We start from the raw sequence: 72,089 nt of genomic DNA, 5'->3' as shown, positions 1-72,089 counted from the left end.
TTTTATTAATATGTAATAAGAGTTTTGTCACTAAATTTCACAAAGGGGGAGATTGTTAGAGCAAAGTGAAAAAGCAGGGGTCTATCAACACCCAATATTTCGCTTAGCAACCTGTATGGACAAACTCCAATATAGTTTCTAGAGAATCAACTAGACATTCAGACTCAATCTAGATAAAAGTACATCAAAGAGTTTATATCTCAATCTTTCGATTTGATATATACTCAAGCAAATAGAAATCTGTGAGTCTTTATCAAAGAGAGATAACTTAGATGGTACCAAAGACCAATATCCAAGTGTCAATCAATTTAGATCAACAACCAAAAGGTCGGATATTCTAATTGATTGAACAACGCACAACCTGTATTATTTCAATTATATAAACAAATATAATGCGGAAAAGAAATAACACAGACACCAGAATTTTGTTTACGAGGAAACCGCAAATGCAAAAAAAACCCGGGACCTAATCCAGATTGAACACACAATGTATTAAGCCCCTAAAACACTAGCCCACACCAAACTAACTTCGGTCTGGACTGTAGTTGAACCCCAACCAATCTCACGCTGATCCAAGGTACAATTATGCTCTTACGTCTCTGATCCCAGCAGGATGCTACGTACTTGATTCCCTTAGCTGATCTCACCCACAACTAAGAGTTGCTACGACCCAAAGTCGAAGAATTTAATAAACAAATCTGTATCACACAGAAAAGTCTATGATAATAAATAAATCCGTCTTCCACGAATATACCTACGAGTTTTGTTCCGTCTTTTGATAAATCAAGGTGAACAGGAACCAATTAATAATCCGGACTTATATTCCCGAAGAACAACCTAGTATTATCAATCACCTCACAATGGTCTTAACCGACGCAGCGAAAAAAGATATTGTGGAATCACAAACGATGAGACGAAGATGTTTGTGATTACTTTTTATCTTTCCTATCAGAGATAGAAATCTCAAGCCAATTATTACAATTTTACTTGTATAATATAAATAGCAAGATCAGATCAGACAACTACAAGAAAAGTAATATCGGACTGGCTTCACAATTCCAATGAAGTCTTTAAGTAGTTAACCTGGTCTAGAAGAAGAAACCAAATGTTAAAGCAGAATCGACTCTAGCTTAGCACAACTAGTATCACACAGAATGTGTGGGGATTAGGTTTCCCAGTTGCTAGAGTTCTCCCTTATATAGTCTTTCAAATCATGGTTTTCAATCAATGTTAGCTTAGTAACAAAGCATTCAATATTCACCGTTAGATGAAAACCTGATTAGATTCAAGCTAATATTTATCAACCGTTAGATCGAAAACATAGCTTATTATACACACATGAAATGCACGTTCCTGGGCTTGTGTAACCGTACTCAAACTTGTACATTAGTTGGTTCAATAATAGTTAACCAAATGGTTAGCCATATGATCACTTTCATATCAACCATATTCTTCTTCACCATAACTAGTTCAAATGACTCAAATGAACTAGTTAGAGAGTTGTTCAATTGCAAGGAAATCTTATGTACTACACAAGACACAATTGAATAAAAAATGATTTGATTCACATGAATCGGTTCATGAACTCTATAGCCACGGTTTGCAATTGCATTCCTTAGTTTATAAAGATAAGTTCACTAAACATCATTTTTAGACATAACCTACTCAACTTCGCGGACTGGGTTCGCGGACTTAAGTTCCCGGATGGAGTTCACAAACTCCAGCAGAAATTCTCGGGTTTGAGAACTTCGCTAGTTCGTGGACTGGGTTCGGGACTTAGATCACGCACTTCCCCGGTTCACTTGATCAACAAAGTTCACAAACTTCGGTTCAAGCAATAAGGACTTATACATATATGTGTTTCCACAATAATGCTTATATCCTCCAAATGGTTATATAATTTAAACTCTCATTTCAAACATTGAAACATTCTCAGAGAACGTTATATAGTTGTTATTCACAAACCATTTTTCGTTAGAGAAATTTTCAAAGTGATTGAAACATAACATGACTTTCGTCACTAGGTAAAGATGAACTTGGCTAAAGCGAAAGCTTTACCAACACATATTTCGAGAAATAGATAGGCGAGATAAACTCGGCTCGAAATACCAAATGTGCATAATCTAAGTCTATATAGCACAACGACTTTTGTCTCAAGATAGGAGATAAATAGACTTTTGAGTGATAGATAAGTTCAAGTCTCCACATACCTTTTAGTCGATGAAGATCCACCAGTTCCTTGAGTAGTCCTTCGTCTTGTATGATGATTGCCATGGAGTTCTTGAGCTCAACTACACTTTCTATCCTAGTCTGAGACCTTAGCTATAGTAGACTAGAAATAAAGACTTATAGTTTTGATCACTAACATTGACAAACATGCTTGAGATAGCAACACATGCGAGTTCGACCGAGCAATGCTCTAACACATAGCTCGGTTGAACTCACCAAGCGTTGATATGTCAAGTTTGGTTGTCATATTTTAGTGTGTCAAACCCATCTAGAGTCGCTTGATTAAATGCTAGAGTCAACTTCATTAAGGTTAGACTAGAAAGTCTAGGAATATTGAGAAATACAAGTATTACTCAGAAGACCTGAAGAATGTGAAGAAGTAGCGAACGACAACGACGATATCATCCTTCCACTTTAGGTTAGTAATATTGACTTGAAATGTTTCATTCATAATGTATCTTTCAAGTCGTGCTATATTGAAAACATAACTACGAAGCTGTATATACTGTACATATTTTATAGTACTCTAGATGATCACAATATTAGGGAATTAGACTACGAAGTATAGCTCTTATCTTTTGAACTTCATAGATATGACATCGTCATAATCTTGTATATATATGATTATGTGAATGGGTTATGGTGAAGATTTCATCCGAGGAAACAATGCTTTACATTTTTTTAAATGAAGTATATTTATGAACTTGTTTCGTGAATCGAAAGGGAAATCATTAGGCTTATTGGTCCAGATATTCTTTGCAAATCTTTGGATGACCAATATGTGTGAGATGGTAGAACCGATCTTAACTTATGTTATGTATCTTGGTATAACTAATCACAATGCCTGACTTATTTGGTATGACTAGTTTTTATTAATTCGTGTAACCGATCCTAAGTAATCATCATGTGATGGTATGATCGATCTTTATAATTGGTGTGACCGATCCTAGTAATGGGTGTAACCGATCTTAGTAATTGGTGTGACCGATCACAAGTGTTGTGTGACTGATCCTTATAATGGTAACCGGTCCTGGTAACTGGTGTGACCGATCACAAGTAATATCATGTATAGATGGAACCAATCCTTGTAACTTGTGTTACCGATCCTAGTGACTGGTGTGACCGATCACAAGTGTTTCCATATTTAGGTATAACCGATCATAGTGATTGGTATAACCGATTGAACCCATGTATGTGATTTGGTATTTGATCAATCACATAGTAGTCTTGGAATACTGGAGAACCAATTCTAAACTTGTTTGGAAGTGTGGTATAACAAATTCCAAGAATGTAAATCCATGTAAATATGAAATATGGATTTACAGTGAAAATATGTCAACATACTTTGAAAATGAGCATTAACTCTTATCATTTATTGTTCAAGGATATTCCTTAGTACTCAAAATGATCCTGTGCGGAAATAAATTAAGAATCTTTTAATTAAGGTTTTTGATTTTATATACATTAATTACCAGCAATTAATGTGTAGCTCTAGAGAATAAAAATTAGTAATGTGAATTTACTAATTGTAGATTTTCTATTGAGATATTTTGGAAATATTGGACAAGCATTTATTGGAAAAACCGAAATTGCTATTCATTGCATATCTTGAGAATATTTTCGGTTTTGGAAATTATTTGGTGCCCAAACATCCTTGGTCTATAAATACCTAAGTTTGTATTTCTATCAAACTATCCTAAGAGCCAGGAAAAATTCATCTTCTTGTTGTTTCTGGTAGAGCCGTCTATTCGGAGAGGAAACTATCCTAATTAGGTGAAATCTCTTACGACCGCTCGTTTAAAGACTTATGTGGGATCAAGAAGCTTTACGAGAACCGTTGGTGGGAAACTAGATAATTGCAGTGTTATTAGTTTTTGATTGATTTGATTGACTAAAGGTTGTTGAAACTTTGATTGCACCTAGTTTGTTTATTCTTGAGAATCTTCTCTTCTGATATAAGATTCACTCAAACTAGATCGAAGTATTGACGGGATCTTTAGAACTGTTTGTAGATCTAAAGATATCTTGTGGTAATCCATTTTTAACATACTCCATTCTGTGTGTGATTGGTCACAAGAGATTCAAGTGGTGTTGTGCAGGTTATTGAAGATTAAAGAAGATTTGAAGACGAAGAAGATTTCTTATTAGTTTTCGTATCTTGTGAATTTTATGCACAAACCTTGATCGGCTGGGATCCAACTAGAATCAGATTTATTATATTGATTAGTTGCGTGAGATCGGCAATTATCATTTGGTGGTATTCTTCAATATCCGAATCAGACAATTGTAAATTCGAATCCAAGTTATTGATTTGGATTGATCTAAACCCGACAAAGGAGTTTATTAGATTAAATGGAAGAGCCTTTGTCAAACTCATATCACATACATTGAAAAGAGTTGTTACCAAATAGTTTTCCATCCTTTACTATTTGAAATACGATCCAAAGGAGTTTGTGATTCACGTGCGTGACTCTAGAAGTTGAAGGCGCAGGGATACTGATTTTGTATACGAAGTTGGTCTCAACTAGGGGTAGTCTTCTTGGTCTCAACTATACGAAGTTGGTATTTGATTTTTTATAGGGGATTAATCCTGAGAGTATTCAAAACTGGACTAGGTCCCGGGGTTTTTATGCATTTACGGTTTCCTCGTTAACAAGTCTTGCTGTGTCTTTTACTTTGGTTTTCCGCATTATAATTGTTATTATAATAAAGTAAAATACACATACGTTAACCCTGTTATACTTGATAATGATCATATAGAGTTTGGTTATTACCGAACCTATTATCAAGTAGCACACTTTGATTATTGTATTGTCTCGATCTCGTATCCATGGACGATCACACAAAGTGTGCGTACCGAAGTTTTTGTATTGTCTCGAATTTGTCCATAGACGATCACACTTGGTAAAAGGACTTATAGGTTGAAACAAAAAGATTGTGGTGTATTTGGGTACCCTTGTCTTTTCAAAATCTATTATGTTTTTATAAACTAAAAATAGAAGAAACTTTACGAGAATTTTTCGCAGTATCGATCTACTCGTGATCACACTTCTTTGTTATTACTTCACTACACACTCCGTAAGATTTTCTTATGTTGAGTCACACCGATTAAAATTATTTCTTTGTTCGTAACTGGCGTTGAGATTAATTTAAGTCGGTGTTCAGGATATAAATCCATGTGATTTGTTAATGTCCGATAAAATCCTTCTTTTTCATCAAAGCAAGGTCACTCATATTATTCTCTTGAGAATGACATCAATTGTGTGTAGGGGTGGGTGTGTGGTGGGGGTGCGGGGTGGGGTGGGGGGTGGGGGTGTTTCTTGAATGAACCTGTGCTTAATTTTTATATCTTTGTGGAGTGTGTGGATGTGGAATTTACAGGGGATGCTTGTATCTTAAATCTCCTAGATGAGCGCCAAGTATTTTATACTCTGTGATATCATCTAAATTAAGTTGATATTTATTTCCTTTAAATTATGAAGTATGTTTTGGTTGCATTCATTACGATCCCATGATTTCCGTACCTTTGCCAATTTTTGTTGACAAAAAGGGGGAGAATTAATTAGTAGTTTCGCACTACATGATATGGTTTACAGATAATTATATAGGGGGTAGGGGTGGGGTGGTGAATCAATATCTATAGGTTTCACCTATTATACAAAATATGTAAATATTGATTAAGGGGGAGAAACATATCACCGTAGTATTATTTCAAAGTTGTGAAACAATTGAACTTTGGAAAAAATAATAATACTATATTTCTGTATAACGACGATTGAGAATATTTGTTTTCAAAGTTGTTATCACTACAGATCTTTAACAACTACAATACTGAAGAAAACACGTTCAGAATCATTGCAACTTGAAGCAACTAAGATTCAAGGAGTTGAAGAAACCAAGGAAATCAAGCATCATGGATTCAAGGAGTTTTGAAAGTTTATTTTTTTAAATCAATATGTATTGATAGTTTTGTCACTAAAATTGACAAAGCGGGAGATTGTTAGAGCATTGCTCTGTCAAACTCACAAGTGTTACCATATCAAGCTTGTTGTCAAATTTAGCAGATCAAAATTATATCTTGATTTGTAGTCTAAAATTTGTCAAGTATCGGATTAGGATAGAAGTGTAGTTGAGAATCGTACGTCACTACTATGTACCGTTTGAAGTTGAAGATCAACCGAATCTTTTGGAGAATTTCATTAACAAAAGGTAAGTGAAGACTGAACCACCTATTTCTCAATTTATATTCATCCTTCTATCTATGAGACGACGTCGCATGACAAGTTAGACTATTGCAAGCATATCAAGAATTTTGAGTCAAGTTTATCTTGGTAAATAGTTCTCGAAATATATATGACTAAGCTTAATAAACATTTGTTCATACTTGATGAATTTCAGTTAAGGATAATTTATTGTTCATAATCTAAATCGTGATTCAATATTATCAATCGAACATAGCCTGGAACAATGATATGTGTCATTGGTGTTATTTCAGAATGTTTCGAATTGATTTTTAGAGAAACATAGAACTACTGTAAATCTGGATACATGACAGTATACATACCAGTTTCACAAACTAGGAAAACAATTATAGGTCCGGAGTCGTAGTACATGTATCCAGTACACATACTGGTGTATCTATAGTTCAGGAGCGACTAGTGGTACGCATTACCCGATATCCATACCACAAAAAACCTGTGAACCTAGAACGGTACGCATACCTAGTATGCATACCAAAAAAAGAACTGTTGGTTTTGAAACCGGTGTGGTATCCATACCCGGTATGCAAAACGGAAAAGTTCTATATGTTCTGGAACTTATTTTTGTCTTAAGGGTATACATACCCGGTACATGTACCATGACAAAAAGAGTAACGAACAAGGAATAGTACACATACCTGGTACACGTACTTACCCTGTCGAATATTTTTAGATGCACATAAAATTATTTCTGTGAGATAATTGGCATCTGAATAAATCTCTAAAAGCACTATTTAGACATGATTGATCATACTATAACCTATGGTTGTGACTCAAACTTAAAGTCTTAAGTGTTATGTGAAAATGATTAAGCTTATGGTTCAATCGGCTAGTTTTGGCTAACCGTCCATAAACAATGTCATTGTACACGGTTCGGTTACGGTTCATCCTAAACAGAGTGTATATCTTGATATGTTAATCACATTTCAAAGATTCATCTAATTGTGAAGATTTTTTGCGTGGTTCCAAAGCTATCTTAGATTAAACTTAAAGCAACCTATAACTTTGAAAGTCTATATAAGGGAGATCCTCAAGCAACTCGGATTTTTGAATACCTGACACTATTCTTTGTGTGTCCTAGTTGTAAACTAGAGTCACCCTCTCCCTAAAACCATTCTAGGGTTTAGCGAATAAAAAAATACTTCACCTAGGGATTCGTGAAGCCAGGTCCAACTATCTTTATCTTGATAGTTCGTGTATCCTGATCTTGTTTGATTGTTAAGCTGCTCACTCGAACAAGATAGATAGGAATCGCAAAGTTCTCTTCGGCCCAGACTTTGTGATTGCACAAGTTTAATACTTGTGAGGTGAATGATAATCTAGGATGCTTTTCGGGAAGCATAAGTTCGGATTTTGAGGTTTGCTAGACTTTGTCTATTGCTATTGATTTCCAGTCTCACCTTGATCTACGATCAAAAAGGAAATCATACGTATATGCGCTTATCTGTGGGTTGGTTTAAAGTCTTCAATTGAGTTGAAGCAACTCTTAGGGTGTAAAGGACGTCGGCTAAGAGAATAAATTGCGCGGAGTCCTGCTGGGATTCAAGAGGCGTAAGGAACGCGACTGTAACTAAGTTGTTGTGAGGGTTTAATTCGGTGTCAACTACATTCCAGTCCGAAGTTAATTGGTAGTAGGATAGTGTATGTAGTGGCTTAATACAGTTTGATGTTCAATCTGGACTAGGTCTCGGGGTTGCGGTTTCCTCGTAAACAAAATTTCTGGTGTCTGTGTTATTTATTTTCCGAATTATATTTTTTATATTTATAATTGAAGGTTGTACGTAAATCAATAAAAGTAGATGCATCCATCCTTGTTTGTTGGATACGACTTGATTGATTCTTGGATATTGATCTTTGGAATCGTCCAAGAACTCTCACACGTAAATCTGGTTCACGGACTAGTCTCTGTAAACTTTCTAATTGTGAAAGAAAGATATATAACTAAATATTATTTCTTAATTGAGATTTATTAAGTTGAGCTCTCGGAATTGTATTTAAGGTTGTCCATACAGGTTTCCTAAGAAAAAGTTGATGGTGTATTTTGGTACCCCCACATTTTCACTTTATACCAGTTACAGAGTATGCTGGCAGAAGTCATAAACCCTCTGCCTCTAGGTACAGTCGCTCAAACAGTTTTTGAAACGCAATGACAAGCAAGTTGGGTAAGATGTTGGGACGATGCGAGGTTATGTAGTATTGAAATCAGTATATATCAAATGGTACAACAAAATTATAAAATCGGTGATTGGTGTTTACAATATCCACATCTATGGTTTTAATCTGCCAGCATTAGCGTGATTCGGGCATGATAAGTTTATCATTCCTAGCATGCCTCCTCTAAAAGAACCATTAACCACAAATGAAGGTTCTTCATCATCTTCATCAAGATTTTCAGAAATATAATGAGGGTTGCCAAGTATACTTTCACAAGGAGAGCCTATGACGAGCATTATAATTTGGACGACTTTGGACCAAACTGTTGATGGTGAATTTTGGACGAAGGCTAAAATTGTAAGATCATAGTCTTGTATATCTCTGACCTGGATTTATACCAATATATCAAATTCATATTTTATAATTTAGATATAAAATCTCTTGTTACGTTGATCTCTGATTGATCATTTAACCTACTCAGAGCATAAATATGTAACAACAATATTAGAGTCTCTCTGATGAGCTTTTAGTATTCTGCATATTTCATCATTTATACTGTGCAAATCAGTATCCATTTCTGTATAAAATCGAGAATGATTGGACAACTCCTTGATGGATTGACCAATAGTATATAACAATAACGTCTTCAAGATATCACTGGTCTTGGTCGTATTATTCCGCTGCAGGTTTTCCCTGACTATACAAAATATATAATCAGAACTTGTACGGTACTACTGCCATCATGTACCTTGTTCTCGAATGAATATATCGCTCTCAAATAGATTTTCTACCAGTACAGAACGACCTATAAATATATTCTAGCGCTACACTCATCTACTGAATTTCTAGAAAATGTTATTTTCCCCAAAATATTCCATTACTTCAATTCATAGCTTTTTTCAGCCGAATATTATGAATTAATAATGAATATTCGCCTTTCGGATATACGGGCGACTAACAGATAAACCCTGAGAAAATTATGCGGGTGTATTTAGCAATAATGCTCCAAAGAGCAGTAAAAACATGGACAAATGAAGATATGAAATACTCATCAAAGGAGGAAATATGGAGAGAGAGAAAAAAAAGAATAGTTGCAGGACCTGACCTACCTACCGGCCGGCTACCGTGGCCGGTCCCCTCCCTTTTTTTTCCGACTTCCTTTATTTTCCATACCTTATCAAATATTGCTCCATGGACCCTATGGTTCACAAAAGCAAGTGGTCCCGCAATCATTAGGTTTTTACACCATATAATATATTTTAAATATCGGTTTTTAGAGCGGAAAATACATGGGTACCGAAATACACCATAAACTTTTAAATATCAACCTATAAGTCTTATACCAAGTGTGATCGTCTATCCCCAAATTCGAGACAATACGAAAACTATGGTATTCACTTTGTGCGATCGTCTATGGATATGAAATCGAGACAAAACAAAGTGTTCACTTGATAATAGGTACAATATTAAACCGAAACACTATAGAATCAATATCAAGTGATTAGGATTAACACACAGGTGTATTTACTTTATTATAATATAAAACAATTATAATGTGAAAGTAAAGTAAATAATACAACACAAGATTTTTTTAACGAGGAAACGCAAAAGCAGAAAAACCTCGGGACCTTGTCCAGTTTTGAATACTCTCAGAATTAAGCTGCTATACAAAATATAATACCAACTTCGTATAGTTGATACTCTCAAGTCATCAAGTTCTCCTTTTAACTTTTGATTTTCTTTAGTCACCAACTCAAGTTTTTCTAAACAGTCCTTTAGGAGTTGATTGGACTCACTAAAAGGATCATTGTTAGTTTTGGCAAAAAGTGCATCATAATTTGATATTCCTTCATAGGCTTTCTCCTCAGGAATATCATCCAAGGTAAAGCTTTATTACACTTATGAGCTCTTTTGCTGGAACAAATTTTGGCCATATGTCTAAAACCACGACACTTGAAGCATTGGATTTTTCATCATCCTTTTTATGACTGAATGTTGTTTTTTCAAGAACTTGTTTATTTTTTCAATAAAAGATACTTAACCCCTTGTGTTAGGAGTACAATTTTGAGTCAAGCTCTTTTTCAACATGTGTTTTATCCTCTTTATAATATTCCTCAGCCCAATTTATACTCACTTCTTTCGAAGATTGTTTAGTACTATTTGTGGCATTAAATCCAATATTTCTGTTTTTCAGCAAAACTTCTGTATCAAAGATCTTTAACTTTCCTACAAAAGAGATTCGAGAAAGTATAGAAAGATCATTGGCTTCCATTATGACATGTTCCTTAGACTCGTATCTAGATGGTAATGATCTAAGAATCTTGCATCTATTTCCTTTTCAAGTATAGTCTTTCCAAGTGAGAAAGAAGAATTGACAATCTCAGAAAATTTAGCATTAAAGTCCTCAAAGGTATCGTTATCATCCATTCTTAGGTATTCCCATTCATAAGAGAGAGATTGAAGTCTAGATTCTCTTTCTGAATTATTACATTCGAAAACGGTCTCAAGAGTATCCCAAGGTTCCTTGGAAGTTTCACACGAGGAGACATGATGTTGAAGATCTTGACTCACTGCATGTATTATAACATTCAAACCATCAGAATTCTGCTTAACAAGAAAATTTTCTTTAATAGTATAGAACAATAAGTGTTTAAACTCAGTTTCAGAATATTCCACTTTCGGTCGTTCATACCCTTCTTCGATTAATAGCCAAGTATTAAAATCACGTGATTGAGTAAAAGATCTTGAAAATGCGGGGGTATAACAACCACACCCAACAATTCGTTTGGAAATATGAGAGGACTTACTCCAATATACTTTCTAGAGAATCAAATAGACAGTCAGACTCAATCTAGAGAAAAGTATATACTAGAGCTTAATATCTCTGTTTAACAATGTAATCAGCAAATCAAACAGATAGAAATCCGCGAGCCTGATTATTATGTGAAACAACTTGAATGGTACCAAAGACCAATGTTCAAGTGTCAATCAATTTAAATCAACAACCAAAGTTTGGATTATCTAATTGATTGATCTTAACGCACAACTTGTGATATTTCAATTATATAACAAAATATAATGCGGAAAAGAAATAACATAGATACCAGAAGTTTTGTTAACGAGAAATCCGCAAATGCAGAAAAACCCCGTGACCTAGTCCAGATTTGAACACCACACTGTATTAAGCCGTTACAGACACTAGCCTACTACCAATGAACTTCAGACTGGACTATAGTTGAACGCTAATCAATCTCACACTGATTCAAGGTACAGTTGCGTTCCTTACATCTCTGATCCCAGCAGGATACTACGCACTTGATTCCCTTAGCTGATCTCACCCACAACCAAGAGTTGCTATGACCCAAAGCCGAAGACTTCGTAAAAAAATCTGTCTCACACAGAAAAGTCTACTGGTATAGATAAATCTGTCTCCCACAGAAATACCTATGAGTTTTTTTCCATCTTTTGATAAATCGAGGTGAACAGGAACCAATTGATAAACCGGTTTTATATTCCCGAAGAACAACCTAGTATTATCAATCACCTCACAATAATCTTAATCGACCAGCGAAACAAGATATTGTGGAATCACAAACGATGAGATGAAGATGTTTGTGATTACTTTTATCATGCAAATCAGAGATATTAATCTCGAGTCAATTATTTCAATTGTACTCAACACGATAGAAGATGCAAGCTCAGATCACGCATCTACAGAGAAAGAAGATGGGTCTGGCTTCACAATCTCAATAAAGTCTTCAAGTCGTTAACCTACGGGGTCTCGAGAGAGACCTAAGGTTAAAGGAGAATCGACTCTAGTTATGCAACTAGTAAGACACAAAAGTGTGGGGATTAGGTTTCCCAGTTGCTAGAGTTCTCCTTTATATATTTTTCAAATCAGGGTATGCAATCAAAGTTACCTTGGTAACAAAGCATTCAATATTCACCGTTAGATGAAAAACCTGATTCAACCAAGATAATATCTTTCAACCGTTAGATCGAACTTAGCTTGTTACACACAAATGAAATATACCCTCATTTAGGTTTATGTAACCGTACCTAAACATGTACACCATGTTGGATCAATAATAGTTAACCGAGGGTAGCCATATGAATACTCTCATATCATCCTTGTTCATCTTAAACATAACTAGTTCATATGACTCAAATGAAACTAGTTAAAGAGTTGTTCAATTGCTATATTCTCATAGAATTATACAAGAATACAATTGAAGCAAAATCGGTTTGATTCACTCGAATCAATTCATGAACATTATAGCCACGGTTTTGAAAGATTGCATTCCTTGATTTATAGATGTTTAAGTTCATGAACATAACCGATTTTAGAACTTTAACCTTCAAGTATGCAAACGGGTATGCATACTTGAAATACCCGGACCAAAATTGGTTTTCGCCCATACACAAACGGGTAAGCAAACTTCCAATTCCAGCAGAAATATTCGGACATGAAATTTACGCCAGTACGTGAACGAGTGCGCATACTTTGGTTCTCGGATTTCTCAAGCCAACAGGTACGCATACAGGTATGCATACTATGGTTCCCGGATATGGATTACATATGTGAAAGAGTACACAACATGACATATCCAATAATGGTTAAGTGTTCTAAACTCTTATTTCAATCATTGAAACTTTCTTAGAGGATGACAATAGCCGTTTTCACACACTATCAATAGCCGTTTTCACACACTATTAACATCAAAGCAATTTTCAAGTTATTGAAATAATCATAACGAAACATTCCAAGTTTACATCAAATGATTGTATCACACAAACCATGTAAGATGTTGTTCGGCAATTTTCACATGATCATCTTTTTACTTGCGTCAAGAATATAAGATGAACTTGGTCGAAGTGAAAGCTTGCCAACACATATTCCGAGAAGCGAGTAAAACTCATCTCGAAATCTCAAATGTGTATAATAGAAAACTATCGTAACACGACTTACGTCTCGATATAGGAGATAAGGTAGAAATAGACTTTCCAAGTGATAGATGAGTTCCAGTCTCCACATACCTTTTGTCGATGAAGTTCCACAAGCTCTCCTTAGTAGTTCTTCGTCTTCAAATGGTAAACGCCGTGAAGTCTAAGGCTCAACTACATAATCTATGTCCTAGTCCGAGACATCTATAAGTAGACTAGATTTCAAGACTTATAGTTTTGATCACTAACATTGACAAACATGCTTGAGATAGCAACGCATGTGAGTTCGACCGAGCAGTGTTCTAACGGATCTCATAACATATTTTCACCACAAATAATTTGTGTAAGAGCATTTCTCGGTCGAACTCGCAAGCGTTGCTATCTCAAGCTTGTTTGTCAAGTTTAGTTGATCAAAACTATATACTTGATTTCTAGTCTACTTATAGCTATGTCTCGGATTAAGATAGAATGTATAGTTGAGATTTAGAATTCACGACGTTTACCAATTGAAGAAGAAGATCTACTAAGGGGATTGGAGGAAGTTCATCCACAAAAGGTATGTGGATACTAAAACTTATCTATCACTCAAAATTCTATTTTATTCAATCTTCTAATGAGACTAAGTCGTATAGCTATATAAACTTTTACATTATGCATATTTGATATTTCAAACCGAGTTTATCTCGCTTATCTATTTCTCGAAATATGTGTTTGAAGCTTTTGATTTAGCTATGTTCATCGCATTCTTGACGAGTTTAGCTGGAAACAATTTATTTGTTGGAAACTAAATATTAAGTCAAACGATGATCATGTGAAAATTACTTTGAACATCTTACATGATTTGTGTGATGCAGTCATTTGGTGTTAGCTTGGGAAGCTTCATACTGATCATTCGATCACTTGAAAATTACTTGAAGCTAATGGTATGTGTGAGACAACCATTGTCGTCTTCTAAGGATGTTTCAATGATTGAAATGAGAGTTTAGAACAATGAACCATGTCTGGATACAACACGGTATACATACCCAATATAAAAACTTTATTATGGTGATTCAGGTCCGGAACTCTTGTTTGCATACCTAGTATGCGAACGGATTTACTTGAGAAGGTCTGGAACTCTTGTTTGTGTACCTAGTATGCGAACGGGTTTATCTGAGTTGGGTCCGGAATAGTTGTTCGCGTACCTAGTTTGCGAACGACTTGTTTAGGCCAAGGTCCGGAGCTGTTGTTCACATACCTAGTTTGCGAACACAGTGGTTAATTTCAAAAATCGGTATTGTATGATTCTCATACTCATGAACTAAAACATTTATGATTCCCAAAAATTGATGTAATTTTATAGTGGTAAATAAAGTTCGTTCAACTCAGACTTGTGTAGAATCGATTTTAGACTTAATAATAAAGAAAATATATACACAAAAAAAAAGTTGTCACAATAACAAGAGGTACCGAGACTCAGGATTTCACCAATTTTCATACTCATGTGGTTCAAAAATCAATTCTACACAATTATAGCTCATATGATAAAGATTATTGACTCTTATTCTTTGCCAAAGTAGATTCCAAAAGTAATGACTGTAAATCTAAAGCATGGGACATCAAAACACTTAAGCTAAGCATGACCCATCAATTGAAATCACAACCATTCAAGAGAAATCATAAATCAATTCAATTTTAGTGCAAAAAGTCATATAAAGAATTAATAGAATTACCACAATGATGAAAAAGGGCTTCCTCCGTCGTCCCAGTGTTGGGTTTAGCTCCTCATATCAAAAACATGCTCAAAATATTTATTGATGGCTCCAAAGTGTTTGAAGAGAGTGAAAATACAAGAAAAAGATAAAACAGATCAATTGCAACGTGTATAAGCGTTCCAGACTGACTGTTACAAAGTACTACAGAGAATATAAGACTGCCTCCTAAACGATACTTCTTCGCTGCAGTAACTAAACTACACCTATCTGCGACTGACTTGGGACGTCAGTTCTTCTTCTTCTTCCTTCTCTTCCCGGAAAGTGCAGAAACGACTCTGCAACTTTCTTTCTCCGAGCAGAGACCTTTATTGTCTCTCCCTAAGCCTCCGTATCAACCCCAAACTCTCTACCCCCTGTATGTGGTTGTCAGCACTCTATATATATACCACAGGGTCCATATATCTAGATTAAATCTGAGTTTATCTCTCCTTTCCCCTCGCTGCAAGTCACGTAAATATTTCCCTCTTTTTCTCTCTTTATGCGTCCTTATTTTTCCAGAATCATTCCAAAGATAGAGTAGAATCAAATAGGGAAGATATTATTCTACGTAACTTCCCCTTTCTAAATCCAGAAAACCAAAGAAAATATATCAACTCCTTGTTTTATCGAAACCTCCTTTTTCTTCCAATCCGAAATCGTTACCACTCCTTTCTTGTCGCAAAGTGTTGGTCTGAATTTATTCCCATGAAAAACTCTGGCTATACCTCTCTCAAATCCTTCCCTGAAAACCCGAGAAACCCATCCTCCACTGTTTCAATCAAACTCGGTGATCCGGCCCTACTTAATCAAATCTGATGGACCTATCCACCCTGTTTAACCATTAAGAAGTCTGTCCCAACCAATATTAACGACTGAGTCTCTTTAAATCTTGCCGAAAAATCCAACCCTAAGTCTGAACTTTGCTGGACAAACTTTCCCGCCAAATTTGAGATTTGAATCGTTGAAGATGACCTCCCCTTATCCGTGACTGGTCTCCCTTAAGAAATTTGGGTGTAGATAGCCATAGGGTTCCCCTTAGTAACTGGGTGCCCCTTATCCAAACTCGAGGGTCCATATAGCAGGTTCCTCCGGGTGCTTTTATCAACTTTTCGAGCCTAATTTCTCTGCACAAGTGTATTTCTCCAAAAACACCTACAAAGACATAAAATAACCAAATAAGCACAAAATCGAGCACTAACAATATATACAATTGGGATCAAAATAGACACACAAATGCGTCTATCAAATACCCCCAAACTTATTATTTGCTAGTCCTCGAGCAAATCAAATGAAATAAAATCCTAACTCACTGTCGCAGGCATCGTCGATTGCATTTAGCGTATGCAATGAGCCTTTAAACCCCTAGGTGTCTCTAGTGGCGGAGTGTTGTCTCCGGAGGGCTTACCAGAGGTATACCCACAAAACCTTATACTCCAGACCCTAGCTATCTACACAGAACCTTGGAAGGCACTAAAGAATATCCTTGGTTGTCATACTTATTGACTACAGGAGGAAGTACCCTGATGCGAAATTCCAATTATTGTACACAAGTTCGCACTCAAGCATACTAAAATTCATATAAAGTGACAGAGCTCTACTCAGATAGTCGCATCCAAACTCAGAATCAAACAAATCACATGGATAGATTAAGAAGATGTATATAGAAAAACATAGATGGTTTTGATGTTTACTAAGGTGAACGGTGTTTCTGATATCTGTCTGAAGGCCACTGCCATAATGAACCTATCCTAATGGACTGAGATATCGTTCTGACTAATATCAACACATTGGCATATACGAGGGTACCAGTGGTCGATAATCCTAACTCTAGGTCAACACAACGGGCATATTCAAGGGTACCAGTGGTCGATAATCCTAACTCTAGGTCAACACAACTGGCACATACAAGGGTTCCAGTGGTCGACTTTATTGAATTTATTCCAGTTGGTCTAATGGTCTGGTCTCAATTTCTCTCTTTTTTTTTTCTTTTTTTTATATGGCTATCTCAATCACTCTATTTCACCCTAACAATGGTAAAAACTTGAATCGTGAGCCCCACCTAATCACTTAGAGAAACATATTTTAAAAAGAAAAATAAAATAAAAATAGAAGTAAAAAGGACTCAATGATATATGGCGAAACTACCATGTTATTTCTAACACCTGAGCTCTATGCTTTTATGAATAGACTCTTTAGATGTTTCCATCTAATCAGATTGGTCCCTCAACTCCTACAACCAAAATGCTTCCATCCACTTAGACTGGTTAGTGCCATCCTTAATAAGCATAAATTTCTAGGCTCCGGAGTTTAATAATGCAACTAAAAAGTTTCTCCCATACCCCCAAACTTAAATCTAACATTGTCCTCAATGTTCCAAAAGTGAAATTAAAAGCATGACCAAGGAGAAACTGTTACCATTTGAAGCAAAAGAGATAAGGAAAGATATTACCGTGTCGCATGAATATTGGGTTACCTCCCAAGAAGTGCTAAGTTTAATGTCTTCAGCCAGACTAAGAAAGGATTAGTCACCTTATCATAAAGTAATAGACGAAATATCTATGGATCATCAAAACCAAATAAAGCTATCACAAGTAAAAGGAATCTGCAACATGCCAAGAAAATGAACAAATAAAGCGTACCCTTGTTTAGTTTCCTGTTTAAGACAACTACATCTAGTTGTGGTTCAGGTTCAGGATCTATAACTGGGTCCAAATAAAATATTTTCATGGGTTGCATTTCCTCATAGGTTAGATCCAAATGTGCAGGTTCTAGAGTCTGGAAAAACTCAAATAAAAACTTAGAAGCACATAATAATAACCTGAATAATTGAGGATCCTCTAAGTCAATCATATTTGACTTACACAGCTGACCACAATGAGAGTGGTGATCTTCCTTAAACAAGTATGTCGACCCTAATCTCCTAAAGTAATTAGGTTTAGTCTCAAAACTTAATATTCGACACATTTGAAAATCAAACATTCCCACATTTGGAAGAAAAATATTTGGTGGGAAAACAAAGTCAATCTGGGTATCATAGCCTGGGTAAACCATATCAACCAGAGGATGGGTTTCTAATAACTGAAATTTCTTGTGGACATCACTAGGTTCAGGAAAACGTGTATCAAGATAATCTTGTAAAATGGTTGAGGCACATATGTCAAGTCCCAAGTGAGGGACCTTTTTAAGAGTTAAATCACATGGAGAATGATAATCACCCCAAACTTAGAGTTTTCAGTGTCTCTAGAAAGACTAGTCACAACTTCCCTAATTTCAAGGTCATCTAATTCATGCAAATGGTCAATTGATTCTTCTAAGTCAGGTACATCCTCACTCATCCGACGAGTTCATTTTCTTTTTCTAAGTCTATTGTTTCTAAATCGCTAGACAAAAAATATATTCATTCCTCTAAACCATTATTAGCTTCGTAATCAAAAGGAAATACTACATCGTCTAAAACGGGGGTATCTCTAGTCAAATCCTCGTCCTTTTGAATATGTGAATAATTATTAAAATTATTTGGATTTGAACTAGAAATAATATTATTATTAAGCTCAGTTGGAGTAGCAAATTCCTGATCACTATGCCTATTTATTTCAAATTCTTCATCAACACTATCCTCATCATAATCATTATAATAACATGAAAATGGTTGAACCTCATCTAAACAACAAGTAGTGTTACCAATTATATCCTCGTCATTTTGATTATGCAAATAACTATCCTCATTTTCAAGGGTACTATTGGAAACACTATATTGGAAATTAAGACTATCTTGAGCAGTTCTTTCCTGGGCCTCTAACAACATTTTCTGAGTCGACTCACATGACTTCCTGATTTTATCTAGGAAAGAAGGTTCACACGTTGCATTGGTTTTATTCATAACTAAGTTATTCATCTCATCTGAACTATGTGTTGACTCAAGTAACTTTTGTGTCGACTCAGCTAACTGACATGCGGACTCTAGTAGAGAAGAATCGTATGACCGGTGGGCGTATGGATAGTAATTGGGCTCACCATGGTATGGACCATAACCTTCAAAAGGCTGATGTTCCCAAACACTATTCACACTATGGTCAAAGTAGTAACGTCCATTTTGAAACTCAGTCGGATATTCGTTGTATTGGCTATTGTAATACCAATTCGGCATTCTATTGCAGGGGTGTGAGTTGTCACACAAAATAAAACCCACTGACAGGGGATTCGTGGGTGGATAGAGTCTTACCTCCCGTACCAGACGGGCGATGAACCGTTGAAGTCGACTCAGGCCACCGACTCCGATGTCAGTGTACGAACCCGAGGGGCCGAGACAGTATCGTAACTGTCGTCCTTCCCTGCAAACAATTTTTATTTAATTTTAAACCCTTTCTTAGGGTTTTAAAAATAATGAAGTCCAAGTCCAAAAATAAAGTCCAATAAATGTCCAAAAATAAAAAGAAAAATTACAAAAATGAAACCCTATTTACAGTTTCTAAAAATAAAGAGAAATAAAGTCCAAATAAAATAAATATATACAAAATATTCTCCACTCCTTGGACTCCTCTTTTCTTTCTTTCTTTGGCTATGCTTTCCTTTTATAGCACTTTATCTTTCCTTGTAGCTTCGCTCCAAATCTGAAAAGAATCAAAAAAATACCAAAGGCGTAAAAGAGAACAAAAAATAATAAAAATAAAAAGAAACCTAAAACAAATCTAAATACAATTCCGCGTCGGAGGCGCCAAAAATTGATGTAATTTTATAGTGGTAAATAAAGTTCGTTCAACTCGGACTTGTGTAGACTCGATTTCAGACTTAATAATAAAGAAAATATATACACAAAAAAAAAGTTGTCACAATAACAAGAGGTACCGAGACTCAGGATTTCACCAATTTTCATACTCATGTGGTTCAAAAATCAATTCTACACAATTATAGCTCATATGATAAAGATTATTGACTCTTATTCTTTGCCAAAGTAGATTCCAAAAGTAATGGCTGTAAATCTAAAGCATGGGACATCAAAACACTTAAGCTAAGCATGACCCATCAATTGAAATCACGACCATTCAAGAGAAATCATAAATCAATTCAATTTTAGTGCAAAAAGTCATATAAAGAATTAATAGAATTACCACAATGATGAAAAAGGGCTTCCTCCGTCGTCCCAGTGTTGGGTTTAACTCCTCATATCAAAAACATGCTCAAAATATTTATTGATGGCTCCAAAGTGTTTGAAGAGAGTGAAAATACAAGAAAAAGATAAAACAGATCAATTGCAACGTGTATAAGCGTTCCAGACTGACTGTTATAAAGGACTACAGAGAATATAAGACTGCCTCCTAAACGATACTTCTCTGCTGTAGTAACTAAACTACACCTATCTGCGACTGACTTGGGACGTCAGTTCTTCTTCTTCTTCCTTCTCTTCCCGGAAAGTGCAGAAACGACTCTGCAACTTTCTTTCTCCGAGCAGAGACCTTTGTTGTCTCTCCCTAAGCCTCCGTATCAACCCCAAACTCTCTACCCCTCGTATGTGGTTATCAACACTCTATATATATACCACAGGGTCCATATAGCTAGATTAAATCCGAGTTTATCTCTCCTTTCCCCTCGCTGCAAGTCATGTAAATATTTCCCTCTTTTTCTCTCTTTATGCGTCCTTATTTTTCCAGAATCATTCCAAAGATAGAGTAGAATCAAACAGGGAAGATATTATTCTACGTAACTTCCCCTTTCTAAATCCAGAAAACCCGAGAAAATATATAAACTCCTTGTTTTATCGAAACCTCCTTTTTCTTCCAATCCGAAATCGTTACCACTCCTTTCTTGTCGCAAAGTGTTGGTCTGAATTTATTCCCATGAAAAACTCCGGCTATACCTCTCTCGAATCCTTCCCTGAAAACCCGAGAAACCCATCCTCCACTGTTTCAATCAAACTCGGTGATCCGACCCTACTTAATCAAATCTGATGGACCTATCCACCCTGTTTAACCATTAAGAAGTTTGTCCCAACCAATATTAACAATTGAGTCTCTTTAAATCTTGCCGAAAAATCCAACCCTAAGTCTGAACTTTGCTGGACAAACTTTCCCCCCAAATTTGAGATTTGAATCGTTGAAGATGACCTCCCCTCATCCGTGACTGGTCTCCCTTAAGAAATTGGGGTGTAGATAGCCATAGGGTGCCCCTTAGTAACTGGGTGCCCCTTATCCAAACTCGAGGGTCCGTACAGCAGGTTCCTCTGGGTGCTTTTATCAACTTTTCAAGCCAAATTTCTCTGCACAAGTGTATTTCTCCAAAAACACCTACAAAGACATAAAATAACCAAATAAGCACAAAATCGAGCAATAACAATATATACAATTGGGATCAAAATAGACACATAAATGCGTCTATCAACGGATTTACTTGAGAAGGTCTGGAACTCTTGTTTGTGTACCTAGTATGCGAACGGGTTTATCTGAGTTGGGTCCGGAATAGTTGTTCGCGTACCTAGTTTGCGAACGACTTTTTTAGGCCAAGGTCCGGAGATTTTGTTCGCATACCTAGTTTGCGAATACAGTGGTTAATTTCTAAAATCGGTATTGTATGATTCTCATACTCATGAACTAAAACATTTATGAATTAATGAATTCAAAGTTTGCAAACTGTGGCTTAATGTTCATGAATTGATTCTTGTATAAGTACTTTGCACGATTACGAATCAAACGATTTCGATTCAATTTGTTCATCGATATTTCTATGAGATAGTAAACGATTGAACAACTCTATTTGAAACACAATTAGATTCATTTGATTATCTTTCATGATTGATTGATCATCATATTTGATCTAGAAGTGTTAGATGAATATGGTTAATAATAAAGTGTTCATGTGGCTAACTATTATTGAGCCAACCCAATATACATGTGTAGGTACGGTTACTCATGTCTAATTGAAAGTATATTTCATTTGTGTGTAACAAGCTAAGACCATATAACGGTGGAGAATGGTTGCTTAATTTCTCAGCAAACTTAACTTGTATCTTAAATCAGGAGTTCATCTAACAGTGAATATTTAATGCTTTGTTACTAAGCTATATTAGCTTTGATTATAAGCAACCCTGATTTGAAAGACTACATAAGGGAGAACTCTAGCAACTGGAAAACCTAATCCCAACACTTTCTTGTGTCCTAGTTGCAAACTAGAGTCGATTCTCCTTTAACCTAGATTTTTTTCCGAAACCCTTATAGGTTAACGACTTGAAGACTTCATTTGGGATTCGTGAAGCCAGATCCAACTATTTTCTCTGTAGTTGCGTATTCTGATCTTACTTGTTCTATTATATTGAGTACTATCTTCTCTAAGATTTACTCGATATTTATCTCCGATAGGTAAGATATAAAAATTAATCACAACAGTTCTTCGTCTCAGACTCTTGTGATTCCGCAATAACTTCTTCTACCACCATATGGTTAAGTTATTCTGGGGTGACTTATTTTCTAGGCTGCTCTTCGGGATTATAAGACCGGATTATCAGTTGGTTCATGTTCACCTTGAACTTGTATCAAAAGACGGAACAAAAACTATAAAATAATAGACTTATCTGTGGGAGATATATTTGTTTATAAGTATTCGACTTTGGGTCGTAGAAACTCTTAGTTGTGGGTGAGATCAGCTAAGGGAATCAAGTGCGCAGAATCCAGTGTGGTTCAAGAGGCGTGAGGGAACGCGACTGTACCTTAATCGGTGGGAGACTTGGTTAGGTATCAACTACATTCCAGTATGAAGTTAATTTGTAGTAGGCTAGAGTCTGTAACGGCTTAGTACAATGTGATGTTCAATCTAGACTAGGTCTCGGGGTTTTTCTGCATTTGCGGTTTCCTCGTTAACAAAATTTATGGTGTCTGTGTTATTTCTTTTCCGCATTATTTTTTTATATAATTGAAATATCACAGGTTGTGTGTAGTTCAATAAATTGATAAATCCGACCTTGTTTTTTGGATATAAATTGATTGGCACTTGGACATTGATCTTTGGAACCGCCAAGTCAATTCTCATATCAATCAGGCTCACAGATTCCTATCCGTTCGATTGCAGATTGTATTGATAAAGAGATATAATACTCTTAGATATTATTCCAGGTTGAGCTCGATTTTAAGCTGGTGCTCTCGAAATTATGTTGGAGTTTAGTCCATAAAGATTGCCAAACGAATTATTGGGTGTGGTTGTTATACCCCTGCTTTTTCAATTTGTGCCATCAAATCTTGGTGGTACGTTAACTAAATCTCCCATAGAGTCGAATCTTATAGGTTGGATCGAACCAAATACATATTGTTATGTCTTTTCGTGTTTGACTGCTCCGGTACCAATTGAAAAGACGAGGGTACTCAAAGACACCACAATATTTTAAATATCAGCCTATAAGTCTTATACCAAGTGTGATCGTCTATGGACAAAGTCGAGACAATACGAAAACTATGGTATTCACTTTGTGTGATCGTCTATGGATATGAAATCGAGATAACACAACAACAAAATATTCACTTGATAATAGGTATGGTATTATACTGAAACACTATATGATCAATATCAAGTGATTAGGATTAACGTACAGGTGTATTTACTTTATTATAATATAAAACAATTATAATGCATAAGTAAAGTAGATAACATAACACAAGATTCTTTTAACGAGGAAACCACAAATGCTGAAAAACCCTGGGACCTTGTACAGTTTTAAATACTCTAAGAATTAAGCAGTTACACAAAATCTAATACAAACTTCGTATAGTTGAGACCAAGTAGACTACCCCTAGCTACTTAGTTTCCTCAGTATATCTGCGCCTTCGAATTCTACACACGTGAATAACTACTCCTTTGGATCGTATTCCAAACAACAAAGAAATAAATCTGTTTGGTAACCACTCTAACCAATCTTTGGTAAAAGATATGTTTGAGTTGTTGACAAAGACTCTTCCGTTTAAACTAATAAACTCCTTTGTCGGGTTAGATCATTCCGAATCAGTAACTTAAATTCAAATGTAAAATTATCAAATTCGGATACTGAAGAGTACCACCAAATGATAGTTTCCGGTCAAAGCAATATTCTGACTAGAAAAATCTAATCTAAGTCGGGTCTCAGCCGATCAAGGTTTGTGCACAAATTCACAAGAGACAAAAACTAATAAGAAAATCTTTTTCGTCTTTAAATATTCAATTGCCTTCAATAACCTGCACAATACAACTTGAATCCTCTTGTGATGAATTATACACAAAATTGAGTCTGTTAACAATTGTCACAAGATGTCTTTAGATCCGCAAATAGTTCTAAAGGCTCTCATGAATAATCAAATTAGGTGCAATCAAAGTTTCAACAACCGTTAGTCAATAACATCAATAATCAAAAATTAAAATAACAATGCAATTGTCTAATTTCCCACCAACGGTACTCGTAGAGCTTCTTGATCCCACAAAAGTCTTTAAACGAACGGTCGTAAGAAATTTCGCCTAATTAGGGTAGTTTCCTCTCCCAAAAGAAGGCTCCACCAGAAACAACAAGAATGAAGTTTTCCTGGATCTTAGGATAATTTGCGAGAAATGAAAACTCAAGTATTTATAAACTAAGGTTATTTGAACAACAAAGAAATTCCAAAACCAAAAATATTCTCAAGATATTTCATTAAAGTACCTAATTTCGGTTTTCCTATTTCCTATTAAATGTCAAAGTATATTTCTGAAATCTCTCTTAGAAAAACTTCTGTTATTAGCTTGCACATTAACTAATAACTTTTTTCCAGAGGATATGCTTTACCATATATACTTGAAAATCATAATTAAATGGTTTTCAATATTTTGGTTTGGGATCACCTTGAATATTAAGGAGTATCTTTGGTAATTAATGATAAGAGTTATGTACATGTTCAAATGATGTCGATATCTAGAAGTTTCTCTCAGTAAACCTTAATTCCAAGATCACACAAAACATAAAGAGATATGTGAATATTCAAACTCGGTTTTGCTTATTGGGATCAGTTATACCATGACTCACAAATTAAGTTGTGACCGGTTATACCATGCTTCCCAAATTAGGTTGTGACCGGTTACACCATGCTTCCCAATGTAAATTGTGATCGGTTACACCTTACTCCCAAAATTAACTTGTGATGGGTTACTCCTTGCTTCCAAAAATTAGCTTGCGACCGATTACAAATAACTTCCCAATGTAGCTTGTGACTGGTTACACCTTGCTTCACAAAGTAACTTGTGACAGATTACAACAGGATACACATTATAGGTTATGACCGGTTATACCACAATTCTCAACATAAGTTAAGATGGGTTGTACGTAATCATCTTGTAATGGTCATCCAAAATATATTCAATAAAGAACCGGACCAATCATGATTTCCATTTCGGTTATGAAACAAGTTCATACATCTACTTCCATAAACTAATGTAACGATACATAGTTTTATAGGATGAAATCATACCTATATCTTACACATTATCAAGTAACTAAATACATAGATTATGTTGATTTTGTATTTACGAAGTTCCAAATATTAGCGTTATACTTCTGTTTGAGAATGAAAACAGTTTCTGCTGATTTTGGTAATTTCGAGTGTGTGGGTGAGAAACGAGTCTAAATCCTAAACAATATACTGCAAGGGAGTACTTTGATTCGAGAGATCAATATGTACAAATCCGGCCTAAACCAAGAAATGGCCATTCCATACTTGCATCGGCCACAAAGTGAAGGATAAGGGTTGGTCTAGGGAGGGAAGCGAAGAGATTGTTGAGACCAGAATAGTTGATTCGGGAAGAGTAGTTGTTTGACGACTTGTATCAGAAAGTGGAAAGCAAACAAATGGGAAAGCTAACAAGTGATTTTTGAGTGTTGTATTCTCCTGGCCAAAACCTCTTCTTTGGTGGAAATAGGTGAGACTTATTTATACAAGTCGCAACGAAACGTACCCTGGTCTCGTAAGAAGTGGAAACGGTTGAGTAAATGGAAGAAAGTGGTAACGAGTAACGCCTGGAATTGATGTTTCCATAATGAAGGAAACGTTTCACCATTACTTCTTGTATTTACTAACCGCCTCACTCTTATGACACTTTTGTAACGGGCGTAGTGTACGCCGCACGCTGTAAACCGCCAGACCAATACCCTGATGAGCATCCCCCAGTTTGTGACATGTTTTGATGTCTCGAGTGTTTTGTGTAGCATGTTGCTATTGTTTGGAAAGTTGATCTTGGGAGGCTTGCCGGCTCGGTGGTGACCTTCGACGGTCGAGATTTTTCATCTTGAGAGGAAGGTTAGTCGTTGATTGTGGTTACCTTTGGTAGCCAGTGGCCTGGCCATGGTGCTGGCATGTCTTGCGCATGCTCTTGGCGTGGCTAATTAGGGTTTGGTGTCGTGACCATAGAATTGGTATATCTAAGTGTGCGATGTGGCCAAAGAGTTGGCAGCGTAGCCAAAGTATGCCAAAAGTCGTTTGGTTTAGTGGCGAGCTTGTACGGCTGATATTTGCATCTCAGAAGGAAAGATACCCGTTGATTGTTGCAACCTTCCGTTTGGCAGCCAGCGGCATGGAGGCATGGCTTTGGCGTGGCCAAATTAGGGTTTTGGCACCGGGGCCAAGAGTTGGCACCGTAGCCAATAGATTTCTACAAGTCGTTTGTTGGCAAGTTTGTACGGATGAGATTTTCATCTCAGAGGGAAGGGTAGTCGTTGATTTTTGAAACTCTCCTTTTGGCATCCAGCGGCATGGCCGGCGCGGCCAAGCTAGGATTTTGGCATAGTTTTAGGCGCGGCCAAAATTAGGGTTTCGGCATAGTTTAGGCACGGCCAAAATTAGGGCTTGGAATTGGGACAAAAGTTGCCACGCGTTTGGTGGCGAACTTGGACGGCTGAGATTTGCATCTCAAAAGGAAGGGTGGCCTTTGATTGTTGCAACCCTTCGTTTGGCAGCCAGCGGCATGGAGGCATGGCCGGCATGGCTTTGGCGTGGTTTAGGCGCGGGCAAGCTAGAATTTTGGCATAGTTTTAGGCGCGGCCAAAATTAGGGTTTTGGCATAGTTTAGGCGCGACCAAAATTAGGGATTGACGTTGGGACAAAATTTTCCATGAGTTTGGTGGTGAACTTTGATGGTTGAGATTTGCATCTCAGAAGGAAGGGTGGTCGTTGATTGTTGCAACCCTTCGTTTGGTAGCCAACGTATGGAGGCATGGATTTGACATGTTTTAGGCGCGGCCAAGTTAGGGTTTGGCGTAAACCGTGGAATTTGTCATTGGGCCAGGAGTTGCCATGCGTTTGGTGGCGAACTTGTACGGCTGAGATCTGCATCTCATAGGGAAGGGTGGCCATTGATTGTTAAAACCCTTCATTTGGAAGCCAACGACATGGAGGCATAGCCGTCATGGCTTTGGCATGGTTTAGGCGCGGCCAAGCTAGGATATTGGCATAGTTTTAGGCGCGGCCAAAATTAGGGCCTGGAATTGGGCCAAAAGTTTCCATGTGTTTGGTGGTGAACTTGGACAGCTGAGATTTGCATCTCAGAAGGAAGGGTGGTCGTTAATTGTTGCAACCCTTCGTTTGGCAGACAACGGAATGGAGGCATGGATGGCATGGCTTTGGTGCGGAGTTATGGCTGGCATGGCATGCCATTGGCACTATGGTGCGGCTGACAGGGTTGGTATGCCTTTGGCGCGGAGATGTGGCTGGCATGGCATGCCATTGGCACAGTAGTGCGGATGGCATAGTTGGCATGCATTTGGCGCGGAGATGTGTCTGGCATGGCATGCCATTGGCACGGTGGTGCGGCTGGCATGGTTAGCATGCCTTTGGCGGAGATGTGGCTGGAATGGCATGCCATTGGCACGATGGTGCGGCTGTGGTTGGCATACCTTTAGCGCGGAGATGTGGCTGGCATGGCATGCCATTGGCACGGTGGTGCGGCTGGCATGGTTGGCATGCCTTTGGCGCGGAGATGTGGCTGGCATGGCATGCCATTGGCATGGTGGTGCGGAGATGTGGATGGCATGGCATGCCACTGGCACGGTGGTGCGACTGGCATGGTTTGCATGCCTTTGGCGCGGAGTTGTGGCTGGCATGGCATGCCATTGGCACGGTGGTGCGGCTGGCATGGTTGGAATGCCTTTGGCACGGAGATGTGGCTGTTAGGGTTTAGCGTGTCGAAACCCTTGTTTAAAATATGTGGCACGCGTGATCGGCACGTTTGGCTAGCATACGCGGCTGACATGTGTAGAGATGATGCCAGTCAGTACCGAGGGCTCTGCCGTGGAGCATGGCATTTACATAAAAAAAGGTACCCCGGTAATTTTACGCAGACATGTTGAATGGTTTAATAAATGTGCTAGTGGAGACATTATTACTCAAGTGTGACGTCACTGTTTGACTAAGGTTTTACGATTTTAACCCTAAACTAAAAACCACCATCAACATTAAGTCCCCTGCTTAGCTCGGAACAGGGGCATTGTTGCGAGGTAAGCATGAGATGGTGAGGGAAAAGGACAAAACGAAATGGAAAGTCATGAAAATATGGTCAGGAAGATCCGTCTAACCTTGTCGAGAGGTAAGGAGAATTCGTGATTCCCGTGTTGGTGGCTTTGCATAGATTTTGCTCGTGGTGCTGCTAGCTAGGCCGTGGAGTGGATGGCGTTGCTGGCTTGGCAAGCCGTTGGCATTGTGTGGCTTAAAACGGAGCCGCTTGCGTTGTTCGGCTTGGAATAGGAGCCGCAGGTATTGTACGGCTTGGAATGGATCCGCAGGCATTGTATTGGCTCGAAATGGAGCCTCCAGCGCAGCATTGGCTTGGAACGGGGTTGTTAACGTAAACTTGGCGTGGGAGCTAGCTTGGGCTTGGCATGGCGTGAGCGTTGTCATGGGCTTGGCATGGCGTGAGCGTTGGCATGGCTTGAGCGTTGGCATGGGCTTGGGTGTTGGTTTGGTGTGGCGTGGGTGCTGGCACGGCACAATGTGGGAGTTGTCATGGCGCGGCGTTGGCTTGGCACGGCGCTGGCTTGGCATGGTGCGGATTGTTGGCACCGTGAAGCTTGTTCTTGCGGGCCCAATTTCCTTTTTCCATACATAGCTCAAACATGAAATCCTTTCCTTATTCAAATTCCAAAAGTCTCACGCCTATAAAAAGGTTTGCTCTCCTTTTTATCTCGTATCTCTGTTCTCACGTCCTTGCGCTAGCGGTAGAGTGGTAGCAATAAAGCGGGCAAGCATATTCCAGGTATGTATTCCAGCGTTTCTCTTTCAATCTCTTTTTTTTTTTTTGTATTGGTGCAAACCCTAGCCACAGGTGTATCTTCCATGAACTTGTAGAAATATTTCAGCGTGAACACCGCAGTAATGTTAGCCACCTCAATTATTATGCAAAATAGGCATGCACGGGCAGGTGACTGCCACCAATTCCTTTCCCACGAAAACCTAGTTTTTAGGGTTTCCTCCTTTTCCTTGGGGTGACTGTGTGCATAGTTTCCGCGGTGGGGTGCGCTTTCTTAGCCGGGTGTGTACTTTCCGCTGCAAGGTACGACTTTGGCAAGGGGCGTGCTTTCCGCGACAACGTAGGGTTTGCCAGTCCCCATTTCTTCGGTTATGAGTGTTATGGCTTGCAACTTAAAAAAAATTGGTTCGCGTCCAAAATGGATTCTACGTTGTTGATAAAATAGTTTTCATGCACTTTGTAGTAACTTCTCTTCGTACCCCTTTCTTTGTTGTAGTTGAAAGCGTAAGCATCTTAAGAAGGTTTTGTTAGGATGTCACCTGAGAAAATCCCTGCCGTGGCTTTGAAAAATATTGGCATCTCTACGCCAAACATGGATGATGAATTTTTCACAACGTCCGCCACAGCTAGGAGAAATCATCCTAAGTTTGTGCCCGTCCTTCTGACCGGTTCAGAGGGTGAAGGAGACACCCAGTCGGTTTGACCAGGTTGTGTAATACGATTTTGCCTTCAGAGGCAAGAGTATCTTGCTTCTTCCATTGACTTCAGAATCTGTCAGAGTCCGTTGCGTTCTTTCGACAAGTGGATGCAATTCATGATAAGTCAGGATTGCGTAAAAGCAAATTTGATCAAAGTGCAAATCATTGGCGCTGTCACAGCTTCTGCGGTGCTTCGAATCAGGAAAGATATCCCGATCTTAGTTGCTTTCATCTCCCGATGGTGTCCAGACACTCACACGGCCATATGCAGGTGGGGTGAAATGACTGTCTCTTTGGAAAGTGTGGTTGTCTTGTTGAACCTTCCCATAACAGGGAATCTTGATATCACCTTGTCTGAAGATGAAGAACAAATGCACGCTGCTCTCGTTGCGAAGTCAAAAGGCTTTGTCCAGAAGGAAAATGAGACAAGGTGTTTCTACAGCTGGTGAGTGTCTCAATGGTTCCCAGATGAGTCGGAGCCAGATCAAAAGAATGGTACGCTTCATGTCGCGGCATTCTTGGTTCTTTGGTTATCCAGGGACATTTTTGACGACGGCTCTGGTAAGAATGAAATAAGAGAGGGTCTCATTAAGTTTTCCATAAGATTAGCGAAAGGTGTTGTTCTCCCCATTGGCGGCTTGTTTATCGGTTCTCTGTACACACATTTGGATCATCTGGTTGCGGACATGCGTGCTTCTAACGGCTACATGAAAGTGGACTTGTACGTCCATGTTGCTTTTCTTCAAGCGTGGTTGTGGTAGCATTTCGAGAAGTGCACTCCCAAACCGCTGGCTTTATTTCCCGAGTCTCGGGGTGGTTCTAGGATACTTCGTTGGGTGAACAGGCGCCCAAGATCTGGCTCGAACCTGGTTGACTTCCTTGACAACTCCTACACAATCAACTTTTGTCCATGGGCTCCGGTACATGGCTCCATAGTTCAAATAGACACTTTTTCCCCTGTTCCGAATACATCTTTGCTTTCTGAAAAGAATACGAGTATTGGGGAGGTTGTGTTCATGCGAAGTTGCACGCCTGGTTATGTACCGTCTTTCTTTCGAGGATCTTGTCAGGCAGTCTCTTACAACATTGAAATGGCGTCTCGACATATGGGATTTGACCAAGGGGTACCGCTCTCTCGTCAGTCGGTTGTTCCAGAAAACTTGTTGCCAGCTGCTCTTGATGCTAGTGCTCTTGCGCCGGGTATAAGTCTCCCCTTCTTGCTCTTGGCACGAAATCTGACAACAACTTCTAAGTATAACATATTCTGGCAGGACGAGTTCCTTCCCATTCATGGATCCGTGAATGACGTAGTGAAGAATACCTGTGGTAATCCTTCTGCTGCAACTTTAGAAAGACATCCATTGTTAAGGGATCCTTCCTCGCCCAAACGGAAATCTCCTAACACGGACAAGGAAAGTCCCCAAAAGAAGGAGCGAAGGTCGAAAGATCGCGCGGGCGGTTTTTCGATCAGATTCAATAACCCTTGTGACTTTCAGTTCTTCCAACGTTCGGGTATGTATTTTTTTCTTGCCCACTCAGTCGGATTGCACAGTTCTTTCATTATTGAAAATCTTTCCTTATTCCTTAACCAGGGCGCCGTCTTTACCCAACTTGCACGTAGTCAGAAAACGGAGGCTCTCGCAGCAGAGGGTGGCAATGCTGAGCCTTAGAGAACGGCGGCTCTCGCGACAGAGGGTGACAATGCCGAGCCTTCTTGTGGTGAAGAAGAGCTCGAAAAGGAGGAAATCTCGGAATCTAGTGATGATGAAAATAGCTCTTCCAACAGCATCGCGGAGTCTTCTTCTAGTCAGTCTGAAAGTGAATCAGTGAATCTTCCACGCATTCTTCTTCTTCCTTTTTCTCTTTTTTTTTTTTTGAAAAATGTCTAAACCACGATATCGCAGGGAGAACCCGCTCCTGAAGATGGCCCCGAGGCGGAAAACCGTGGAGATACAGCTTTGTCTCCAACCGTGGCAGCTGCGCCTGGCGACCCGGAAATGGAGGTCGATCAAGATGAAGATGTTGTTGCGGCTCAAGTAGCGGAGAGTGCTCCAGCGACCGCTGGCGCCATTGTAGTTAAGAATCCTTGGCCAGTTGTCGGTTCGGTTGCGGGCGCCGTTCTCACTCCTCCATACTTAGTTCCTTATCCATATCATGTGTTGATTGGCGGCTTTAGCGTGTCAACCAAATATGAGACGTTATATACCAAGATATGGGAAAGGTATGGACACATCGCCACAACCAAAAAGGTTACTAGTCGGTTTGCGCTGGTCAAGCGTGTGGAGGAAGATTTATCTTCGATTGACGACATGTGCAAAGTGACTGGCCATACCGTTTCTGAGGACGTGGTCTCAAGCTGGAAGTTCCATCTTGATGTGTGCGTAGACCACGGGTTCAACGTTCCCTGGTTTGTTGAAGGTTTATCTGAGATCGAAAAGTTGCATACCACGGCGGCTGAAGGCCCTTCCGCGAATGAGGTCGCACAGCAGGAGGCGGAGATCAAAAGGTTTTCCACGGAGCTGAAGCTGAAACGGGCGGCTCTCGAAAGCACGAAGGAGGCTTTCTCCTAGAAGAGAAATCCATTACTAGATGGTTTTCCTTGAATGTACTCCTGTCTTCTGAACTTCTTTATTTAGGCTTCTTTTTTTTGAAAGGCGAACAGAGCACCTGGTTCATGGTTCGATTTGAATTGATAGATAATCGTCTCCTATGAGGGTTTTGGATTATTCTTTTGGAATGAATTGTTTTTTTTTTTTTTTAGAATAATGTTGTTTTTGGTTATGACTATATGTGGCATAAATACCTCAGGAGAGTCATGGAGTTGTGAATGTTGTGTTGTCAGTAGAAAGTATGGGATGAAACATGGGGATAGAATGGCTGTCGGTTTCTACTATCTATGTGAAAATTCTAGGTAGTAGAACATGCAACTCGTCTGACGAGACTTACTTGCTTTTTAGAGTCCCCCAACAAAATGGATCTCCCGGATGTAAATCTGAGTTTTGTGTGGGCGGCGGCGCCGTGACTGTGAAAAGTCCCCAATCATTCCTAAGTCCCGAGTCATTCCAGAGTCGTCTGATAACCGAGGCGGCGGCTAGTCTGCTTCCATCATCTCGATATCTGGGTTGAAAAGATGGAATCGGAAATCGGGAATTGATATTGTGACCGATAGATTAATCTCCCACTGTGGTCGCCAATTATTTGAGAGTGAAAAAAGTTTCTACTGATTTTGGTAATTTCGAGTGTGTGGGTGAGAAACGAGTCTAAACCCTAAACAATGTACTGCAAGGGAGTACTTTGATTCGAGAGATCAATCTGTACAAATCCGGCCTAAACCAAGAAATGTACGTTCTAGACTTACTTCGATCACAAAGTGAAGGAGAAGGGTTGGTCTAGGGAGGGAAGCGAAGAGAGTATTGAGACCAGAATAGTTGATTCGGGAAGAGTAGTTGTTTGACGACTTGTATCAGAAAGTGGAAAGCTAACAGATGGGAAAGCTAACAAGTGATTTCTGAGTGTTGTATTCTCCTGACCAAAACCTCTTCTTTGATGAAAATAGGTGAGACCTATTTATACAAGTCACAACGAAACGTACCCTGGTCTCGTAAGAAGTGGAAACGGTTGAGTAAATGGAAGAAAGCGGTAACAGGTAACGCCTGGAATTGATGTTTCCATAGTGAAGGAAACGTTTCACCATTAATTCTTGTATTTACTGACCGCCTCACTCTTATGACACTTTCTTGTAACGGGCGTAGTGTACGCTGCACGCTGTAAACCGCCAGACCAATACCCTGATGAGCATCCCCCAGTTTGTGACATGTTTTGATGTCTCGAGTGTTTTGTGTAGCATGTTGCTATTGTTTGGAAAGTTGAGCTTGGGAGGCTTGTCGGCTCGGTGGTGACCTTCGACGGTCGAGATTTTGCATCTTGAGAGGAAGGTTAGCCGTTGATTGTGGTAACCTTCCGTTGGTATCCAGTGGCGTGGCCACGTTGATGGCATGTCTTGCACATGCTCTTGGCGTGGATAATTAGGGTTTGGTGTCGTGACCATAGAATTGGCATAGCTAAGTGTGCGCTGTGGCCAAAGAGTTGGCAGCAGCCAAAGGTTGCCACAAGTCGTTTGGTTTAGTGGCGAGATTGTACGGCTGAGATTTGCATCTCAGAAAGAAAGATAGTAGTTGATTGTTTTAACCTTCCGTTTGGCAGCCAGCGGCATGGAGGCATGGCCGACATGGCTTTGGTGTGGCCAAATTAGGGCTTTGCACTGTGGCCAAATTAGGGTTTTGGCACCGTGGACAAGAGTTGGCACCGTAGCCAAGAGATTTCCACAAGTCGTTTGGTGGAAAGTTTGTAAAACTGAGATTTGCATCTCAGATGGAAAGGTAGCCGTTGATTGTTGCAACCCTCTGTTTGGCAGCCAGTGGCATGGAGGCATGGCCGGTGTGGCTTTGGCATGGTTTAGGAGCGGCCAAGCTAGGAATTTGGCATAGTTTTAGGCGCGACCAAAATTAGGGTCTTGGCATAGTTTAGGCGCGGCCAAAATTAGGGCTTGGCATTTGGACAAAAGTTTCCACGCATTTGGTGGCGAACTTGGACGGCTGAGATTTGCATCTCAGAAGGAAGGGTGGCCGTTGATTGTTTCAACCCTTCGTTTGGCAGCCAGCGGCATGGAGGCATCGCCGACATGCTTTGGCGTGGTTTAGGCGCGGCCAAGCTAGGATTTTGGCATAGTTTTAGGCGCGGCCAAATTTAGGGTTTTGGCATAGTATTGGCACGGCCAAAATTAGGGCTTGGCATTGGGCCAAAAGTTGCCACACGTTTGGTGGCGAACTTGGACGGCTGAGATTTGCATCGCATAAGGAAGGGTGGCCGTTGATTGTTGCAACCATTCGTTTGGTATCCAACGGCATGGAGGCATGGCTTTGACATGTTTTAGGCGCGACCAAATTAGGGTTTGGCGTAAACCGTGGAATTTGGCATTGGGCCAGGAGTTTCCATGCGTTTGGTGGCGAACTTGTACGGCTGAGATTTGCATCTCAGAGGGAAGGGTGGTTGTTGATTGTTGCAACCCTTCGTTTGGAAGCCAGCGGCATGGAGGCATAGCCGGCATGTCTTTGGCATGGATTAGGCGCGGCCAAGCTAGGATTTTGGCATAGTTTTAGGCGCGGCCAAAATTAGGGTTTTGGCATAGTTTAGGCGCGGCCAAAATTAGGGCTTGGCATTGGGCCTAAATTTGCCATGTGTTTGGTGGCGAACTTGGGCGGCTGAGATTTGCATCTCGGAAGGAAGGGTGATCGTTAATTGTTGCAACCTTTCGTTTGGCAGCCAATGGCATGGAGGCATGGCCGGCATGGCTTTGGTGCGGAGGTGTGGCTGGCATGGCATGTCATTGGCACTATGGAGCGGATGGAATTGTTGGTGTGCCTTTGGCGCGGAGATGTGGCTGGCATGGCATGCCATTGGCATAGTGGTGCGGCTGGCACGGTTGGCATGCCTTTGGCGCGGAGATGTGGCTGGAATGGCATGCCATTGGCACGGTGGTGCAGCTGGCATGGTTGGCATGACTTTGGCGAGGAAATGTGGCTGGCATGGCATGCCATTGGCACGGTGGTGCAGCTGGCATGGTTGGCATGCCTTTGGGGCGGAGATGTGGCCGGCATGGCATGCCATTGGCACGGTCGTGCGGCTGGCATGGTTGGAATGCCTTTGGCGCGGAGATGTGGCTGGCATGGCATGGCATTGGCACGGTGGTGCGGCTGGCATGGTTGGAATGCCTTTGGCGCGGAGTTGTGGCTGGCATGGCATGTCATTGGCACGGTGGTGCGGCTGGAGTGGTTGGCATTCCTTTGGCGCAGAGATCTGGATGTTAGGATTTAGCGTGTCGAAACCCTAGTTTAAAATATGTGGCACGCATGATCGGCACGTTTGGATAGCATGCGCGGCTGGCATGTGTAGAGATGATGCCAGTCAGTACCGAGGGCTCTGCCGTGAAGCATGGCATTTACATAAAAAAAGGTACCCAGGTAATTTTATGCAGACATGTTGAATGGTTTAATAAATGTGCTAATGGCGACATTATTACTCAAGTGTGACATCACTGTTTGACTAAGGTTTCACGATTTTAACCCTAAACTAAAAACCACCATCAACAATTTCGTAATTCAATAAGTTCCTTGACACTTTGTTTATAATGATATGACCAAGTCTAATCACTAGAGTATTATATATATACAGCTTCGCATATTATGTTTTCAGTATAATACGACTTCAAAGATACGTTAAGAATGGAAACAAGTTTAGACAATATTACTAACCTCAAATGGAATGATGGTGTCTTTGTTGCAGTCGTTAATTCTTCTCATTCTTCGGGTCTTCAGAGTAATACTTATATGTCTCAACATTCCTAGACTTTATAATCTAACCTAAACGAAGTTGACTCTAGTAGTTAATCAAGCCACTCTAGATGAGTTTTGATATAAAATATGACAACCAAACTTGAAATACCAATGCTTGGTGAGTTCAACCGAACTATGCTCTAACAAGAGTAAAATTCTACTTGCTCTTTCGAGAAAAATTGATTGTCTCAGTCAAGATCAAACTCTTCTGAAAAATACAAAAATAATGCTCGAAGGGCCACCAAAAATACCAAAATTCTCAGGAATTTTAATCCGTCAACATGGTGGCCGGTGCACCACCATGGACGGTTCATCATATATGTTGATTAATCATCCAATTTATCCTCTGCAATCCATTTTGGTCCATCCTCTTTACACCAATTGGACAATATATACACCGCCTGGCCAATCCCACCACCACCAATGGCCGGTACTCATACACATTGGTCGGTCGTCCCCTTTCCCCATTAATAGGTCTTCCATCAATCATTTCTTGATACATCACTTTCCAAATTAGGGTTTCATACTTGATGCTCTACATAACATAATTCTAATTAGGTCTAACCATCAATAATTTTTATACTGATCTAACTATCAATATTTAAACTTAATATTCGTTCTTGGTATCAACATTTTAATTACTCGACGAAGTAATTTTTTGTTAATCCTGCTATCAATATTTCGTAGGCCAATCAACTAGTATTTTAACATCGTAATCTCTGCTTCTCATTCAAACTAATCATGGCATGATGGATTGAAGATGAATATTTTATAGTTATTCAACATTAGTCATCTTCATATGATTTCCTTTCGAAAACTTTACACATCAAAATACATATTGTTCCATGATCGATCCATGAATCTCATCATACTTATGCTCATCAATCCAAATCATTCAAGTATCATTGCTGCCTCGGCTGATTCGGTGATATGTCACAATCATCAATAATCCATCAGATTCCACGTATATGGCCTATAAAGCATCATTGTTGTCTCAGCCGACACCTTATGCTTCATCCATTATAATGATGAGTCACAGAGCATGTCATGTTCAGCATGTGCGATATAGCAGTATATTCACGATAAGAAAACGAGTAAGTCATGATGATAGTTGAATGAGTAAATGGAATAGTATTCTAACAATCAACCAAGTCTCTCTCGCAATACGAAACTGGTTCAACCATGATTTTCCACTTCCCTACTCTTCCACACCTATTTAACTGTCACCACTTACTGGAGATTAATGTGTTAACTACCTCTGCTAGAAACAGGTTATCGACCTATGACATGGGCAACTTTACTGAAATTAAGAAGAACTGAATTTATCTTATCAGACATCAGTCATCCAACAACCGTATCAATTGCACACATAATATTTCTCTCGGTCCAACACATAAAATCATCTTCAAAATAGTTTAACACACCATCCATAATCAATTACCATTGATCTCGACACTTTCTCGTTTCCTTCCTACAGACCGACCCTTCTCTTTCCTTTGTGACCGAATTGAATCAGGAATGACCATTTCTTGGTTTAGGCCAGAGTCTTACAGATTGATCTCTCGAAGTCAAAGCACTCCCATGGAATGCATCTGTTAAAGGTTTTAGACAATTTGCTTCATCGAGCATCTGCCTACTCCACCACATTACACTTTAACCCGTAAATATTTTTTACCTATCAACGTGTACTTATCCTGATTAGGATGTAGATGTCACCGTAAATGAATTGATGATTCAACGTAAAATCTACTGATGATTAAACCAACTAATGACAGTTACGCACTTAGAGGCAACTTACAACTGGAGGAAAGAATGTATGATGTTTGGATCGGGGTCATCAACTTTTAATACTTATATTGGTGCACCTTTTTGTTGCGGTAGTCACGGTGGGTCATGGCACTAGACTGTACAAGAAACACAAAAACATGAAATTGAAGTACGGACACAACATCGTGTGTTATAATTCGAGACGAGACCATTGGAAATATGGGTTCAGCTCTGGAACAAAGTGAAACTTATCATCCTAGACCGCCACAAATTCTGCTTGTACTTTGCAACCTTCCTTTTTTACTTTTTAAAGTTCTTCTCCTACTTTTCAATCTTATGGAGGAGAAAATATGGCAACTTTCTCAAATTTGTTAGCCTATGAAAATATTTCGGATCTTGGCCTCTAGAATCATAATAATGAACAACGGTATAAAAATTGTAACTTTTATTTATTAATGTAATTTTAGTTTTAATTAATGAAACTGCTATTTTATTTGAAATCAATATAGCCATTACATTAAGTTTAAGATTAACCGCCAAATTCAGAATAACCATTACATTTGATTAAAAAAGATAACTACTTAAAGTGCATCTTCATTAAGATGTACTTAGTGAACCAGCAACCAATAAAAAATGGGTTGAATTCGATCAACACCTCAAGGATTCGAAATAACAATGGAAAATGTTTGCTTTTCGATCTTCGCCACTCTTTTAATGGTTTTCTTACCAAATGTTTCACTCCTCATTCTTAATTGATTAATTTGCATTATTAAAGCTACAAATTGGTTTTTTTTTTTTTTTGGCTAATTGCCTCAAAGCGTTGTAAGCGAACTGTACTGCGCGCTTTCGGGTTTCTGGTGTCACCGTAGAACTGCAAATAAATGCTCAGACAAAAAATCATTCTGTAATTGTGCTGCAAGCTTGTAATAGATAGTTTATGCAAATAAATAAATCATCGCCTGGAGTATTATTAAGACCATGAACTTGGAGTTTACGAAAATTTCAATTGAATTAAAAGATATTAGTGTTCAATTTGAAGTGTGGAGAAGATGTAACTTCAAATTGGTGAAATAATAAGTTGGGACTAATTAGAGTGGCGGTCCATCCTTCGTTACAATGGAGCGACACTACTTATAGGATTTGCTCCAAAGAAGGTTGAGATTTGAGAGAAGAGTTCGACCATGACCCCCAATCATAGAAGAGGCTTTAATTATCCAAAATCTTCATCCGCAATTATTCGCAAGAAAACATTTTCCGCTGCAAACTTTAACACGCGAAAATAAATTTCCAGAAGGAACAAAGTGTCGGTGAGGAAGGTAGTGGGTTATTGTCCAGCCTGTAGTTGCTTAGACACCGAACATCTTTCAATATCATAAACACACCAACCACAATATCAACCGTTGATTCTGCAAAAGAAATTAATTAGGAAAATTGCTTCACTCAAGTAGGTCTCCCAGTGAGTAGCACTTGGACAGACCTCTCTGATCTGCTCACCAGCTCCTTTTCTTCTTCTTCACCTCCATTTTTCCTCTTTCTTTCTTTCTTTCATCCAAAGCAAAATCTCCAGTACAAGCAAACTCAAATCCAAATCCCTTCACTGTAAGTCTCTTTCTCACACCAGATTTCCTTTTAATTACACTTGTATCAACTCCCATTTATCAATCTCTCATTTTTCTGCTGTTTTTTTTAGGGGATTTTAAAGAAATGGGTATCAAATGGGTTTTCATGATAATGGTGGTAATTTCAGTAGTCTCTGTAAATGTGGAAGCAAAGGAGAAACTTTGTACCAGTACTAATAAATGGGAATGCAAGAATTCAATTTACTGTTGTAATCAAACAATTTCAGATTTCTTCCAATCTTATCAATTTGAGAACTTATTCTCAAAGAGAAACGCACCCACAGCTCAAGCTGTTGGCTTTTATGATTATCAGTCATTTATTACCGCTTCTATTGATTTTCAAAGACTTGGATTTGGTACTACTGGTGGGAAAAAGATGCAAATGAAAGAAGTTGCAGCATTTTTAGGTCATGTTGGTGCTAAAAGTTCTTGTGGTTATGGTGTTGCTACTGGTGGTCCTTTAGCTTGGGGACTTTGTTACAAACGGGAGATGAGTCCTAGCCAGTCTTACTGTAGAGATGGTTATCTCTATCCTTGTGCTCCTGGTGCTGAATACTATGGTCGTGGTGCTCTTCCTGTTTACTGGTAACTCCCTCTCTCCCTGGTTTATGTTTTTAGGATTTTAGATCTTTGTGCATTTTGATTGGTGGAATTGCTTTGTTGATTTTTGTTCACAATTGGGTTAATTGGTCACTGTTCAGTTTAATATTAGCTATTTATCCCCATGAAAGAGTCGGTGCTGTGTTTTTATATCTAAGGTCATTTAGTGTTCGCTATCACCATGAAAGTATTGCTGCTATGTTTTTATATCTTAAGGTCATTTAGGTTTCGCTATCCCACCACTTGCCTATTTGGTTATTTGAATCTGCGAAATTACATATCTCTTGTGAGGAAACAGAACAAAGAATTGTCTTTCATGGTCAGAGTATTAGATTGTGGCAATTGTTATCAAAAAAATGTTTTCTCGGTAGTTCAACACTCATCTCCATCACAAGGATGCAGTTGATTTTTCATTCCCTAGAATAGTCAACCTGTTGTTCTTGATTTTGTTGCAAATTATGTTCAAAAGATGTTGTTTTCTATCAATTTATAGTTGTTGTATCTGATTCTGACATTTCGCATAAACTCTTACTCTATACTAAAGGAGAGCTTGTTTATATGAACAATTAGGAACTTCAACTACGGAGCTATTGGTGATGGAATAAAGGTGGATCTGTTGAACCATCCTGAATACCTAGAACAAAACGCCACCATTGCCTTCCAAGCTGCTATGTGGAAGTGGATGACACCAATCAAGAAAAACCAACCTTCACCCCACCAAGCTTTTGTTGGAGACTGGAAGCCTACCAAGAACGACACTTTGGCCAAGAGGCTTCCTGGTTTCGGAACCACAATGAACATTCTCTATGGTGATCAAATTTGTGGTCAAGGTGATATCGATGACATGAACGTCATCGTTTCCCACTACCGCTATTACCTTGATCTGATGGGAGTTGGTGCAGCAGATGCAGCTACAGATAATGATAACCTTAGCTGCGCGGAACAGCAAGCGTTCAACCCAACAAAGACGGAAAAGGATGCATCCTCTTAAGCTACGGTATCTCTACTCATAGTATTTGTTATAGCACCCCAACCCAATTCTAAATAGATCCTCTTCGGCGGAAAACATAAATAAGGAGGGTGAAGATATTGGTTTTTGTCAGACTAGTTCAACGAAATAGAGGTGAAGGCCTCTTTTGTTATTGTCAAAGATTGATTGTTGTTTTACCATTTGCTTTGTTTCTAGACGATTGTGTGCATGTCCTTTCAGTTATTTTCTTGTAATGTACTATTATATGTGGTCACTCTGTTGATTATGTACTTAAAAATACAATATTCTTCTTGTTAATATATTTTGGTGTTCTGTCATTCATTGAGAAAAAAGCTGGACTTGTTCTTGTATAAGCTTGAAATATAGCAAACCATCTGGTCTAGTGAATGTTTAGATTAGTAAAACTCCTGCAGAAAGCAAATGGGTCTCTCAGAGCTTTGTCAACTTTGCGAGTCCTTTGCTTCCTCTGTAGTAAGGTTAAATCTTTGCATTTGTCATGCACTGGTTAGGACTTGGGGATTCACCAGCAGAATAAATCGTTGCAAAGACGAGAAGATTTTTAAGTGCAGAAAATGGACAGTAGACTAACTTGAATCTGTGTAATTGAGTTGACAGAACTCATTCGGAGTCAACAGGAATTTGGTAAGCTATATGCACATTCCATGTGCATGCCGACAACCAAAAAATCAACTGCATTATCATACATCCTTGTCGATATAAATTTCAAAAAACACCAGCTTTCTATTATACACAATTTACTTCCCTTATTTATTTATTTTATTTCGAGAAAATTATCGTCGAAACTCTCCTGCAGCCAAGGAGACGGGAGTGTTGAAAATACTCGGCACATAGGAGTTTGCTCTTAGCCTAGAGTGTAATCGTTAAAGGAAGTGTTACTGGATTTTGTCGAAGAGAAGAAGAAAAATGAAATTTGGCGGGAGGCAACCAACTGGAACACCATCACTTGCAATGTCGACTGTTGTGATTGTTGCATCGCTTCTTGCTGGTGCTTCTGTAGTTCACAACATCTACAAGCCTGATCTTGTAAGCCATTTAGTTGTCTCTTAAGTGTTCGGCAAAATGCCTCAATTAGTTTTTTCTGAAGAAAACGTTGTCGATCTATATGATATTGGCGATTAATGGTGTTTTAATAGTCTTTTATTTTATTAAATTTTGACTTGTACAATAGACATTGCCTCCGGTGGAGAAGGATGATGGTGACAAGGTGAAGATTAAGAATACTAAGGTCCCGTTTGGTATAGTTTTCAAAAACAGTTTTCTGTTTTTAAAAACAGAGAAAACAGAAAACAGGAGAAAACTCGTTTGGTAAGGACATTTTCGGAAAATGTTTTCCATCTGTTTTCTGTTTTTAAAAACAAAAAAATGAAAACAACAAATTATTGTTTTCTGTGTTTTCTCTTTTTTTCTTTTCTTTATTCTTTTCTTCTTTTCAGAACAAAGTAAGAGATGGGGAATGACTGCAAGTGAGTCATGGCTAATATCACTATCTCTTAGACGAATCTTTACATTTGATCCGATTTAGTTGGTTTTCCTTGTTTTCAAAAACAGTTTACCAAACAATTTTTAGAAAATGAAAACAAGGAAAAAAGGGTATGTTTTTAAAACAGTGGAAAACTATTTTTGAAAACTGTTTTTCAAAATTATACCAAACAGGCCCTAATACTCCAGGTCAACCCAAGAAAGATTAGGAGGAAGAAAATCTGTTTCCCGGGAATGCATATTGGAAGAACTCATATTTTTAAGTACTCTCTAAAACCTCAGCTTGTTTTCTTTATGGTTTATTTAGATGTTGGGAGTATTTTGGGAGTTCTATTACATTTGGATACCGTGTTTCAGATCTTTTAATTGAGTTAATGCGACATTATATAAATCTGTTAGTTATTCCATTTCATGTTTTATTAGATTGATGCATATGTTAGTTGGGAAATTCTTGCCATGGTAACCCAGCCTAATTGTGAGTTCATATGTATTTGGAGTCAACACGATTTTGATGAGCTATATGTGCATGCCGACAACCAGAAAATCAACTGAATCATGTAGAACCAATATCTGACGCAACAAGTGTCAACCAGAACAACTAAAACCATGATGCGAGTTTAAGCTGATAAACTGTAAAATGGACTGTTTTCTGGTGAAATAATAGGTTTTCTTCAAAATGTAGAGAACAATAGTTCTTGAGAAACAATACAGATAAAGTACAAAACTACATCTTGAAAAGGTAATACAATAAATATCATAGCAGTTTACAAAAAGGCAAGGGATGCTTGAAACTGCATTCGAGAATATCAGTTGTCACTCATTTACCTCTTAACGATCAAAAGCTAATCAAGTTACAGAGAGTGTAAGCATCTTGTTCTTTTATGTAGGTGGTCTCATAATTCTCTGCAACACAACTGATCTTGCTTTGTGAACTCGACTACTACAAGAACTCACATATTCACCCAATTCATCCAAGTTCCTACTAAATATCAATACCTTATTCTCTATTTCTTGGACAGCCAGCTGAATCTCATACGTGTGCTCAAGAAACACACTCCCATTAACCTTCTCTTCGATAAACATATTTCCATTGATCTCCCTGAATGAATTCGTACTTTCTCTTTCTAATCGCTCAACCAAGAACCGAATATTATCCAGATCCCGAATGGCCACTATAGTCCCTGCCTGAATTGAACTTATGACTTCCTTTTGATCTCTAATTGCATCTTCATAACCCCTCCATAGTTTCTTAAACCATCTTTCTGACGGTGCCCAAGCTGCAGCTGCTGCAGCAGCAGCCACCATAGCCGTAACAATTGGTGGCGCAGCTACCGCTGCTGCTACAACTGAACAAATCAGAACAGTTACAAATGTAGATGCAAAGATAATATTAGCTGTTTTTCTCCATGACTTGACTTTCTTAAGTTTCTTATCTAATTGAATTCTCTGCATTTGTAAATTTCGCAACATTTGAAGATGTTCGCAATAGACTGTCCCAAACAAAGCTAACATCTCATTTGTAAAATGAGTTTGAACTGACTTGTACCTGTCTAAATCTTCCATTGCTGTCTTATACTCATCACCTCCCGGTGCCGAATTCGCTAATCTCTGAAGCGATGCTTTGAGAATTGTTTGTTTATCTCTAGCATTAGTTAAGCATTTTTCAAGAGCAATACAGAAATCTAAAGTATGCAGACTAGTTCTAAAATAATCATCAATAAGAGCAGATAACTCCTTGTTGTTCCATATATCTTTTTTACCTTCTAAAATAACTTCAACAACTTTTTGATCAGTTTCAAGAACACAACTAGTTACCTCTTTGAGCAATTCGAATGAGAAAGAAAGAGGTTGCTGAACTCCCAATGCCAGAGCATTAATAGCATGATTTGTTCTGGTTTGTAAATCGATGTCGAATTTTCGAACACTGGGGTCGTTTTGAACTGCCTCATCATATGAGAGTAGATCTTGAGATGAGAGTCTAATTGGAGTGAGTTGTTCTCTGGGTGTGACCATACTACTCCCACTAAATTGGTTTCCCATCTCTTCTGACCCTCTCTCTCAGAGTCAGTACAGGTACAATTGAACTTAAAGATCAGAAATTGAGGTAATTCTGGATTCTGAGAAAAGATGGGAACTTGGGTTTGTTTATGAAGTAGAGGGAGATTTGATCAGATGGTCCATTTGGGTTTTTTATGTTGTTGCCTTGGTGGTGTTTGAGAATTTGTGAACAACTGATGGATTTAGATGAAGGCTGCGATCTTGAGAGAGAGAGAGTTGAGACGAGGGTCAATGGGAGATGGGAGAGCTTCTAGGAAATGGAGAAAGGCAGTGGGGGTGATATTGGTTAGCGAGTGGTGGGTTTGATTTTTCTTGTCCAGATTCCAGACACCAACTATGGTTTTATTTGATTCTCTTTCTTTTTCGACGATTTAACTAGAATTTAATAACTTTATTAAGCAGTATAATTACCATAACAGCAAGGGACCGGGTTTGGCTGTGAAGTATGAGCAAACAAACAACGATGAACAAACACCAAAGCATAAATTAAAATTAGTTACCTGGATATATTCCATTGTGTGTATTCAACGAGAACAAGTGAGTATTCGTTGGAAACCTGTCTTTTTCGTACATGGATTTGACAAAATTGGGGGATTCCAATTCTATATATCCATTTCCACTGTTTCTATGACTCGCCTTGAATTCAAACAGGGACCGTTCTACAAATACCAGACCCTGAGTGAGATTTATGAAAGCTTCAAAAGCAAGGAAGTAAACAAACTAATGCAAGGGGTTTAGCTCGAAAAATCAATGAAATTCAATTCAGAATATTCTTTGCTAATTCTTTTTGAATTACACTAGTCCTCTCTTATTTTTGGTGGTAATTTCATTTTGAGCGCATGACCTATTCCTCTTTATGCATCATCATCAATTTATAAATAGAAAAATCGAACTAAAAACTATACAATGAGATAAACGAATCCCAAAAAATACATAAAAAAGAATTCGTCATGTTTCACAAAGATAGATTTTCTTACCGTAAGGAAAGGATTTGTATTTTATCACCTCCGGCACTCTAATAAAACATATGAGCAACTAACTAATGACATGGCTTCTACATTGCCAAATGTAAAATTTTATCAGATACAACTTAACAAAGCTTATCCCTAATCCCCCGTTATTTACGAGGACCCGATACCTTCCCAGACAAGCATTGATGTTGGAATATACGGTGCATTATAGATCAAGAAGACCAAGTCTGTAACAATACCTTCTAGATTATAGGATCAAGTCAGCTAGTAAATCCTCTAATGTAGATAGATAAGTTTCACCTAGTCAAAGATATGGTTTGTTTCTTTATCTTCTAGGTCCATATCCTATCAACTATAAATAGGATCAATCTTGTAAATGTAAAATATCCCAGCAAGCCTGGAGATCAATCCAATTCACCCGACGGGGTTTCTCAGTGGATGTAGGTCAGTGACCGAACCACTTTAAACATTGTCTTCTTTGATTTCTGTTTTCCGATCTATGAACCCTCGATACCCATAATTTATTATGGTATCAGAGCGGGGAGATCCGCTCAATTGCTTCCGCTTTCTATTTTTCGTTATCGTTTTCATCAATTTTGTTCATTATAATCATCGATAGTAGTCTGTTTTTCCCTATCTATGATTATTTATGTTCCATCAGAGTTGTAGCTAAATAACTCTTCCTTTATGGACGATTCTGTCAACAGTTGGCGTATATCACAAATCTTTCATTATGAAAAGTAGTTTTTGTTTCTAAGCAAGAAATACTGTTTTGCTTCTAATTTAGTCAACTGATTCTATCTTTGTTATGGGTCACAAAAATCACAGAGATGATGTTTTCATATTATCAACTGTTTCCAACAGTACTCAAGGCCAAGCTTCCATGGTGGCTTGACCAACAATCCATGTGCTCTCATACGTTGAGTTTCTTTTTTGATAACTTAATATATATTTTTTTTTCATCATACTCATTATCTGAGTTTCTATCCATACCTTACAAGTCTTCATGGTAGTATGGATCTTAATTGTTTTTCTCTATTTAGTTCACTGCATCTTTGAATTCTCCGTTAAAGATGCAATCTCAGTCTTCTGTGACTTCTATCCATCATATTCAATGCCGAATATTGTTCAAATATATTTTTGGATATCAAATCCTTTTTTTTTCCCCGAACATCTTTGATATCTTGAGAAATTATCCAAATCACGACTAATATCATCAGTGAACAAAGAAAATATTGTTCTCTCTCAGCATCTCAACATCATAAGTTTCAAGTAAAGAGGTGGTATAGTACTCACGTTTTGGCATAGAAAAATTCGTGGGTTCTATAATCTTTATCATTATTGTACTGTACATCGCATCAACGTATGCTTTTGAGTCTATCAGTACATATCACTTTCAGTGATTGTCATTCTAAACGAGGTTTTATCTTGTTCTCAAAATTTGTTTGTTCATTCTCTCAAGAACATTCAAATCAATTCTGAAAATATTTTCTATTTTCGAATTTCTTGCCATTTCTGGTAATCAAGATAAGTTTCAAAATCAAGTCAAGACCTGTTTCAGCAGTTCGATGCTCGTTTTGCCTCATTATTGTGTGTCTTAATTGAAGATCCAGTTCGTCTCAAGCGTGATCTTCGAAGTCCAAGTACAAGATATGGAGGAAGATATTGAAGAAGAACAATCAAATTGCAGCTTTTAATTACATGAGAAAGCCAGCTCATAAAGTTCAATCGCCATGGTCCGTGAAAGAAGATCATATACCATTATCGAAGTACGTTATACAAAGTTTCTTTACAAGGTTTCTTTTCAAGATGTTGTCCAAGTTGCACACTTCAATTCTCTCCGTGTCCAACTTGTGGGGGGGTGTTGGAATATACGGTGCATTATAGATCAAGAAGACCAAGTCTGTAACAATACCTTCTAGATTATAGGATCAAGTCAGCTAGTAAATCCTCTAATGTAGATAGATAAGTTTCACCTAGTCAAAGATATGGTTTGTTTCTTTATCTTCTAGGTCCATATCCTATCAACTATAAATAGGATCAATCTTGTAAATGTAAAATATCCCAGCAAGCCTGGAAATCAATCCAATTCACCCGACGGGGTTTCTCAGTGGATGTAGGTCAGTGACCGAACCACTTTAAACATTGTCTTCTTTGATTTCTGTTTTCCGATCTATGAACCCTCGATACCCATAATTTATTAATTGATCCCTCCTCCATGATAGTGTAAAGCAATGGAATTTTGAAAGCAAATTCTGTTTCTTCCTCCTACAAACAAGTTCCTGTAAGTAACAACATATTTTTGCCCTTTCTCATCTTACCTGAAAAAAAGCTGTACTTGAAATTAAATTACTAATACAATCAAGGGTTCTTTACACAATTTTATATACTTCTCAGCTGACTTTTGCTGTAGCGTATGACCAATCATAAGTACCCAAATTTGACCCACCTCAAAAACCCTCTTCTCCACTTTTCTCTTTCTCTGCAATGCAATACAATGCTCCGTTGCTTCCCTATCAAAGCAACGCAGAGTCCTAACACCTCTCCATCTGCATCTGTAAACCCTAGCTTCCATTTACCTTCTTCATCTTCTACAAATCCTAATTCTCCTACACAAACCCAATCAAATCCACAGATTTCATTAACTGTTAATCTCAGCACCGAGTATAAAGATTCAGTCACCACAGAATCATTCAAAGAAATCTGGTCTACCATCCATCAACACCAGCACCCTCACCAATCCGAAAATGAAAACTCAGATGAAGAAGAAGAGAGGGAAGAAAAATCCCTATTTGTTACTAATTCAACTACCGAGTTAGTTGCCCAAGTTCTTCAACCTAATAGAGATTCAGTTAATCAAGCTATTCTGAGAGCTAAACCTTCAAATCTTAGAAATTTAGTTTCGTCTTACTTTAATCAAAGTGAACGGACATCTCGTCTGGTTTTCGAGCTTCACCATAATGTTGATCAGGCTCGTTCTCTATATTCACCTCTACTTTCATTGCTTGAAATTCTTCCTTTAGATTCACTCATGTCTCAACCTCAATGTGACTTCGCTTTCGATGTTTTCAATCAATTCGATAGTAAAGTGAACCCGTTTCCTGAACCTAATTCAGAAAACTTTGATGAAATGCGTCGTTGTTTCTGTCAACTGAAATTGCAGCTAGATCGACGTCTAATTAAAGCTCGAAAACAACTTCGTTTGCGCCGTAGTCTTTCATTTTCTGTATTGTCGTTCTTAAATAACTCTCGTTTTTGTTTATCGCCGAATTTCGCTGAGAAACAACTTCATCATATAGCTCAAATTGATGCTGCTTCTAAAGGTACCTATGTGTTGAACAATGATCTGGACACAATTGATCGTCTTGTTACAAGATTATATGGTGTGGTTGAGAGTGATAAGCGGTTGATTCGGATGGGTTTAGAAAGAGGAAAAGATCGATATCTTATTCAAGAAGTTGTCAAGCAACTTCATAAAAATAATTCCAATTTCAGCAATCAATTGAAGGATCTTGAAGAACATCTGTGTCTATGTTTTGCTACGGTTAATAGGGCAAGGGGTCTTCTTTTACAGGAGATTGATGTTTCCTGACTTAATGTAAGTTAAAATTTCCAAATTTATCTGTTTGCAAGTGTTGTAGCTGTTTTTGTCTATATTGAGTTCATATACTCTTCCATAAATATACATTCTTTGTAGCAAACTTCATTACTTTGAAATTTGAATGAGCAGATGATTTTACAAGAGTATTTGCAAATTTATATTGAGAAATGTAACTCATTTGAACCCCTATGAATTCCATGCTATTTGTATATACATTTTCCATGGTGAGTTCAGGTTAGCAAACATTTCGGTGAATAACGGTGAATAAGCTAGTACTTTGACATCAGAAAAATGCAAAGTCAGATTGATAAAGAAATATTTGATAACAGCTCTCACAACAGGCTGCACTTTACATTACACTATGGAAAACTGATAGAGAAAAACGATGTAGGACAGATGCAGAAAGCAAAAACTAGAGGCTGTATGACCAAACAAACTGCACCTTGCTTTTGTTTGCCGCCTGCTTTACATTGTTCAATAAAATGTACATAGTCCAAAAATGTATGAAACTTTCATTCTTATGGGGAAGTCGTGTGAATTTTATTACTATTTCTTCTGCACTGTTTTGAGTTTCTACCAGGATGATAGGTGTTTGGAGGTTGATAATTACCCTTTCCGAAAAAATTAGAGAAATACTTCTGAACTTCGTAAAGGCTTAGTATTGTTTTGACCCACTTCTGAACTTGTAACCATGTAGATGCTCGACTACAGAATGATCATTACCTGATAAAATGATACTGATGTGAGAAACATAAATAAGAAATGAGAAGGAAAAGAACATGATTGCGAGGAGTGGTAGGGGGAAAACCTGGCCGCATACAGGGCATGTGGGGCTCCTCTCCATCCATTCGAGGATGCAGGAAAGGTGATAGTGATGATGGCACTGGGTGGGAATCTTTGGGTTATCCGTTTCATAACCTGCAATTTTGACAGATTTGAGTTCATGCATAATTAAACATTACAAGTAGATTGATACCGAAGGATGCAGCAGATATTAAGATATTGGTGGTGGTGGTAGTAGTAGTAGTGCACTTACCATAGAAACAAGTAAGGCAATAATTGTCATCGTCAATTAGTGAGTCACATCTCTTGATTTCCTTGGGTGAATCAACTTGGGTTTCGTTATGGCAGTCAGTTGCAGGGACTTTATCAGTGGTACTTTTAAGGTTATCAGATAGCTCGAATGTTTGATTCAGACTACCAGCATCAGTTACTGGTAGAAATTGTTGTTCTGGTTGTCGTTCTTGTTCTAGCTGCTGCTGCTCCTGTTGTTGTCGTTCTTGTTCTAGCTGCTGTTGTTGCTGTTGAAGCTGCAGCTGCTCCTGCTGTTCTCGTTGTTGTTCTTCTCGCTCCTGTTGTCGTCGTTCTTGTTCTAGCTGCTGTTGAAGCTGCAGCTGTTCCTGCTCTTCTCGCTGTTGCTGTTCTCGTTGTTGTTCTTCTCGCTGTTGCTGTTCTCGCTGCTGCTGTTCTCGTTGTTGTTGCTGCTGTTGTTGTTGCTGCTGTTGTTGTTCTCGCTGCTGCTGTTCTCGTTGTTGTTGCTGTTGCTTAAGTTGTTGCTCTAGTTGAGTCAGTGACAAATTCTGGTTCCCTGATCCACTGTTCAAAGGCTGTTCACAAGTTAAAAACAAAGAGTTAGTACTTTATACGAAATCTTAACTGTGGAATTAACCAAAGAATCCCCGAAAACAGTCTAATCCCATTCTCAGTTACTGTGAAGGGCGTCTTAATTAGAATTTAGAATTCACTGACACATGTAACCCAAAAAAAGCCAAACTAGGAAAACTAGAAACTGGTCATGGAAATTTGCCTAATTGCAGCTTTACGGAATTTGTTTGGCAATAATAACAAAAACAGCCACAAAAACTCCGACGTATTGATATGATCGTCGAATCTGATCATCAAAACAACAAACTGGAAGGAAAAAAAATGATTCAAAAAAGATAACAAACTGAGTTTCGGATTCTTACTGTTCTTCGATTCCTCAGAGGTTGAACTTGATATGCATTCTGATGACCAACAAAGTGTTTGGTTTGATCATGTTGAATCGGGCGAACACAAGCCGCACCCATTGCATTGAGATCACAAAACAGTTACAGAAACGATCTCTTCTTCTTCTTCTTCTTCTTCTTCTTTTTTCTCTCCGGATAAGAATTTTTGTTCAGTAGTTATAATATTTATAGAAAACGAAATATCTTTAAACTGTGTTCGTAAAGGAAAAGGAATTCAATACGAAAACCACTTAGGGCTAAAAGAACGAATATAACCGAGTTGCAGAGATTGAGAAAAGGTTAGAATATGAAAACGCTTTTTTAAGAGAATTTCGGTGGTAGTTTTGAAAAAATCTCCACTATCATGTCAAAATATAACCCTTTATACGCTCCTCTTTGTCTTTTATTATACAGTTTTCCCTTGTGCTTAGATTAAAGAAAACTAACCAAACTGGGAAACAAAAAAAGAAGAAACAGAAAAGGAAACGGAGAGTAAATATGGAGTAGAATTTTATTTACCAACAGAAATGATCTAATCCTTGTTTTAGTAGGATTAACTTTTTCTCGGAATCTTCGTTTTTATTTTATTTTCCTTAATTTTTTCTATGTTTATCTTGTTTGGAATTTATGAATTTCCTTTTTTTAGGTATCTAGTTCTAGGACCTGTTTGATGTGTACATACTACGTAGATGTGACTAGCCAAGAAAGTTCCGAGTGAGCAAAGATGGCGCTGTCGCCACTGTCAGTGTGCAGATGGCTAGGAATCTCAAATTCAGTTTTCGGAAATTTTTAGGTAATTTGAGGGTATTCCTTGTAAAGCCTACTACCGTGTACGCGGTTTGAGGCTATAAAAATAACAATAATAAAATATTAACTTTTGCATTTTTAAGGTCGACCCCAAAGGATTAGAGGCTATCTTTTTATATCTATCTAAGGACATGGATTATGGAGTACCCTATAAAGTTGAAGTTACCTATATACTTTTCCACTAATAAAATCAAATAAAACCTAATCTAATTTCATGTCAACTCTTCTTCTCCTCTTCTTCACTTCTGATTACAGAGAGGGAAAAAAATTTCCCTCGTGCTTCTTTAATTCATCGTCGATCTCTATAAAACAATGACTAAAACTAATGAACCCAAAAAGGTTCAAGTGGAAAACGTATACTGTGGTGACGATCCAAAAGTTGGCGAAAAATCAAAGAACAAAGTGATTGTAAATGCAAATGACGAAGAACACGAAGAGGATTAAGTCGCTCATATAGTTGCTGGTGGTGATTCTGATACTTGTACTTTCAACCCAGAATCGGGAGTTAGATATGTTTTTAGACTCTCGATTTTGCTCGTGTTCTTCATTCCTCGAGAACATCGATCTTAATTGGGTGATATATTTTTAAGTTTACTTCCGATTATAGGACGTTAGTTGTTACTGAACCCTAAAATGGGCTTAGTCAATAGTCAAGTTTTCTTTTTGTCTTCCGATTATAACAGATGATTAGAAGATGCAGAAACACATAGATTCGATGGAACCAGAAGATAAAGTAGTATTTTTCATCCGATTACATTGATTTAATACTGGAATTTTCGGGGGACAACTTTCGTTATTCGGTAGATATGTATGAATATTTCCTTCCGATTATATTTGCCTCATCAATTTATAATATATTGTCTCTAAAATGCAGCATAATCGGCAGATATGTATATATCTTGGCTTTTGATTTAGTTGTAATCGGCTGTTAGGTTGCTTAGTAACCTTCTGATTATGTGGGTCTTCATGATTTTAGAAATTTTCCTCTGAAAATTGATCTATAATCGGTAGCTAATATTGAACCTGTACTACCGATTATGTATAATCGTTTGTTATGAGTTTAGTTTTGACTTCTATTGTATACATTTAGTTTTTTTTTGTGGTCTTTTACTTTTTTGATTATGTAGTTAGTAAACGTACTCTTACGAACCGATTGATTCTTAATTTTGTTGTTTAGGGATAAGCGAGGTAAGAAAGCTTCCCAAGATAGAGTTTTCTTAGGGCCTCGCCGCGAAGGGGGTAACAAAGTAACTGCTAGTGCAGAAAGATAAAGGAGTGGTCAAGGAAATTCAAGCAATGATGGAAGTCAAGAAGGAGTAGAACCAAGCGATCCACAAGTTAGAGTCCAAGATGAAATTCGACCAAGTGTTACAGAAATTGGAGTACAAGAAGAAGGATAACCAAGTAGTAGACAAGGAGAAGGAGGAGTTACAAGGAAGCCAATCGCGACGAAAACATCACACGTTGTCCCCATTTCCTTGAAGAAGACGGATTTTGAATAAGAAATCACGGGGCTACCAAGAGATGGATGAAAATTATTGTTTGCATACAAAGACTCATGGGACAAAGAAATCTACGAACCCGAGGTAACAATCGTAATCTTTTAATTAACGTATTTTCGTTTTATTCGTAATACTATTAAGGACTAATCTATTTATTTTGTAATGTGTTGAGTGTTTAATAGTATCATTATGATGCGGCTCGTCTATTTAAACCCACGGCCACACTAACGAAAATGAAAGATTGTCCTATAAATAAAGAATGTGAAAGGCTCAAGATAATTATTAGCAACTCGGGGTTATCTACTACTGCCGAGAATTCAATGTTAGAACATGATCGGGTCGCGATATTGAATTTTGTGGAGAGAATGTATCCCAAGACTGACACCTTGCATATGCCGTTGGGGGAGATGACGATTATTCTGGATAATGTGAAGCAGATCCTTAGTCTCAATGACCATGGTGTAGTTGTCAAGTTTCACTACACAAAACAGTTAAGTTGGGTACAACTTTATAATTTGTGTCAGAAGTGTTTTGGTAGGGATAAAGAGACATCATGCACTAATTTCAACAGGTGCTTTAGTTACAAAACTAGACAGTTCGGAAAAAAAGTGGGGGTCTAACAACCTCACCCAATATTTTGCTTAGCAATCTGTATGGTCTAACTCCAATATACTTACAAGAGAATCAACTAGACAGTTAGACTCAATCTTATCGAAAGTATATCAAAGAGTTATATCTCAATCTCTCAATTCAATCCGAAATCAAACAAATAATAATTTGCGAACCCCGATTGAATATAAGAGAGATAACTTGGACGGTACCAAAGAACAATGTTCAAGGATCAAACAATTTCAATCAACAACCAAAGATTGGATTTACCAATTGATCGATTTAACGCATAACCTGTGATATTTAAATTACATAACAAAATATAATGCGGAAAAGAAATAACACAGACACCAGAAGTTTTGTTAACGAGGAAACCGCAAATGCAGAAAAACCCCGGGGCCTAGTCCAGATTTAAACGCTACACTATAATAAGACGCTACAGACTCTAACCTACTACAAGCCTAACTTTAGAATGGAATGTAGTTGAGCCCTAACCAGTCTCACACTGATTAAGGTACAGTCGCGTTCCTTAAACCTCTGAATCCCAGCAGTACTCTACGCACTTGATTCCCTTAGCTGATCTCACCCACAACTAAGAGTTTCTACGACCCAAAGTCAAAGACTTGATAAAAAAATCTGTATCACACAGAAAAGTCTATAAGAATAGATAAATTTGTCTCCCACAGATAAAACTACGAGATTTTGTTCCGTCTTTTGATAAATCAAGGTGAACAGGAACCAATTGATATACCAGACTTATATTCCCGAAGAACAACCTAAAAATATCAATCACCTCACAATAATCTTAATCGATTAACGAAACAAGATATTGTGGAATCACAAACGATGAGACGAAGGTGTTTGTGACTACTTTTCTATCTTTCCTATCGGAGATATAAATCTCAAGTCAATCTTACGATTGTACTCAATCACGATATAAAATAGCAAAATCAGATCATGCAACTACAGAGAAAATAGTTGGGTCTGTCTTCACAATCCTAATGAAGTCTTTAAGTCGTTAACCTACAGGGTTTCGTGAAAAACCTAAGGTTAAAGGAGAATCGACTCTAGCTTATACAACTATTATCACACAGGAGGTCTGGGGATTAGGTTTCCCAGTTGCTAGAGTTCTCCTTTATATAGTCTTCAAAGGGTTTGCAATCTAAATTACCTTGGTAAAAAATCATTCAATATTCACCGTTAGATGAAACCCTGATTAGATTCAAGCTAATACCTTTCAACCGTTAGATCAAACTTAGCTTGTTATACACAAATGAAATGTAACTTCATTTAGGTTTGAGTAACCGTACCTAAACGTGTATACTTAGTTGGTTTAACCATATTTAACCAATGGTTAGCCATATAAGCACTTTCATATCAACCTAATTCATCTTCACCATAACTAGTTCAAATGACTCAAATGAACTAGTTAGAGAGTTGTCCAACTTCTTAGATCTAATAGAAGTGTACAGGACAGAATCGAAGCAAAATCGGTTTTGATTCACTCGAGTCGATTCATGAACATTATAACCACGGTTTGCAAAGATTGCATTCCTTATTATGTAAATGTTTTAGTTCATGAACAAACCGATTTTAGAAAGTAACCTACCTAAGTATGCAAACAGGTACGCATAATTAAATAACCGGATTGAGTTTGTTTTTCACTTTCAAATTCCAGCAGAAATTCACGGACGTGAACTTTCCGCCAGTATAGGTACGGGTACGCGTACTCACCCGGATTTCCAACAATCGTCGGTACGCATACGGGTACGCATACTTTGGGTTCCCGTTTTGTACTTTTACACAAATATGAGAACACACTATGTTTATATCCAAAGATGGTTCCATGTTCTAAACTATCATTTCAATCATTGAAACTTTCTTAGAGGATGTTATATAGTTGTTATTCACAAACTATTTTTCATCAAAGCGATTTTCAAGTTATTGAAATAATCAACATGACTTTCGTCACGAGTAAAGATGAACTTGGCCAAAGCGAAAGCTTACGAACACATATTTCGAGAAATAGATAAGCGAGATAAACTCGGCTCGAAATAGCAAATGTGTATAATCGAAGTCTATTTAGCAATACGACTTTTGTCTCAAAATAGGAGATAGAATAGATAGACTTTTGAGTGATAGATAAGTTCAAGTCTCCACATACCTTTTGTTGATTAAGTTCCACAAGTTCCTTTTTTCGTCTTCATACCTTTTGTTGATTAATTTCCACAAGTTCCATGGAGTCTAAGGTTCAACTACACTTACTATCCTAATCCGAGACTTAGCTATAAGTAGACTACAAATCAAGACTTATAGTTTTCGCAACTAAACTTGACAAACAAGCTTGTGATAGAAACGCTTGAGAGTATACTCCAACCTTCTACAAATATTGCATCCTCTCGATAAGGTCGCTGAGTACTCCTAGGGCACGACATGCCAAGCATTCTTGATGAAACAGTTGAGAAAGGCGTCGAGGCTTAAAACTAGCCAAATTGCCGAGAACGTGAGTCTATTACAGGTATTTGCTCAACTCTATTCACCCATTGATCGTTAATTTTTCTTTCCTCTAATTTAAGAATCAATTTCTAATACTTGGTTTAATATCTATGTAAACATGGATCTATGACCACTACCCTATCCTAGAATTGGGAGAAGAGAACTCGGAGTGGCGTAAAGGTACACCGAGAGGAACAAAGTACAAGTTCACTGACAACCGTTCAAGGACAAAGGAGAAGCAATTGATTCGCTTGAGGGAGAAATTAGACTCAATGAAGGCCACAAAGGTATGCTTTGATCCTTACAAGGAAGACCGAGGTAGTGGACATTTAGCGGGTCGGTCCGAGTTGTCCCTTTATTTTGGACCGTTGTGGCGCCCCACTGGTTATGTGATGTACAATACCTCAAGGATCATGCGATGACACGGCTTTATACAAGGAGAACCATGGCATCACTTACGGGGCAAGTTTAAATTGGACGTTGAGCATTGTGAGTCTAATACTGACAGCATGACAATAGTTTACTCTGGTAAACCATCTGTTAAAACTTTCAGTTTGGGGATTTTTCAATATCGGCAGTATTATACGTCCACAAAACTATCGATTGTAGATATTTGATGTCTCAGTAACTTATAATCGGTAGATATGGCACTTCGTTATCTATCGATTCTGGGTAGTTCATGGCATTCAACGCATGTAAATTTTTTTTTTTTTTTTTTTTTACAAACGCACACAAGATGGGTATTAGAGTTTCTTAACATAATACCTGTATATTTGATCCATTATTAACTTCGATCTCGTGTGATTCTTCGTTTTCTTACATGAAATCATCGTCTAGAGCTTCCTCTCCACAAAATTTGGATCATTCAAAAAATGCCCCAAATCGTCTTCTCTAAACAGTAGTGGAAACTTCAACATTGTGTTCTTCACCTTCTTCTTCATACCCATCCATGTTTGTTGTTGATTTAATAAAAATGATTTCTCCCACTTCTTCTTCTCTCTCCCACTAAAAACTCTAAAACTAAATAACTCAAAAAAATTTCCTAACACCAACTATATATACCTTATCTTCCGATTAACAAGTTAACTACCGATTATTATACACCTTAACTACCGATTTAAAAGTTAACTACCAATTATAATTTTGTAACATTAACTTAATTAAATCAAATTTAACTACAAATTGTAGTATTATCTACCGATTATGGGGTGCATATTATCCATTTCGAAAAATTTGAGATAAGGGGTGACTTGGTTTTAGGTTTGAATAATCCGTTTTTGTCTTATTAATCGCCCCTAATTCTTTCAGGGTTTCCCCTAAAAATACAAGGTAAAATAAAGTACGCGGCTTGAATTTTGTTTAATAAAAGTTTTGAACCACCATAGTTAATAAAAGAGATCTGACTGTGAAGTACTCTTATCTAACAAAAACTACCAAGCAAGCGTTTTTAACATAATCAGCAACAAGAAATGTAAACCTTTAATTATAAGAAAATATGCTGCAAAATCCAAAACAATACAGTAAGAAACATTTACTAGTTATTACCAATAAGTAATTGAGAGGGTGATTTTATATAAAATTTCATTTTATATACCCAATAAGTTATATTGTGTCGAAAAACTGTACAAAAAAAGACCTTACATCTCTTCCTTCACAACTCTTTTTTCCTTGCTAATGACCTTCATATGGCTTAAGCTTACAGTAGATGATAGGCTAGAAAGGCTTCAGGGTTTACTAACCGATGGAAACCAAATGAGCCAGTTACCCAAGATATTTTGAAGAAAAATATGAACAAAAATTATTTTTCTTTTAATTAATGTTTGAATTCTCACCACTTATTATGAAGATATAAATCTCCATAGAAAAGTTTTCACAACTTTTACCGTCGTTCCAATAATTTATAACCAACAAACTGCACAGAGCGCCACAAGTATCGACATGAAGAAGTAACCCTCGTTTCTGTTAGTATTTCTCCTACCAACTAAGTCTTCTATCCTTGCGTATAATGGCTTAACACACATGAATAACATTCATTCTTCTTCTTTTCATTTACTTTCGTCTCTTTTGTATTTCAAACCACCTTATCAACAAGAAATTTATTTCTTATGATCGATTTATCTAATTCTTTTGTTACTTTTAGAATATAACCAATCGTTTTCTTTGTTTTTGTAAAACAAAGTCCTTAAAAAAGATTTAATTAGGTTCAACTTTTTTTCTTCACATCTAAGCTTATATGAGCTAACTTTTAACTTCGTCTCACAAATCATATGATATAATGTATATGAAAGCAAAATACTTTTAATTTTTTTATCGTATATTGATTTGTTATAATCACACCATATCATTTTCTTATTTGTTACTCATTTGTACACTTTACATCGGTTTTGTAATCAAACAATTCATAACAAAAAAAAGCATCATATTCATCATATTAATATTAGATTATCCTTATTAACTAAAGAAGGTTCTTGTTTATATTATAGCAAGACTTGTCATATTTAAAATTATATATGACTGGTTAATAATAAGAAGTTTTTGTTGCTCATTTGAATCTCATATATATAGTAAAAAGTTTTTGTTGAATACATCAAGTATTAGTTATTATTTCATTCAAATATTGTAGTTTAACTAAACATTCTGCTTTGTTTTATACAAAACTTAACAAGAAAAATATACCATTGTTGAGATGTACAACGGAGGTACAAGCATGTGTTTTACTCACTTTAGTAATAGTTTTTTTTTATCTTATACGATGTGATTGATTTTTTGATTTGCTATTATATGCATTGTGTAATCAAATTTGACGATAAGTTTGATTTTCCTTTTTTCCTCTTATTTCTTTTATAAAAAGAGAATAAAAAAATTGTTGAAGGATGATGGTTTACGGTTTCCGTACCACTACTCCAGTCACCAAAATTTGGTGTCATCCTAGGCTTGATTACCATTTGCGGTAAGTAATCACATGAACAGTTCATAAACCTAAGGCCAATTAAGTTAGATATCTTTGTCCATTATATGGCTTCTATTTATTTACAAGAAACCATCCGCAGACCACAAATGGATTTTCCATATGCGAGGAATAAAACAACTTATTTTGGGTCGATTAAATTTTATTTAATTATACAAACCATTGATATTGGTTTTTATTCATCGTTTCTACGAGATGAAATAAAATAAATTAGAATATTTTCATCTTTTAGAAAATGTGGTTTGATTCTTTTGTCGATCCTGAAACAATCACATTAATCGTTTAAAAAAATGAACCATTACCACTAGATATGATTTTCTTCAATAATGGTTGGTTGTATTTCTTACAAGAAACTATACATAACGAACCATCTGTTTCCATTCTTTAAAAGAAACCATCCTTTAAAAAGTGAAGTGGACTTTCTCTAAAACAAAAAATAACGACAATGATTTCTTTATATTCTTAAGAACATTTTTTTGGAAATTATTTCGGATTAGGGTTTGCAACTTGAGATCTACAGCAACTGCAGAAAGAATTCTCGTGAGGAATTAACTGGGTTAGAAAGATGAGATATAATAAAAAAGGGAACGCAAATAGTAAGAAGGAGGTTATAAGGTGTTTTTAGTTGGATTGTCCTTTAAAGGAGGACAAAAGATTGTTTGCAACTTTGGAAGAGCTTAAAAAGCATGATCTGATGCATGAGAAGATTCGTCAACAAAGAATGCGTGTTGGACAACACCATCAACAAGATGAGGAATGGATGCATAAGGCAATATGAAACTATGGTTTTGGTGAAAGACATTTGATTCACTATTTTTAATATATGTAATAGTTGGTTTGAGGAATTTCAGTACACATGTTATGGCTAGAAAGCAAAGATTTTTTGATATTAAATGTTCGTATTGTTTTAGTTGTCTGATGATATGGTTTTGAGGAATTTGAATGGAAAATTATGGCTACAAAGTAAAGATTTCTTAATTTTAAAAAAAGAATTCTCAAGATCCTAAAAGAATGCAATATTTGTTCTAACAACCGTACATGCCAATGAAACAAGTAATTGTTGCATTCTTGTGAGATATTGAGTAATTTTGGTAAAAAATGATCGTGGTAATAATCTCCAAAATTTTATTTTATTCCGCTTTTAGTTGGAAAACCTAGGAAACTAAACGTCAGTAGGTGCACACCATACTCGTTAGTCTCTATCATTAGTCCTCGAATTCACTTAATTAATTGATATTGACTTAAATTCCTTGTGATAAAGAAAGTGTCCATAATTTCATTATATTGGAAATTTGATTGCATATTTTTGGTATTAGTGTTGGACATAACCAATAATATTTTTGTTTTCAGATATAACCGATGGTTGATGGTAAGTATTATGTCTAGAAAACTACAAATTTTTATGTTGAAGGACATAATTTTTTGTATGGATTTTGAAGTCAGCATCTGTGGTATGACCGGGTGTTGTTAAAATCCATAATTTACCACGAGTAATATCCTCGAATTAATCGGATAATACTTTACGAAACTTGGAGTTCTCATATATGAGATGAAAAAATTTCTCCCCTGATCAGGGGAGACTATATGCTACTAGAAGTTGGTGTTAATGAACTTAAAAGTTATATCAATTCCCGTCATGATCAAATTTATAAAGATTGTCATTATATGATTGGCGTGAAATGTCTTATCTTTCTTTTATATAAGATTTTATTTTTTGAAGAGTAAAATCCAATCACATTTATTAAGCTTGTAGCATTTTAGAATAGGCTATGGATAATACTCATATAGAGTGTATTAAAATACGATTCACATTCTCTATATTATTATCTCTTCATTTGAAGAGGATAAGATTATAATGCTTGTGGGTACTAATACCAATAATTCATTGAATTTTTCAAAATATACATACAACAGAGAATTGTGCGGGATCGTCGTAAGCTAATGATTAGTAGGTGTACCATCCAAATTAGATTTGATTAATTTAGCGATTGATGAAATTTCGGATCCAAGAATTAACACCTTAAAATTGCCAAGCATGGAAATTATAGGTTGGTTTTAGTTACAGTGCTTAGTTTAAAAAATTGATTCAAAAACAATCCGAGGGTTTTATGCTCATGCCCCAGAATTTAGACATATTTTATAAAAGAAGTTGTAACTTTAATACTTAATTAGGGTGTGGGTCGTAAAAGATGCACTTGATGCGATAGGGTCGTTGACTAGCTGAAGACTAAACTGATTGTCTGTTTTTCTCGTTGAAACACCCTTATATGAACGACTCTATCCTAATCCTATTTAAAAGATAACTAGATCGTGATACGTGTTGGGATAACTCATTTGATGAGCTCTTCATCTACTACCACTGTTACATCCATCACCACCTCCACCGATGGAAACACACCCATTTATTTCTGCATTCTCAACATTTTTATCACTGAATTAATGAGTATTAGATCAGATGACCCAAGTTTTCATATATTATTCATTTTTGCTATATGCAAAATTTTAAAAATTGTTTATGCATTTTTCCGATTGAGAAATTGGTTATGCAATTGAGTTACCACAAATGGTGTTGTCTGAGTACATGTATGGGCTTGATTTTCAGATGCATTCATAATTTTTAATGAAATTTTTGAAAGGAGAGATCTTGACGAGTTTATGATGTTCTTGGAGGTGTTTATGATTAAGGGCTCTGTTTTAAAGAAGGAGAGAAGTTGTTTGATTTGGATGTTGATTAAAAAAGGGAAACAAATTTTAGATAAGTTGTATCAAATCAAGAGTGATGGTATGAAACTGGATGGCATTTCTTATACTAGGATCCTGAAGAGGTTATCAGTATGTTAGATTTTTAGAAAGCATATGAGTTGTTTGATGAAATGCTTGTGTTCGGTGAAGATTGGAGTGAGTTTTCATTAGCAGGCAGACATGTCTGTTAAAGGTTTTAACAGTATTCAATTGGTCAACACCAGTCAACTAATTGTAAGGGTTTTTAGATGAAATAAAAAGTCAGCTAACAGTTTTCTCATGGTCTTTGGTCAGTCAACGACCCTATGACATCAAGTGCATCTTTTACTATCCATACCTTAGTTAAGTGTTAAAGTTACGACCCTTTCAAAATATCTCTAGAATTTATTTGTAAATATTTTATTCTACATGTATGACGCACTTGGCGTAATACTCCTTGAAAGATCTATATTGCATTCACACACGAAATATGGTCAGGAAACATACTCGAATTTGTAATCTTTTAAGGATTCAAATTATATTCAGGCAACCACCTGACTCGATTATATCGTGTTTAGTAACCCTTTATCTGTTTTCTAAAATACTAAATCCGGATTAGTTGATGAGATTGTTATATAGGTCTCTTGAACTGTCTAGAAAAACACTGAAACCCACGTTTAAGGCTTTAAGCAACATTTTTTTTCTTTTTCTTGGTATGTAGTTTCAAAATTATGCTTTCATAGAACTTGTCTATTAAATAGACTGCAATTCTGTTTTGATGCTTATTTTCTGTAATACTCATATTGTTGAGTTAGCATCCATAAACAAGTCAAAAGTTGTACCATTTTTCCTTCGTTTCAGGCTTTATCTCATGTGATTTTATTGACAAGGATTGAACAGTGGCGGAGCCATGGGTTGACTAGACCTGGCTCTAACACTCCCCCCACCCCCCCAAATCTTCATAAACCATCTATCCACCCTTCATTTTGCCTCGTATTTTTTATTTAGTCCACCTAAATCCCGTTATCTCTTGAAAATTATTTTTAGCCCCTCTTTAGTAATTTTCTGGCCCAACCACTGGGTTTGAATGAGGCAATATCTCGCTGACATTGAGTTTTCATTCAAAATATTGGTATTGGGCTCTTTTTTCTTTGTCCAACTTTTATCTAATTGGGTTTTATTGACAAGGTTTTATTGACGCAATTCATTCAACCTGGTAGTCATTTAAGAGGGAGTTGTATAAATTCGATTACAAAGTGAATGTTATTGATAGGTTGGTCGTGATCCAACCTTAATAACAACTAGACATGCTCTAATAGGGAGAATAAGCATGATTTCATTAGCATTATCTCCTTCCTTTTTATAGTCATCTCTCTCCTTGGTATTATTCTTAAACCCCTCATTTACAAGTATATCCTTCCTGAAAAAGCGGGGGTCTAACAACCACACCCAATATTTCACTTAGCAATCTGTATGGACAAAGTCCAATATATTTTTAAGATAATCAACTAGACAGTGAGACTCAATCTTATAAAAAGCATATTATAAGAGTTATATCTCAATTTCTCGATTCAATACTTACTCAAGCAAATAGAAATCTGTGAGTCTAATTGAATATAAGAGATATCACTTGAACGGTAACAAAGACCAATGTTCAAGGATCAATCAATTACAATCAACAACCAAAGGTTGGATTTCCCAATTGATCAATTCAACGCACAACCTGTGATATTTCAACTATATAACAAAATATAATGCAGAAAAGAAATAACACAGACACCAGAAGTTTTGTTAACGAGGAAACCGCAAATGCAGAAAAACCCCGCGACCTATTTCAGATTGAACACACATTGTATTAAGCCGCTACAGACACTAGCCTACTACAAACTAACTTCGGTCTGGACTGTAGTTGAACTCCAATCAATCTCACACTGATCCAAGGAACAGTTGCGCTCCTTACGTCTCTGATCCCAACAGGATACTACGCACCTGATTCCCTTAGATGATCTCACCCACAACCAAGAGTTGCTATGACTCGAAGTCTAAGACTTTAATAAACAAATATGTATCACACAGAAAATTCTACATGAATAGACAAATCTATCTCCCACAGAAACACCTACGAGTTTTGTTCCATCTTTTGATAAATCAAGGTGAACATGAACTGAAAAAGCGGGGGTCTAACAACACCACCCAATATTTCGCTTAGCAATATGTATGGACAAACTTGAATATACTTTTAAGAGAATCAACAAGACTCAATCAATTAAAAGTACATCAACGAGTTTATATCTCTCTCTCTTGATTTGATTTCCTCAAACAGAAACTGCGAGTACTAATCAAATACAAGGAATATCTTGGATGGTACCAAAGACCAATATCCAAGGATCAATCAATGACAATCAACAACCAAAGTTTGGATTACTCTAATTGATGATCTAACGCACAACCTGTATTATTTCAATTATAAAGATAAAACAATATAATGCGGAAACTGAAATAACACAGACACCTGAAATTTTGTTAACGAGGAAACAAGAAATGCCAGATTGAACACACAATGTATTAAGCCGCTACAGACACTATCCTAATCCAATCTAACTTCGGACTGGACTGTAGTTGAACCCCAATCAGTCTCCCACTGATCCAAGGTACAGTTGTACTCCCTACGCCTCTGATCCCAGCAGGATACTGCGCACTTGATTCCCTTAGCTGATCTCACCCACAACTAAGAGTTGCTACGACACAAAATCTCAGGCTTTGACAATAAAAAAATCTATCTCACACAGACAAGTCTATTAAAGGATCAATCTGTCTCCCACAGAAATACCCTAAAGTTGTTGTTCCGTCTTTTGATAATAATCAAGGTGAACATGAACCAACTGATAATCCAATCTTATATTCCCGAAGAACAGCCTAGATAAATCAATTACCTCACAACAATCTTAATCGTAGGGTAGCGAAACAAGATGTTGCGGAATCACAAACAATGAGACGAAGATGTTTGTGACTACTTTTTATATCTTGCCTATCGGAGATATTAATCTCAAGACAATCAATCTGATTGTACTCGGACGATACAAGATGCAAGATCAGATCACACAACTATGATAAAAGTAGATACGGTCTGGCTTCACAATCCCAATGAAGTCTTTAAGTCGTTAACCTGGTTTTAGAAGAAGAAAATCAAAGGTTAAAGGAGAATCGACTCTAGCACGAAAACTAGTATCACACGTGAAGTGTGGGGATTAGTTTTGCACAGTAATAGATGTCTCCTTTATATAGTCTTTCAAATCAGGGTTTCTCCTTGGTCACAAAACAAACAATATCCACCGTTAGATGAAAACCTGATTTAGATTCAAGTTAATATTTCTCAACCGTTAGATCGAAAACTTAGCTTGTTATACACAAATGAAATGCACGCTTCTAGGTTTGTTAACCGTAGCCAAACGTGTACATTTGTTGGTTCAACAATAGTTAACCAAAAGGTTAGCCATATGAGCATTTCATACCAACCATATTCTTCTTCACCATAACTAGTTCAAATGACTTCAAATGAACTAGTTAGAGAGTTGTTTCATTGCAAGGAAATCTTATGTACTACACAAGACACAATTGAAGCAAAGATGATTTGATTCACTTGAATCGGTTCATGAACTTTTATAGCCACGGTTTGCAAACTGCATTACTTAGTCTTTCTAAGTTTAAGTTCAGAAATCATCTTCAGATATATAACCTTCTTAAGTTCGCACACTAGGTTCGCAGACTTAAGCAACCGGGCTGAGTTTACAAACTCCAGCAGAAAATCTCGGCAAAGACTTTCCGCCGGTTCGCGGACTGGTTTCACGGACTGGTACTCACACAACAAGTTTGTCAACTCCAGCAGAATTTCTCGGGTTGAGAATTTCGGCAGTTCGCGGACTGAGTTCACGGACTTGGCAACAAGCCATTCTTCCGATTTCTCTTGATCAACAAAGTTCGCAAACTTTGGTTCAAGGGATAGGACTTATGCACATATGTGTTTCCACAACAATACTTATGTCCATCATTGGTTATGTAATCTAAACTCTCATTCCAACCATTGAAACATTCTTAGAGGACGTTATATAGTTGTTACACCATTTCTCGTAAAAGCAATTTTCAAAGTGTTTGAAACATATCATGACTTTCGTCACTAGGTAAAGATAAACATGGTCGAAGCGAAACTATTACCAATACATATTTCGAGATATAAATAGGCGAGGTATAATCGGCTCGAAATACCAAATGTGTATAATCTAAGTCTATATATAGCATACGACTTTTTGTCTCAAGAAGTAGGAGACAGAGTAGATATACTTTTGAGTGACAGATAAGTTCAAGTCTTCACATACCTTTTTGTCGAGAAGTTCCATCGGTTCCTTGACTAGTTCTTCTTCTTGTATGATGAATCGCCATGAAGTCCTTGAGCTCAAATACACTTTTTATCCTAGTCCGAGACTTAGATATAGTAGTCTAGAAATCAAGACTTATAGTTTTGATCACTAACATTGACAAACATGATTGAGATGGCAACGCATGCGAGTTCGACCGAGCAATGCTCTAACAATCTCCCCCTTTGTCAATTTTAGTGACAAAACTATCAATACATATGGAATACAAAAAATATAAAGAAACTTTAGTAGCTCCTATTCCACATGTATAATCTTCAACATTCCTCGAAATCTTCGTCACTTCCAAGTACTCCAATGATCCCAAAGGTTGTAAGTTTAGCATCACCGTTGTTGAAGATCCGTAGCTATAACAATGAGAAAGCATTGGTCTCGATCATTGTTATATAGTGTCATAGTATTATTACACAGTGTCAAAGTCCAATTGTATCACAACGACAACAATAATACTATGGTGATATGTATCACTCCCCCTTAGTCAATACTCCATCTCACATGGAAACCACTCCCCCTTACACAATGATCCGAAAATCATATGCATTTGTAATGTGAACTACATATTAATTCTCCCCCTTTTTGTCAATAAAATTGGCAAAGGTAAAAGAACGGGATCATAATGAAATTTCCGTAAGAGACATTTCATGACTAAAAGAAAAATAATACATACAATCTAATTTAGATGCAATCATATAGCCGAAGCTAATAACATTCATCAAGGAGTTTAAAGATACAAGATAACCTCTCTAAAATTCCACAGCCGCACACCCCTCAAGATATGACCATTAAGCACAAGTTCAAAAGAAATCTCCCCCATTTGATGTCATTCCCAAGGGAACAATAAGAGCGACCTTAATCTCAAAAGAAAAGAAGGATTTTGGTTGGGCACCAAAAACCATGAGAATGATTTTCTATATCCAAACACTCAATCAAATTAACCACAAGTAAACCCATGATTAATTTAATCGGAATACGCAATCAAATTAAACACAAAAGTGATCAACTTAATTGATTATGCTCGACATAAGAGAACTTGCGGAGCGTACGACTAACATAACCATTAAAAAATGAATAGGATAGTCGTTCGTATACTCAACATAAGAGTAACCTTACGGAGTATGAAAATACTCAACTAGATTAATTACAAAATAACCCATAATTAATCTAATTGGAATACACAACCAAACTAATTACAAAAGTAATCAATTTAATTGTCATTTGTTTTGCTCAACATAAAAAGACTTATGGAGCAATAACTAAATAACCAAACAAGATGATTAATTTATTTCAAGAATGCTCAATATAAAGTACCTTACGGAACAACCAACAAATCTAATCAAAAATTAATCAACTTGGTTGTATCGTGCTCAACATATATTACATAAAATATGGATCAGTGAAGATCAATACTGTGGAATACACGAGGATTCATTCTATCTTCCATCACTATTTTCATAACGATATTTAATAGACATAATCCTTGAACACAAAATATTTTAACCTATCTTCCATAAAAGAATTGACAACATAGGCTTAACTTTTGTATATGTCAAAAGTCGATTCATCCTTAAATCAATACATGAATACCGATCATGAACGACTTTACTTTTGATAAAATATGGGACAACATAGTTCACGGACGTAAACACCAATATCCCATAACAAATTGAAATACTGCAAACCATCATCCTCCAAATATTTTTAGAATTTAAACCAATAAACCTAAAAAAAGAACAAGAAGATGAAACATAATAGCTATGTGTAGTCACAATCATTGCTATTCAAGCACTAGTTATTCTTCCAACTAAACCAAAAAGAGACATACTAGGAAACAATATCTTTGACAAATTCCTTATCATTCCAGAACTCCTTGTCGTAAACAGCCATCGGAATATAAGGTTTGTGGAGGAAGGAGTCAATACCAACAAACCGTCTTGGCTGATGATGTCGAACCAGGGCCTTTTGAATTTCCAAAGATCTTAAAACGCAAGCCTTTATTTCACTAATCTCCTTTCTTACTTCCTTCAACTCATCAAGAACATCGGAAAAATTCTGAGAGTTAGAAGGGACATCCCTTGGCTTTCTTGTATTCCTCCTCTTTCTTTTCAAGGAAGGAGTTACTGGAGATTTCTTTTTTTCCTTGATTGATGGCTTAACAATCATATTGACATCTTTTCCATCCAAAGACATGATTCTTAGAGAACAGTTATAAACAACTGGTTTTTGTGAGTGAAATTCACAATCTCATCAAGAAGTCTTAAGATATAAAAGATATCAGAGAGGAAAAAGGAATGTAGGGTTCGCAACCTTTAAACAGGTTCGTGGATGCCAAATTCTAAACCCCATAAAGAGTAGAATTATCGATAATAACCCTTTACTTTATTTGATAGATAGGAAAAACAATCCTAAGAAAAAAAACTTTTCCTAAAGTCTGAGCGGTACACAATCTTATCTCTTTTTGATCAGGAACATGAGACAAGATTTACCAAACAACACAAGTAATTTGTGTTGTGGTGAACAACAATTTGTCCACCATTTTCCTCTTGAGAGGAATCCTCAGACTTCTGTCTATCAAAGCGATTTGACCATACCTTCTTCTATAATGGTCTTATTTTGTATTTGGAAACCAACTTCTTAGAAGAAAATAAAATACTACATACCTCAGCAGTCTTCTGAGCAAGTTTAAGCTTCCTTGCCAATCGATTTGATCTTCATTGAAGTTTGTTGGCGTGCCTCACTTGATGTTTGTACTTGTAACATCTTGATAGTTCATGACCCTTCTGAGAACAAAACGAGCACGTCAAACTTGGATAGTATTCAGGCATCTGTGGTGTGAAAGCAGCCAGACACATAGTAGATCCTGAAACATTACAACCAGAGTTTCCAAAAGATGGGTCAATTGATTCTTCCAGCTTGATTGGATTTTCTTCTTCACCGAAACCATCAAGGTTGATATATGTATTTTTACAATTATCAATAAATGTTTTCACATAGAAGGCCAATACTTGATTTCCTATCTTCATCAGAATCATAGATCTCAGACATCTCATCAAGTGTTACAGCAAGACCTTTGTTCCCAGTGTATTTTCTACGTTTTGGGCACTCGTTTGCAAAATTACCAAAACCTTTACACTTAAATCACTGTGGCATATCCTCGTAATCAGCCTTGTCAGCATCCCTGTTTTTAGGAGGAACGCGATTGTGAGGTTTATCTGACGACCTAGGTTTGTCTCTTGAAAACCGTTTACTTCTCTTCAATAGAAGATCCCTAAACTGTCTTGTGATCAAGGATACTGATTTGTCAAGATCTTCATCCGAAAAATCACCCTCAAACTGATCATCCTCAGAGACATAAAAACTTTTACTTTTATCAAGTAACGTAGTGTTCTTCTATGATTTAAAGGCAACATCCATTCGGATTTTGGATGTATGCTCGTGATCAAATATCTTTAGCTTTCCAAACAATGTATTTCTGGAAAGATTATCAAGGTTATTTCCCTCAACGATGGCATGCTTCTTAGACTCGTATCTAGATGGCAGTGATCTGAGAATTTTCATCACAATGTCCTTTTCAGGAATAGTCTTACCCAATGCAAAAGATGCATTAATAATTTCAGACACTTTGTGATTAAACTCATAAAATGTATCTTCATCTGCCATACGAAGGTTCTCCCAATAGGAATTAAGGTTTTGAAGCCTAGCTTCCTTTTCACTGGAGTTTCATTCAAATACGGTTTCTAAGATATCCCAAGCATCTTTAGACCTAGTGCAATTTTACACATGGTGCTGAAGATTTGGGGTAATGGCATGTATGATAGCATTCAAACCGTCGGAATTTTGCTTTGCAGCAAGTATCTCGGCAGGATTATATTCACCAATATTATTGGGAACGTTTACATCTCCGACTGCCACAACGGGAGAATCATAACCATTAACAACATATACCCATGATTGTAAATCACGCGCTTGAAGAAAATCTCGCATAACATTTTTCCACCATAAGTAATTAGAGCCATCGAAGACTGGTGGTACGTTAATAGAGATAGCACCTCTGTACATAGAGTCAGATCGCTACAAACACAGACTTGTAAGCTCTTGAACGTGTTTGCCTGCTCTGATACCAATTGAAAAGCGGGGGTCTAACAACACCATCCAATATTTCGCTTAGCAATCTGTATGGACAAACTTGAATATACTTTTAAGAGAATCAACAAGACTCAATCAATTAAAAGTACATCAACGAGTTTATATCTCTATGTCTTGATTTGATTTCCTCGAACAGAAACTGCGAGTTCTAATCAAATACAAGGAATAACTTGGATGGTACCAAAGACCAATATCCAAGGATCAATCAATGAAAATCAACAACCAAAGGTTGGATTACTCTAATTGACGATCTAACACACAACCTGTATTATTTGTATTATAAAGATAAAACAATATAACGCGGAAACTGAAATAACACAGACACCATAAATTTTGTTAACGAGTAAACCGCAAATGCAGAAAAACCCCGGGACCTAGTCCAGATTGAACACACACTGTATTAAGACGCTACAGACAATAGCCTACTCCAAGATAGCTTCGGACTGGACTATAGTTGAACCCCAATCAGTCTCCCACTGATCCAAGGTACAGTTGTACTCCCTACGCCACTGATCCCAGCAGGATACTGCGCACTTGATTCCCTTAGCTGATCTCACCCACAACTAAGAGTTGCTACGACCCAAAATCGTAGGCTTTGACAATAAACAAATCTGTCTCACACAGACAAGTCTATCAAAGGATCAATCTGTCTCCCACAGAAAAACCCTAAAGTTTTTGTTCTATATTTTGATAAT

General features: G+C 37.3%; 4 protein-coding genes across 5 annotated transcripts; 2 read left to right on the top strand and 2 right to left on the bottom strand.

Annotated features, from left to right (window-relative positions):
- The first annotated feature begins 39,949 nt into the window (after positions 1–39,949).
- LOC113283451 (chitinase-like protein 1) lies at positions 39,950–41,917 on the top strand. The gene is made up of 3 exons (XM_026532720.1): positions 39,950–39,989; positions 40,081–40,594; positions 41,180–41,917. Exons 2-3 carry the CDS (start codon positions 40,095–40,097, stop codon positions 41,598–41,600), a joined length of 921 nt encoding a protein of 306 aa, XP_026388505.1. The 5' UTR covers positions 39,950–39,989; positions 40,081–40,094; the 3' UTR covers positions 41,601–41,917.
- A 1,828-nt stretch (positions 41,918–43,745) lies between these two features.
- Positions 43,746–45,865, bottom strand: LOC113283450 (UPF0496 protein At4g34320-like). Its single transcript, XM_026532719.1, has one exon. It carries the CDS (start codon positions 45,138–45,140, stop codon positions 43,980–43,982), a length of 1,161 nt encoding a protein of 386 aa, XP_026388504.1. The 5' UTR covers positions 45,141–45,865; the 3' UTR covers positions 43,746–43,979.
- Positions 45,866–48,586: 2,721 nt separating this feature from the next.
- Positions 48,587–49,958, top strand: LOC113283447 (UPF0496 protein At3g19330-like). Its single transcript, XM_026532716.1, has one exon. The coding sequence runs from the start codon at positions 48,627–48,629 to the stop codon at positions 49,719–49,721; it is 1,095 nt and encodes a 364-aa protein (XP_026388501.1). The 5' UTR covers positions 48,587–48,626; the 3' UTR covers positions 49,722–49,958.
- Positions 49,959–50,013: 55 nt separating this feature from the next.
- Positions 50,014–52,071, bottom strand: LOC113283448 (UPF0746 protein DDB_G0281095-like). Of its 2 annotated transcripts, none has more exons than XM_026532718.1 (4): positions 51,698–52,071; positions 50,767–51,337; positions 50,551–50,648; positions 50,014–50,453 (listed from the first exon to the last, which is right to left on the bottom strand). In XM_026532718.1, exons 1-4 carry the CDS (start codon positions 51,797–51,799, stop codon positions 50,436–50,438), a joined length of 789 nt encoding a protein of 262 aa, XP_026388503.1. In that variant the 5' UTR covers positions 51,800–52,071; the 3' UTR covers positions 50,014–50,435. The 2 variants fall into 2 exon arrangements, with proteins under 2 accessions (XP_026388503.1, XP_026388502.1); XM_026532717.1 differs by having other exon boundaries at positions 50,539–50,648; positions 51,698–52,069.
- Between the last annotated feature and the right edge of the window lie 20,018 nt (positions 52,072–72,089).

This window comes from Papaver somniferum, chromosome 5 (genome assembly GCF_003573695.1).
Source record: "Papaver somniferum cultivar HN1 chromosome 5, ASM357369v1, whole genome shotgun sequence".
NCBI classification, from domain to species: Eukaryota; Viridiplantae; Streptophyta; class Magnoliopsida; order Ranunculales; family Papaveraceae; genus Papaver; species Papaver somniferum.
The sequence above is the reverse complement of the archived record's forward strand: the minus strand, read 5'-3'. Positions and strand labels throughout refer to the sequence as shown.

Excerpts from the sequence above, each read along its gene's own strand:
- LOC113283450 (XM_026532719.1), bottom strand. The coding sequence starts at position 45,140 with ATGGGAAACCAATTTAGTGGGAGTAGTATGGTCACACCCAGAGAACAA.
- LOC113283451 (XM_026532720.1), top strand. The coding sequence starts at position 40,095 with ATGGGTATCAAATGGGTTTTCATGATAATGGTGGTAATTTCAGTAGTC. Across the intron at positions 40,595-41,179 it reads GGTGCTCTTCCTGTTTACTG|GAACTTCAACTACGGAGCTA; the intron begins GTAACTCCCTCT and ends ATGAACAATTAG.
- LOC113283447 (XM_026532716.1), top strand. The coding sequence starts at position 48,627 with ATGCTCCGTTGCTTCCCTATCAAAGCAACGCAGAGTCCTAACACCTCT.
- LOC113283448 (XM_026532717.1), bottom strand. The coding sequence starts at position 51,799 with ATGGGTGCGGCTTGTGTTCGCCCGATTCAACATGATCAAACCAAACAC. Across the intron at positions 51,338-51,697 it reads CTCTGAGGAATCGAAGAACA|CCTTTGAACAGTGGATCAGG; the intron begins GTAAGAATCCGA and ends ACTTGTGAACAG. Across the intron at positions 50,649-50,766 it reads TTGCCTTACTTGTTTCTATG|GTTATGAAACGGATAACCCA; the intron begins GTAAGTGCACTA and ends TCAAAATTGCAG.